The sequence below is a fragment of the Urocitellus parryii genome, chromosome 1 (assembly GCF_045843805.1).
Source record: "Urocitellus parryii isolate mUroPar1 chromosome 1, mUroPar1.hap1, whole genome shotgun sequence".
Taxonomy (NCBI): Eukaryota; Metazoa; Chordata; class Mammalia; order Rodentia; family Sciuridae; genus Urocitellus; species Urocitellus parryii.
The window spans coordinates 128,910,757-128,982,477 of record NC_135531.1 but is presented as its reverse complement, the minus strand read 5'-3'; the positions used below and the strand labels follow the sequence as shown (position 1 = coordinate 128,982,477).

General features: G+C 43.3%; 2 protein-coding genes and 2 non-coding genes across 4 annotated transcripts in view; 1 reads left to right on the top strand and 3 right to left on the bottom strand.

Annotated features, from left to right (window-relative positions):
* The window catches only part of Pgbd2 (piggyBac transposable element derived 2), an 8,065-nt gene extending 3,954 nt beyond the window's left edge, over positions 1–4,111 (bottom strand). The window contains exon 1 of the mRNA XM_026398222.2: positions 4,055–4,111. The gene's annotated coding sequence lies outside the window, so the exon portion shown is untranslated. The remainder of the gene's footprint in view (positions 1–4,054) is intronic.
* A 27,768-nt stretch (positions 4,112–31,879) lies between these two features.
* On the top strand, positions 31,880–38,378 carry LOC144254163 (L-amino-acid oxidase-like). Its single transcript, XM_077797128.1, has 6 exons — positions 31,880–32,107; positions 32,386–32,498; positions 33,232–33,433; positions 34,558–34,626; positions 36,230–36,366; positions 37,544–38,378. Exons 1-6 carry the CDS (start codon positions 31,880–31,882, stop codon positions 38,376–38,378), a joined length of 1,584 nt encoding a protein of 527 aa, XP_077653254.1.
* Positions 38,379–45,247: 6,869 nt separating this feature from the next.
* Trnae-cuc (transfer RNA glutamic acid (anticodon CUC)) lies at positions 45,248–45,319 on the bottom strand. The gene has a single exon. It is a non-coding gene; the product is annotated as a tRNA-Glu (tRNA).
* Positions 45,320–45,603: 284 nt separating this feature from the next.
* Trnal-caa (transfer RNA leucine (anticodon CAA)) lies at positions 45,604–45,709 on the bottom strand. Its single transcript has 2 exons — positions 45,672–45,709; positions 45,604–45,649 (listed from the first exon to the last, which is right to left on the bottom strand). It is a non-coding gene; the product is annotated as a tRNA-Leu (tRNA).
* Between the last annotated feature and the right edge of the window lie 26,012 nt (positions 45,710–71,721).

Below are 71,721 nucleotides of genomic sequence, written 5' to 3'. Positions count from 1 at the left end.
TCATTTTTTTAAAAAATTACATCTTAATAAGCAAAGCAACAGGATCTCCCCTGGCCAAACTATCAAGAGAATCAAGGACATGATTAAGAGGGACTTCAGGACAGTGGTTACCTCTGAAGAGAAACGATGAAATTATCGCAGACACTTGGAGGTATCTAAAATTTTGGTAGGGTTCTATTTCTTAAACTGAGTAGGATATTCAGACTTGCTTATTAATCTTTACTTTGTTCTTGTCCCATGCTTTGGTATGTACCATTCCATACACAAACACGAACAGGCACGGGGACCCTGGCAAAGAAACACAAACTATCTGGCAAAGCCACTCAGTGCCCCACAGGAGGAGTACTGCTCTGTAGAGATGAAGGACTGGCAGGCAGACGTCCATCTGTGGTATTCCAGAGCACACACATCTTGCACAGCTAGAAGGAAGAAAAAATGAACAGTTACCTGTGTCCTTTATGAAGAATGTCCTTATCGAAGCCTTCTGAAATTGTTTACCCAAACTCTCTCAAAGGCCATCAGCCTACATCCTGGCCTCACACGATGCCCCTGACTGCTACCTCTGGTCCACTTGACATCACTCTTAAATTCCTTTAAGACTTATGAGAAAAGCTCATTATCAGACTAGACCTTATGTTCCAGGAATCACAGCCACTAGTCCCCACAGGCCCTCAGTGAATCTGGGTATGTGACCACAATGTCTACAAAGCTCCAGTCTCTTCTGTTCTCACTTTCTTTGGCACCAATGATGGCTGGCAAGAGAGACATGCAGGTAAATGCCATGTGTGTGAGAAAGTCTTGATCCTTCAAATTCCCCCACCCTGTCTACTCCCAAGCCTGAAGCCTGGTAAGAATGTGGAATATGGAACCATCAGAGATAAAGCTGTGCAACCTTGCCAAGTCATTTACCTTCTCTGTGCCCTTATCTCCTCACCCATGAAATGGTCACCTACTGTCATTCCCTTGTGAAAATGCGCATGAATGTGTATAAAGTACACACAAAAGACATGGCTTCACAGAGTATTAGCAACGGGTTAAGAACCACAACACCCCTTGCAATTAAAATAGTCAAAAATTCTGAAAACTAAACATTTTCAAAAGTTTGCCACAAACTGTTGCAGCAAACCTGAATTGATCTGAGGTTCTCTATAATCTGTATTTCCTTAACCAATTATAACTATCAACACATTTTGGTACAGAAATACCCTACATGATTAAGAGGTGCTTTGGTACAAGTCTGATAAAAGTCAAACACTATGACCTTTTCCCCCAAGTTCAGCCAGGTTTGGGGCAGGAAATGTGACCTGTTACCATTTCACAGTAGCTCTGCCTCTCGGCAGCTCATCACCTCTTCCTCTGCCATGCCCTCGGCTGGCCTCATTCACTCACTAACATCTACACCCAGGGCTCCAATTTCCCCAGGTCACAATCAAATCAGGCTCTACAATAAGATCAAGGACACTCACAGCCGCCACCTCAGCTTAGATGACCCTGAATACCTTTCTCCATCCACCAAGCTTTCAGTAAAGGATTCTTCTATCACAGTTTTTATCACAATATGACTAAAATGACCCATCTGAGAATTAAGCCCATCTCTGGATCCTCAGAAGTCAATATGGCTTCTGGCATGCAATAGGCCCCAATAAACAAACTACTAGTGCCCCGGAAATAACAGTCACACTCCAGGGCACCCCAGCAGCATCCTGCTGTAGGCCTTCATCTTTATCTTCATCTTCACTTTCTGGCTTTGAGATAGCTATTTAGGAAATAGCTAACCAAAGCATACTTCTTAAAGATTCTCTGAAACCATACACAGGAAATGTCCATCAGTGGAGAGTCTAATACAGTGGACACAGCTGGCTGGGAGAGGGACAGCTAGGCAGGAAACCCATCTCCCTTTCTGTGCTCCTCAGACCACACTTCCTCATTTTCACTTTTAGTGGTTCTCAAATTGCTCCCTAGCCCTCCATCTCCTCATGTGAACCCCTCCATCCCTTTTGCTCTGCCTGAGAGAACTGACAAAGGACAGTGTACCCACAGATTAAGCAAACTCCAAAAGGGAATAATGTCCAGATAGAAGCTATTGGGCACCCATATTAGGTACCCCCACCTCTCCCTCATCCAAGCACATAAAGTATCTACTAGGTGCCAGGCACACATGTACAAAACTGAAACTGCAGCTAGGGCAGGGTTACCAAGGAGACGGGGTGGGGGAGATTAGGATGCATAAAACAAAAACTGGAACAAGTCAAGGAAATGAAAGAACACTTTCCCAGGGAAAGGATGACTGGCCGGAGAGCTACACAAAGAGTAAGAATTCCCTGAGTAGGCAAGAAACAGGATCCCAGGCAAAGGGAGCAGAACATGAAGGGAAAGAAATGCCAGTCTGAAAAGAGTAGAAATGCCAGTCTGAGTGAAAGCGTCCAAGGAAAGGCTGAACCTGTCCTTTTAAGGCCTTTTTTTTTTTTTATAAAATTACAGACAGAATACAAAACCATCACATTTGCATTTTTAACAAGCTTATTCTAACTGCTGTGTATACAACTGAGTGGTGCTTATCAAGAAAAGAACCTGCCCAAGTGGGATTTAAAAAGTAACAATAAATATAGATCACTGTTTAAGAGGCAAGGGAGACAGGCTGGTCAGAGTCACCTACTGGAGTTCAGGTCTATATGGCTGGAACACAGAGGTGCAATTCATGGAGGCTGGGAGCTCTAGAAGGCAGCCAGATGTGGTGAGCACATCTGAGACAGAAATGTTTGGGGCATTACTCAGAATGGCATCCAGCAGACCACAAACTCTGTGGGCCTGGGACCAAGAAACAGCCTGGCCTGGAGTCATAAATTGGTGCATTTTCTGAGGATTTGTGGAAAGCTCAAAATCTTAAGAGGTTACCAGGGAAGGAAACGCAGACTGAAGGAAATGACTGCCAAGGAAGAAGTCTTTAGAAACTATCTGAGGGAAGGAGGGAAGGAGGAATGGAGGAGCCTGTAAATCTTGTAAAGGGCAAGAAGCTAGCCTGAGAGGCAGCCACAGGCAGAGACTACATAGTGGAGCAAAGGGTGGTTACCTGCGCCAAAACTGCCCAGAGGACTAGGTGGACCTTTTCAACTGGACTGACCACCCAGCAAAGATAAAAGAACCTTGATTTTAAACTTGGAGCTGCCAGAACCACTCTGAAGGGTCTTGGGGAGAAGAGGGGTGGGCTCTACTATTGAAAATGTTAATTTCTCCCAGAAGACAAGATAATTAAATGCAAGTAAATGCTGGCTTGGATGTTATAGGATATGGTTCTGCTGTTGTTGTTGTTCTTTCTGTTAAAAAGATGCTCACAAGTGGGATATCTGGGTGAACCTATGTGGGAATTCTTTTGTACTACCTTTGCAACTTTTTGGAATTCTGAAAATATTTCAAGACGAAAGTCTTTTTTAAAGATATTTTATAAATATAAATGACTCAAAGCTAAGCCAGGTGCAAAACAGCTCAGGAGGGGCCTTTTTGAGACAAGAGCACCTCTCTCTGTCCCTATCTCAGTATCAAAAGAGAAACAGCAAGAAGAGGAAACAAAGACTCTGAAACCTCAGGGATCCCACAGAAAAGCAGACACAAATCAATTCCAAAACGCCCCGCCCCTGCACGTCTGCGCGCTGAGCTGCTGGCCCCTGAAGCGCACCCCTCCCAAACCCCCTTAGCCTGCCCCAGACCAGTCCAACCCGCCTATAACGCAACCCTCTTCAGTTCAGCCCGGCCTACTCTCCATTCTCGGAATCAGGCCCGCCCAGGTCCCGCAAACATTCCATCCCACCCTAATCAGCCTCAGTCACACCCACCCCACTACCCTGCAAGCTCAGCCGACCCCGCCGGCTTGCAGCCACAGCGCCCCCTTGCGACCCTCAGAGCTCACAGCCTGGAGGCCTATTGTTCCCGTCTGGTTTGTTCCCTACTCCTGGTTCTCCGCGCCTAGCAGTAAGGCTGACTGCACTGTTGAGAAAATGCAACATCAGGTCCCGCTACTCCTGCATAAAAACCGGGCGTGCAAGCGGGTAACGCCTACCTGGGCTGGCCAGACCTGAGCCTCGCCTGAATGTACTGGACGCCCTGAGGAAAGTACAGCAAGACCTCTGAGCCAGCCTTGGCATTGGGTGTCGCGGCCGCGCAACGTCCGGCACTAGAGTGCTCGGGCGCTCAGCCCGCTTTACTCGCCACGCCCCCGGGAAGGCCACGCCCCCGCCCGAGCAATCATAGAGATGGCAGAACCTCCGAGGCGCCTAGAGAGAACCTGAAAGTGCCTCCAAAACCGAGTGGCCAGGATCACAATATTCACCTCAGAGGGTTAGATCCTCCCGCAACTTTCACCTGGTTTCTCCTCGGTTCTCACCTAGAAACTTGCGCAGCTTCTACTCGGGGTGGGGGCCTCCATGACCTCTTTCTTTCTAGGGCAGTAGTTCTTACTTATGGCCCAAAACTAAAAATAGTAAAACCTCCCGGAATCGGAAACTGTGGGCGGGCCCCAATAATCTGTGCCTTCCAAGCCCCGAAGGTGACCCTAATGCAAATAGGGTTTGGATACCACTGATCTTGGGTTTATCATCCTCCACAGTCTTTAACATTTTTACCTGGCTAGGTCTTTATTGTAGGGGCTGGCCTGGGCATTGTGGGTATGATTTCAGAAAACCAGGAGTCCCTGTTTCCTCTGAAGAGCCTGTTAGTACCTGTATTTTTACTTATTAAAATCATAACCTTCATTGTAGGAAGTTGAGCATCCCTGGCTTCTACCTACTAAATTCCAGTAGCATGCTACACTCCCAAGACTCCAGTTATAACAACTAAAAAATCTCCAGTGTCCCCAGAAAGGCCAAATCTCTCATTGCACTGAAACATGGCAGCCAGTTAGGTGTGTAGAATTTCAGAGAAAACAGTTCCTTGACCGGGAAAGCTTTGTCTAAACACAAAAATCCCAAACAGGGCCCAAAATCCATTAACATCCAAAAAGAGGGCCAGTAGTGAAGGTTTTGTTGTTGCGTTTCCAACCACTATTTAACCTAGGTGGTTTTTTTGTTTGTTTGTTTGTTTTTGGTTGTTGTAAAGTGTGGTTCCAAAACACCTGAGTCAGAAAAAAAAAATGTGTGTGTGTGTGTGTGTGTGTGTGTGTGTGTGTGTGTGTGTGTGTGTATCATGGTCATTTGGGGCACATCCAAGTTTGTCATTGTTCAGTTCACACATAAGCAAATTAAAAGGATAGAGGCTGAGCCTTGGGAAGGTGTGGGTACTATTTTAGGCAAGGTGGTGCAGTTTTTTCCATCTTGCTTTCTTTCCCAGAACCTTTGCCTTATTTACTCATTCACTTTTTTATTCAAGAAGAGTTTAAGGAGTGTCCATTCTGTAGCAGTCACTGCTCTGGGCACTGCTGCTAATACATTGAGGAAGAAAAGGGCAAAATAGAAGGCGGCAGGGAAGGGGAAGAGAAAAACCCTGCTATCATCGTGATGCTTAAATTCCAGGGTGGGGATGGGGGGACAGACAATAAATAAACAAGTAAAACATACTGGTATGTGAAAGTGGAAATTGCTATGGAGAGAAAGTAGGTGAGGAGTATATAGAGAAGAGTGGGAGAAGACTGTAGTGAATCCAGTTTTGAATAGTTTGTTCAGGGAAGACCTCAGTGATAAGGTATATTTGAGGGAAAGTCAAAAGATGAAGAGCAATGTATGAGGAATTCAAGAGGAAAAATACTTGAAGCAGAGTGGATGGCACGACCAACGGCTCTGAAGTAGGAGCAAGCCTAGCCCAGCTGTGAGGATCACCATGGCTGAATCTGATAAAATTGTGTTAGTAAGAAATAAGCTAAGCTTTAAAGAAAAAAATTGGAATAATTATTTAAATTAAGTGTATTATGCTGTGCATAAACTTTATAAAAAGACTTGGTATAGCTTGTTTATACTAGCTTGCTTTAGGAGATTGACACATTTTTTTAGAATACTTATAAAAGTGCAACTAGAGGATGGGTGTGGTGATACTTGTCTGTAATCCCAGCTAACCAGGAGGCTGAGACAGGAAGATCACAAGTTTAAAGCCAACCTGGGCAATTTAGCAAGACTGTCTCAAAATAAGAAATAAAAAGGGCTGGGGATGTAACTCAGTGGTAAGCTGTGCTGGTCTATATATAAAAGTCTCGCGTCCATCAGGCAGTGACTAAATATCACCTATAGTTGAGATGTTGATGAATAATATTCAATTAAATTTCAGTCACTAGTTATTTGATTGCATCAAGGCCTTTGATGCCTATAACAAAACCATAACCTACCCAACAATTAAAAATGCCATATGTGTGACACCACAGTCATGGGCAAAAACTGGGAGTTCTACAGCCCATAACATGTGGTGTTCTTACCTTTAAGTGATGACATGAGGAAGATGCTGTCTCCAGCTGCTATGTTCTGTGGTTTTGGTGATGGTGGTGGGGTTGCTATTGTGGGTTTGGTTCATTTTATTTGTGGTGCTGGGCATAGAACCCAGTGCCTCACATACGCTAGGCAAGCACTATATTACTGAGCTACTGAGCTGCACACCCAACCCCTCTAGCTGTTGTTAACAATAGACAAGAAGTCCAAGACAGATGCAGGGAGAGGAGGAGGGAAACTGAAGAGTCTACAGGCATGTCAAGGCAGGGATGAAGGTGAGTGGAACCAGGGGTAGCAGAGGTAGCGCTGAAAAGTGGTGAGATTTGAGCTCTAATTTAGAGCTGAAAGGATTTACAGATGTGAGTACAAGACACAATCCAGAACGGCCTCTATGTTTTGGCTTGAGCAAATGGAACTGTGGTGGTGCTGTCAGCTAAGACAGGGAAGATGCTATCCAGAGAGACCAAGCCAGGAGTGAAAAGAGATCAGAATTTCAGTTGACATATTTCATATGAAATGCCTATTAGACAAGCCATTGAACCTATCCAGGTTTAGGGAGGAGTTCCAAGCTAAAAAGATGCATTGAAATCAGCAAAGTATAGATAATATTTACAGCAGGAGGCCCAGGTGAAAGCTCCCAGACATGAGGGTGAGTGGGTTGGAGAGCAGGGTTGGAGGTGAGCCCTTCTACAGCCACCCTGCCCGCCCCACCAATATGGATGAGTTTGGTCATACCTTGGGGCTGGATTCCTGCCTGTGCATTCAGTCCAGACTTCAACTACCAGTCTGGAAGAGGACAGGGTACCAGGCTTCCAGATGTGGTCTGGGAGCTAAGGCAATTCTGACAAATCTCAACGAAGAAGTATAGAGTTATGTTTGAATAAAGAAATGGGCTTTCTCTAGAATTTAGGAAATGCAGCCTGAGTATCCTCTTGGCTTCTATTAGAGAGGCCCACGTTCAGGGTTCTATTTTATTGAAGATAAATGATCTGGACTGGAGCTAGAGCTTGGTGATAGAGATGTGAGGCCTTGCATTCAATGTTGAGTAACTGAAAAAGGAAGGAAGGAAATGTTCAAGGAGCAACTTAGTGGTGATCGTTGGTTTGAGAGCAATTCAGTGTGTTTTAGGAAGGGTTCAACCAAAAGTTCTGTTTTACCTTCTGTAACAGAAACTCCAACTAAATACTAAGTGAAACAAGCCTGACACAGAAAAACAAATACATTCTGAGCTCACTTATATGTAGAATCTAAAAATGATGATTGCCAGAGGCTGCAAGGGAGGAGAAAGAGTTGGCAGATGAGTTTATCAAAAAGTACAAAGTTTCAGTGAGACAAGATAATAGAGATCTATTGTACAGCATGGACTACACTTAATGATAATATATTATATATTGAAAAGAGAGTATCTTAGTTTTGTTGTTGTTGTTGTTGTCGTTGTTGTTTTCTGCCCACAATACTACATGCTGGGTAAGCAATAGAGAAAAGGTTTATTTTGGGTTCATAGTCCTGATCCAAGGTTCAAGGGCCTCATCTGATTATAGCCTTCATGTTGACAAAATCCAGAGGCAGCAACACAAAATGGTGAGAGTCAGACAATAGGCCTAGCCAAAATGGCTTTGGACCCACTCTTGAGTGGACCCAAACTTGAAATAACCCATTAACCTGTTCATCCATTAATTGAATGAATTGTTAAATTCATTATTTGGGACACAGTTCTAATCTCTTAAAGATTCCACTTGGTCTCATCTTTTAATAAATAATGATGGGGATTAAATTCCAGTATGAGTTTCAAAGGGGAAAACCATATTCAAACCATAGCAGAACTTAAATAAAATGAACTGAAATGTTCTCACTACAAAAAACACTGATAAATGTGCGAGGTGATGGACATGTTAATTTGATTGATTTAGTCACTTCACAATGTGTGTGTGTGTGTGTGTGTGTGTATATATATATATATATATATCACAATGTTATATATATCAAATATATGGTATAAATATGTACAATTTTGTTAATCATACTTCAATAAAGCTTAAAAATGAGTCAGGTATATACAAGTAGACAATAGAATGGTCGTTACTAGGGTGGGAGGAGGATGACATGTGTAGAGTTGATAAGTGGATATAAAATTATAGTTATAAATGACAAATAGGTTCCATTTTGATGTTATGAAACATAGTGACTATAATTAATAATAAGGTATTGCACACTTAAACATTTGTTAAGAGGATCAATCTCATATTAAGTGTTCTTACCATCAAAAACAAACAAACAAAAGGAACACCAGGAAATTTTTGCAGGTGATGAAACAATTTATCACCTTGATCATGGTGATGGTAACACAGTTGTACATATACATCCAAACTCATCAAAGCATATACTTTAATATTAGGCAGTTTTAAAATTTCAAGTATACCTGTTTTAGTCAGCTTTTTTGCTTCTGTACTAAAGTATCTGCAGAAAAATTTTAGGAGAGGAAAAGTTTATTTGGGGGCTCATAGTTTCAGAGGTCTCAATCTATAGACAACAGACTGCATTCCTCAGGGCTCAAGATGAGGCAGGACATCATGGCTGAAGAGTGTAGCAGAGGGAATCAGCTCACATGATGATCAGAAAGCAGAGAGAGAGGTCTCCACTTGCCAGAAACAAATATATGCCCCAAAGCCACACCCCACCACTTCGGTTACCACTCAGTTAATCCCTATCAGGAGATTAATTCACTGATGGGTTAAGACTCTTATAGTCTAATTATTTCTCCTCTGAACCTTCTTGTATTGTCTCACAGGTGAGCTTTTAGGGGACACCTCACATCCAAACCATAGCAATACCTCAGTGAAGCTAGGGAAAGAATAAAATCAGCAAGGGTAAACCACATATAGAACCGAGGAAAGACCAGATACAGGCTTCTACTTGTGCCTTTCCAGTGCAACAGTATAGACAGTGTTCGTTTTCCCAGCAAGTGTTCATGATTGCACACACAGACTATTGTCAACTAAGTAATCTCACCTGAGCCTAGGATTTTACTGGGATGTGGTCAAATAGCTGATTGACCACTGTGTGATCGACCTCCATCCCCACTACATGGCCCAAGGCCTCCATCATAAATCATGTTGTTAATATAGATTTCCTGGGGTGAACCAAGTCCACAGATAAAGACATTCTTATCAGGAAGTTTATTGGAAGGGTTTGGAGATTACCATCCAGGAAAAAGAAAGGCCTTAATTTGGAAGTCCAGGATTTAGATGTTCCAAACCTTTGAGTCAAATCTATACTAAAAAGGACTTAGGAGTTTTCAATCTGTTGGTCATCACCTAAAAATGTACAAATTAGCTATAAAATCTTTGGTTATAGGAGGCTAGAATTTTCTTCAAAAACATATTTTAAAGTGTCTTAGACCACAATCTTAAGACTCTTTGTCAAAGTACATATCTTTTGTTGAGCAAGAAAAATATCAAATCTCTGAACAAAGCATCCTCAAAATCAGTAGAGAAATCCAAAAAGTGTAACCCATATTCCACATCTATAATCACAGATTTTCTCAGAAATATCCATGGCATACCCTCAGGCTGTCAGGCCCCTGTGTTGATACACAGAGGAGAGAATAGCGCTAGTTTCTCTCAGTTTCATTGACCTTGGGCGGTGTTTATTTCCCCTGGAGAGAATCAGTAATGTAGTGAGCAATGTCCAGCATTTCAAAATATCAAACAAGGAAAACAAGGCAAAAATCTCAGAGCATCACACCTGGAAGAGATAAATCCATTTGCACAACTTTTTTCTTGCTTATGTATATTGCTGTATACTGCAATGAAAGCACATGAATATGTATATGATTTGTACCTGGGGTGTGTATGGTATATGCATGAGCGTGTGAGTATATATATGATACGTTTATTGTGGTATATAGAATGTATAGTATTTGGTGTGTATGTGTGTGTGTGTTGCATGTGAATGTAGTATGTGTGTGGTGTGTGCTATATATGTATATAGTGTATGTGGTGTGGTGTGTGCTAGAGGGTTGTACGTCTCTAGAGTGTTTGTGGTGTGGGGGTGTGTGTAGTATTATGTGATGTGTGCTACATGGTTGTGGATCTGTATGGTTTGTATATAGTGTATGTGATGTGTGTATGTGGCATGTGTTGTATAGGGGTGTGTAGCATGCATAATATTTGATGTGGATGTGTATGCATGTAGTACATAAGTGCGCATGCTTTTGGTGTATAAATGTGTGTGATGTGTACATGCAGTGTATAGCGTGTGCTGGGGGTGTGTCGTTGTATGTGTAATGAGTCCTTTCACCTTTCAGCAGTGCGAGGCCATTGGTGTGTGGGGCCAGGAGACTTAAATCCAGACACTATCTCTTAGGAAGTTTGGAACTCTAGATAAACTTCTTAATTTCATTTTGTTTCAATACCTTTATCTAAAAAAATCATGAACTTAATAATAGTATCTTCTTTATACATCATAAGAATTAAGTTAAAAATACTGAACAGAAAGCATTTAGTGAACAGTATCTGGCTCAGTAAGTGTTGTTTATTTTTATCATTCTTCTTGTTATTATTATAGGTCATGGTCAAATGTGTGAGAGAAAACGAATTAGAGCACAGAACTAATGAAACCAAAGCCACAACAATCCTGTCTAGCCAGCCACATTTTCTATCCTGTAATGAGGGATAGGGGTTTCCCATAGCCAGAATCCAAGTAGGGGAAGTCCTTATGGGAAAAAATCCCCCTGAAGGCATGCCAATAAGCAGACTTACTTCCCAAAGCAGAGCCCAGCCCCTCACCCAGGCATATTTTTCCCCTATCATCTCCTAATTCAAATTCTTTTCCTTGCTTATCAAGATGAACATCATCAGTAATAAGATGGATCAACAGTATACACCTCCCTGATATGATGCTCTGAAGAGTGCAGAGCATCACTTCATTAGCATTCTTGTCAAAAATGCATGTTCTTCTTTGAATAATGAGCAAGCAGCCAACAAACCCAAACTGAGGGTCATTCAACAAGAGAAGTAAGTAGCATTCTTAACAAGAAGGGTCCAGTTATAAAAGACAAAGTCTAAGGAAACATTGGAAAGGCAAAAGAAACAAAGAAGAGATGGCAGTCAGATACAAAGAAGAGATGGCAGTCAGGGACCTTGGATTGGACATTAGTGAGGAAGGTCATGAAACTTGAGTAAGACCTATAGTTTGTTATTTTCATTGTATCAATTTTAATTCACTGGTTTTGAAAACTATGCTATGGTTATTTAAAACAGTAGCCTCAAGAGAAGCTGAGAACATAGTGTAGGATATGGTGTTTATTATTCTTGTAGCTTTCATGTAAGTCTAAATTTATTTATTTTCAGAATAAATACTACACTTACATGTGTATACACCTATCCATATGTGTATGCATACAAATATATACAAATGACATTTATAAGATATATCAATATCACACTATAATTCAAAAATGTTAATTAATTAATAATAAAAAAGAATATAAAGTTATATCACATTTGGTTGCCAAGCCAGCCTCACACCACAGAGTTGAAGCCAAGGATGGGGGAGCTGGGCATTTTTTTTTAACTCCATAAATACTTTTCATCCAACATGCAAAACAGATTCTCCAACCCCCATCACCCTTCCCAATTCCCAGGAAGATAATTTTCTCATTTTACCAGCACTTTTTGTTCAATATCTGAGTCTATATCATTTGAATTCAAAGAAATGAAAATTTCAGATGGAGAGCAAATGATCCCTGAAGAATCCTTGAAAGTAATAAATCCCTTGGTACTAAATCAACAGTCATCCTTACTTCTCAGCACAAGAGAGTAATTAGTTCCAGAGAGGAGAACTCATTTAGATGATCACATTAGAACTGATCAAGATAATAGCATTTCTAATAATGGATGTACTTGAGATTTTCTAATTAGCCCACTCTTTGCAAAGAATGATCCTTTCATTATAAGTTCCCTGGTGGCTGTTTTCATTATCATAGGAAGTAAACATCAGGTGGGGTATGGGGTTTCTTCTTCTTCTTTCTTTCTTCCTTCTTCCTTCCTTCCTTCCTTCCTTCCTTCCTTCCTTCCTTCCTTCCTTCCTTCCTTCCTTCCTCCTCCTCCTCCTCCTCCTCCTCCTCCTCCTTCTCCTCCTCCTTCTTCTTCTTCTTCTTCTTCTTCAAGTTTACTACAAAACCCTCCAGGGAGGATCCCAAGAGGCTTGTGTGATAAGGGCTTGTTGTGGCAATCCCACAGGCCCTGCTAACACTCTTGCCAACCTGACCCCCACAAGGTCAGGCTGGGGCCACAGCCAGAGCTTCCATTCACAAAGTGCTGCCTCTACAAGCAGAAGCAGTAAGTGGCAAGACCAGGATGCGCTATGGGGGACCAGGCATTTTTTAACTATATAATACACTTCCCAAAACATGCAGACCAGATCATTCAACCCTATAACCCATCTCAATGCCTAAGAAGATAATTTCCCCACTAAAACAGTGCTTTTGTTCAATAACTGAGTATTCTCTGGTGGGACCTGTCAGCAAAGATCTGGAAATCAGGGGAGATATCAGGAAACTCAACTGCATGAAGATCCAGACCGTAGGTTGATTACAAGGAGCACAACAGGAAAGTCCTTATTCAGGACTCTGATCTCCACCTACCCTCCCAGACACCCATGACTTGGCTCAAGCCCTGGCTTTCTAGACATGGGTGCTACAGGCTCCAGGCAAGCTCCCAGGTATCTTGATCCCTATATTTTGTCACAGCACAAACTTTTAGGATAAACATGCAGAGACTCTTTCCTTTCCTCTAGTGACCTTTCCTCTAATGGTCCTGCCTTCCCAGAAGGAGGTATGTGTGCCTGAGGTCCAGTCCTTCTCCACCTGGAGCAGGACCCCCATTGGCCACATCATCCATAGAGCTGTTTTCTTGGTGAGGAATCAGACAGGGTGCCAGTGAGAAAGGATGGCATGAGGATTGGGGTGGAGTAAGCCCGCACTTCTGTGATCCAAGGAGGATCCCTTCTCTCTGCCTCTTGTCATTTCATCTTCTCATAAAGGTAAGATGGTCCTGGAGTAGCCCAGAGAAGAAGGGTGTATGTGTGTGGGGAGGAGGTGTGGTCTGGAAGTGTAAGTTGTGTCTGCCCCACTATGTTTTATGGGTAGCAATCTGTTCTCCTGGGTCCCTGTTCTCTCTTCCTTCATGAAGCATGCCCTGCATGCTTCACCCCCACTCCCACCTCCATTAAGTTTTTTGAGGTCCCCTACTGTTCTTGCAGTAGAAAGTGGGTAGAGTCCTCAAGTGTCTTTCTTTCAGTTCTCTCCAAGGCTTAACCTATATCCCAGTTTAGTCAAACTTTCCCTATCTATGATTTGCCTCCTTTTTCTCCTTACTGTTACAAAGTAGGTAATAATGAGCAGTGAAGTGCATAGCAAGGTCAAAAGTGTTCTTTAAATTACTTTAGTATCTTCTTTAAATTACTTTCAAAGTGGAAAAGAAAGCAAATGGTGGCAGTTAATCTGTAGAAAATAAACAAAAATAAAGAAGCAATTTTCTCATCAAGAGAAAAGGATTAATGGAACTAACTCTCTTGACAGAGTTCGTGGAGATTAGTGTGGAGCCAGAAATTATGGCTATATTTTGGCTTCATTTCTCTAGAAAGGAAGGCTTCTTTAGTAGCACAAGTGCACTAAGGAAATTCTGACCAGCTACTGACCCATTGCCCACATTTGCATGGGATTGACTTGTAAATGAAGCCCCCCTAAAAAGATTGGCCACCAAGACAGTTCTGGAGAGGACCAACTACTGTCAAAAACTCCACTGCCCCATGGGAAGGAGGAATTGAACACCTGATTGGTGAAGGTTGCTGGTAAACACCAAACAGTAAAAAATTAAGAGACAACGTTGTCTCTTTTGTCTTTCTCTTCTCGGAGAGGACCTCTCTCTCTCTCTTGAGAATGCTCTTTGCTTGAGCCTCACTTCATTTTTACTTAACTTTCACCTTACTTCTACTTAATAAAGTCTTCTTGCATGGCTTTTGGTGTCTGACTTTAAATCTTCTTTCATAGGAACACAAGAACTGAGGTTTGGAGTTTCAGCTCCCTGCTTTCCTGTGACACATACCACTCATGATTAAAAGGTGACAGTACTGTGGAAGAAATAAAGCAGACCATAGGTGAGAGTAAGATAAGTGAGAAGGCAACACTTGAGCAAAGGGTTTAGGAGGTGAGGGCTGGTGAGAAGACCATTTTAGGAAACAGAGAACAGCCAGAGCAAAGAAAAAAGTAAAAGAAAAAAAAATAGCAATGAAAAAAGTAAAAGAAAAAAACTCAAAGAGAAATAGAAGATGAAAAGAAAGAAAAATTTTAAAATTGAGAAATAAGGAAAAAACCAAAAAAGATTCAAAACAAGGTTAAAAAATACTAATAAAAAAAAATAAAGCCAGGTGCAGTGGTGCATTCTTGTACCTCCTCTGCAGGAGGCCAGTGTGATTGAAGCAGAATTGAAGAACAGGAGCAGAGCCAAGTTGGGGCTTGGAGGACACGGTAGGCCCAGAACTTTTCCTCTGATTGAACAAGGAAGCAAGGTGGGTAGAAGTGGAGGGAAACCAGGAGACTGGAACTTTGATCTATTTGAAAATGATCCCCATAGCAGCCCTGAGGCTTAAACTTTATTCTGGTCCCAACAGGGCAGACAGCCCCTACCCACGGTCAGTGACAAAGAATTGAGGACAGCTGCTGCCATGAGGCAGCTTCATGCCTAAGGAGGTATAATACCAGGATGGCATCCACAACACACCTCCACCATACATGCCTTCACCAATTCACATCTCTACCACTTGCACATCTCTACCACATTCCCGCACCCCTCCGCCACGCCCCTCCAAATTTCCACCTCACCTAAAATTGCAACAAGCCAGTGCTCCCTGTTCCCTGCCTTCTTTTATTTTTCTACTTGGCAAAGTTACCATCCAACGGATAAAAGGTTCTTTACTCTTGTTTGGTCTTCATTCACACTATAAGTCCACAAAGCCATCATCTTTGTCTACTTTGTTTACCGCAGGGCTTTGATGGCTCCACTGGGACGCAGGTGTATTTCTAAGTAACACAAGGAATGAGTGTGAATGAGGGATCAATTGAATGTTCAAGATCATTCCAAACACCTATTTAATGTAAGCTAATAGGGACCACTTGAGGGCAGGAATTTCATCTTTTTCTTTTTAATCATTTGATAAACACTAATTGACCCTGTGTCTCCAAGTCTGGGAAGTATGCAGGGTACATTTTCTTCTCCAATTCTTCTGTTCTTCAGTTGAACCTCATTTTAAATGAAATCTAAAATAGTCCAAGGGGCTGGCATTTTGTTGAGGATTTGCTTAACTGTAATGAAGGAGTGAGGACGGGAAGGAGGGAGTAAGTCCAGAAAAGAGGGCACAACCTCCTTCAATTCTGTTTTCCAGCACACCAAACCCAAGGATGAGAACTTTTTTGCATTCCCTTTTTTAATCAGTCCTTTAACCTGTTCCAGAGGAAGGCATCTGAGGCCAGGTGAAAAGACTAAATGCCAAGATGGAAAAATTATTATCTTTCTAATAACCCTGAGGAGTGTGAGTCACTCTGTTATCTCTTACTTCTTATTCCTCTCCTCCCAGCACCTGTCCAGACAGGGAAGCATATACTGATGTTATCTCCAAAAGGAGCCCACAAAGAGGGCTCTGGAGCCTCTGAGAAGCCAAGGGAAGAATCTCCATACTGTTTCCAAAGTGGTTGCATCAATTTGTAGTCCCTCCAGCAATGTATGAGTGTACAGTTTTCTCCACATGGTCACCAATACTTATTGTTACTTGTATTCTTTATTGTTGCCATTTTGAATGAAATGAGATCATATATCTCTGTATAGTTTTAATTTGCATTTCTCTGATTGTAAGAGACATTGAACATTTTTAATATATTTGATGGTCATTCATATTTCTTCTTCTGTGAAGTACCTGTTCGGTTCCTTTGCCCATTTATTAATTAGGTTATTTGGGGGGTTGGGGGTTAAGTTTTCTGAGTTTTTTTTTTAATTTCCTGGAGATTAATGCTGTATCTGAAGTGCAGGTGGCAAAGATTTTCTCCCATTCTGTAGGCTCCCTCTTCACATTCTTGATTGTTTCCTTTGCTGTGAAGAAGCTTTTTAGTTTGATACCATCCCATTAAATGATTGTAGATTTTACTTCTTGTACTTCAGGAGTCTTGTTGAGGAAGTTGGTTCCTAAGCTAACATGATAGAGTGTTGGGCCTACTTTTTTTTTTCTGGTAGACTCAGGGTTTATGGTCTAATGGCTTTGATCTACTTTCAGTTTTTTGGAGGATGAGAGAGATCATTCTGCTACAAAGGAATTTCCAGTTTTCCCAACACCGTTTGTTAAAGAGGCTACCCAATGTATATTTTTGACACTTTTGTCTAGTATGGGATAACTGTATTTATGTGGGTTTGTCTTTGTGTCTTATATTCTGTTCCATTGGTCTACATGTCTGTTTTGGTTCCAATACCATGCTGTTTTTGTTATTATTTCTCTGTAGTATAATTTAAGTCTGGTATTGTGATGCCTCCAGCTTCACTTTTCTTGCTAAGGATTGCTCTGGCTACTCTGGGCCTCTTATTTTTCCAAATGAATTCCATGACTGCTTTTTCTATTTCTATAAATAATGTCATTGGGATTTTAATAGGAATTGCATTAAATCTGCATAGCACTTTTGATATTATGGCCATTTTGATAATATTAATTCTGCCTATTTAAGGACACGGGAGATCTTTCCATCTTCTAAGATCTTCTTCAATTTCTTTCTTTAGCGTTTAGTAGTTTTCCTTATAGAGATATTTCACCTCTTTTGTTAGATTGATTCCCAACTATTTTACTTTTGAGGCTATTGTGAATGGGATAGTTTTCCTAATTCTTGGTCGATATATCATTGGTGTATAGGAACACAATTGATTTATGGGTGTTAATTTTATATCCTGCTACTTTGCTGAATTCGTTCATGAGCTCTAAAAGTTTTCTGGTGGAGTTTTTTGAGTCTTCTAAATATATGATCATGTCATAGGCAAATAGGGATACTTTAGCTCTTCTTTTCCTATTTGTGTCCCTTTAATTTCTTTCTTTTGCATAACTTCTCTGGCTAGGGTTTCAAGGACCATGTTGAATAAAAGTGGTGAAAGGGGGCATCCTGTTTTGTTCCTGTTTTTAGAGAGAATGCTTCCATTTTTTTCCATTTAGAATAATGGTGGCCTTGGGTTTGTTATATGTAGCTTTTATGATGTTGAGTTATGTTTCTTCTTTCCCTAGATTATTTAAGATTTTAAACATGAATGCAGACTGTATTTTGTCAAATGCTTTCTCTGTGTGTGTTGAGATAATCATGTAGTTCTTATCTTTAAGTCTATTTATCTGCTGTGTTAAATTTATTGACTTTCATATGTTGAACCAGCCTTTCATCCTAGTACCAAAAAAGAAAATTTGTGTGTGTGTGTGTATTTTAATAAAATAAATAAAAATGTTGAAGGACAAAAAGTCACTGCTGCCAACACCCCACCCACCACTAGACAACAATACTATGTCCCAGATGGACAGATGGGATGAAAGGGTAGAAGAGACAGATCTCCAGAAGGAAGACAGCAGCCAGGAGACACATGGCCAAGGCAGAGCAGGCTGTTGCTATGAGCACCACTAACAGCAGCAGAACCTCTAGTGTGCTCTCTCATCCTCCCAGAGGACACCTAAAGACTTCTGGTCATGCTAGAACTTTCTCTCCATGTGTATCTCTAGAAAGAAGGAAGACCAGATTTAAAGGTGCAGAGAGGAGACATGTATGAGACCATACCCAGTCACTTAGGTCCACTTCCACTAGGATGCTGGGAAACAGCACCCAGTAGCTGAGTCACAGAGAAGGTGGGAGATAGAAACTGAGCATGGGTACACACCTACTCAGGCCCAAGCTATCTGATCCTGATGAGCCAAAGATTGGTTCACTCTCTTGCAACAGGCCAACAATTGCATCAGGATGAGAACATCTTACTGGATGTCTGGCACAGAGGCACTGGCATTTGGTTTGGATTAACAGCACAATCTAAATCCCACCCCCTTCCTTTCTCTTCCCCAAACTTCTCTGGTGGGACCTGTCAGCAAAGATCTGGAAATCAGGGGAGATATCAGGAAACTCAACTGCATGAAGATCCAGACCGTAGGTTGATTACAAGGAGCACAACAGGAAAGTCCTTATTCAGGACTCTGATTTCCACCTACCCTCCCAGACACCCATGACTTGGCTCAAGCCCTGGCTTTCTAGACATGGGTGCTACAGGCTCCAGGCAAGCTCCCAGGTATCTTGATCCCTATATTTTGTCACAGCACAAACTTTTAGGATAAACATGCAGAGACTCTTTCCTTTCCTCTAGTGACCTTTCCTCTAATGGTCCTGCCTTCCCAGAAGGAGGTATGTGTGCCTGAGGTCCAGTCCTTCTCCACCTGGAGCAGGACCCCCATTGGCCACATCATCCATAGAGCTGTTTTCTTGGTGAGGAATCAGACAGGGTGCCAGTGAGAAAGGATGGCATGAGGATTGGGGTGGAGTAAGCCCGCACTTCTGTGATCCAAGGAGGATCCCTTCTCTCTGCCTCTTGTCATTTCATCTTCTCATAAAGGTAAGATGGTCCTGGAGTAGCCCAGAGAAGAAGGGTGTATGTGTGTGGGGAGGAGGTGTGGTCTGGAAGTGTAAGTTGTGTCTGCCCCACTATGTTTTATGGGTAGCAATCTGTTCTCCTGGGTCCCTGTTCTCTCTTCCTTCATGAAGCATGCCCTGCATGCTTCACCCCCACTCCCACCTCCATTAAGTTTTTTGAGGTCCCCTACTGTTCTTGCAGTAGAAAGTGGGTAGAGTCCTCAAGTGGAGAGGCAAAGGCAGTGGTGATGTGCAATTGGGGCCCCGTGACCCACATAGTCCCCCTGTTGGGCCTCACTTCACACACTTGTTACCTCTGTGGAGGGCAGGGCAGGGCGGCAGTGCCAAAAGGAAGGAGCCAGGGCAAGGATTAGTGACAATCTCTTTTTGTGTATATGATGCAGGGGAACACAAGAAGACAGTGCTCTCGGTGATTCTCATCTACCCCAAAGAGTGGCTGTGGAGGAGACAGACAAGGTACACAAAGAGGAAGGCAAGCTGGGGGCTAATGGCACGTCCTCAAAGGGCTGCCAGGCAGGGAACTTGCTTGAGGTCTCCCCCTTTACGGACTCAGTACCCTGCTGATTCCTGCTCCTGCATCCTTCCTCTCCTCCTCCCAATCTCTTCCCACCTCCACCAGTTCTCCTACAATAAACAGATTCACCCATGGGGATGACTTTGGGGAGATCAGAGTCCCCAAGAGAATTCCCTTCTCCAAGCTCTTTTGCCTCCCATCAGAGGACAAGCAAGTCAGCCTGCCCTAAGACAAGCCTTCTTGGGCAGGCTCCCAAAACAGGCTCCCCCAGGACAATCTCTCCTAGGCTTGCCCCCTAGGACAGGCCCCCCAGAACAGGATCTCCTAGGACAAGGCCACCAGGACAAGATTTTCCAAAACAGGACCCCTAGGATAGGGTCCCCCAGGACAGGCTCCCAGCCACATGCCAGTGGTCTGGTCAGGCCCTCCCTTGGACAACACTTCTACATCCAGCCTTTCTCCAGGCTCTGAATGGATCAGAAGAACAGAGGCTTGACTGGGCCAGGCCCCGCGTGGATGGACTCACCACCACCAACACACCAGTGACTGGGAGAGCCAGCAGCACTAGCATACATAGCTAGTGCCCCTCAGTCAAAACACAGGTCCTCAGGACACACTTGTAGCAGCCATTTCCCACCTTCCTGGGGGGTGCCTTCCTTGCAGCCAGAAGTTCCTGAGGAAGCTCCATCCCGGCAGCCCACCCTTGAAAGCTGACCTGCTCACTGAGCCTTAATGTGTGCTTGTGCGTCAGGCTGTGTTGCAACTTCAGCACCAGAGGTTGAACAAGATGTTTGATTTATTTCTTCTGGTTCTGTGGCCCTGCCAGAGTCCCCACCACTCCCCCCCACCCCCAGTATTTGACACATCCTCAGAAGCCAGGAAGAGCCAAAAGGAAGCTCATGTGTGTCTCATTTCTGACACACACTTGTGATGTGATTTGGGCCTTCTTAGCAAGTTCCCCATCCATAAGTCTTATTTCCTCATCAAGAAACAACAGTAATAAGAGGACCTGCTTCCAATTGTGTGGGATGTGGGGTGAGTAAAATAATCAGAGCTGGAATAGCAAGAGTGGGGTCAAACTTCCATCCCAGGCCCTGGCCACAAAAAACACCCCCCACAAGAGAATGGGGTTTCCCCAGCAATTTAATATTGGATTTTAAAAATAAATAAATAAATAAATAAACAAACAAACTAAAAAAGAACTTTGTAGACTTTCATCTATAGGAGTTTAGCCATGTTTTACTTAGAATTCCACCTATCAGTACTTAGGGCTACTCAGGCCTTAATCAGTTCCTAGAAGCAAGGTAGGCAAGGCATAGCCCAAGAAGGCTCTCAACAGATGTGAGCCCAAATCTCCAGCAGCCTCTGACTCCTTGGCCTCTGGCTCCACCTTTTGCTCTGGGCTCCACCATCCTGCCCACCTCCCTGCCCACATTACTTTTTCCAGAATGCTTTTCACCATCTGATATACTATATAGTTATTGTATTTATCTTCTATCTCCTCCACTCTTGTCTCTCTCCTTCATTTTTTGGTTTTTTTAACCTAGAAAAAAAACAATTTAGCATAGGGGGTGCATTTTTATGGATTTGAATTTTTATACAGCAGTAATTTACACTGAGTACAACACAGACATCTTAATTGGCGAAACACTTGAGAGTGACTACCGCTCAGGTAAAATGATTTCCATTACTCTCAGAAAGTTCTGCTATGCTCCATTCCAGGAAATGCTTCCAAAAGATAAGCCCTGTTATCACTTTTATCCCCACTGGTTAGTTCTTCCTGTGTTTAAACATCATGTAAGGAGAGTAACAAGTAGGTGTCACTTGTCTGGTGTCTTTTGTTCAACATTATGCCCAGGGATCTTTGGAGATGAGCAGAGTACTGTTGGGAGTCTCCCTGTGAACTCCTGAGCCTTTCAAACATAGCGGTGGGCAAATTGCTAGTGGGCAGCTAGAATTCCCTGGGCCTTTCAGATAAGGAGCCCCTAATGCAACATGGTGGCAGGCAAGTTGCCAACGGGCGGATAACAAGTTGTTTTGAAAACCTTCTAACTGGCCCTCCTGTCTTCCTTTCTCGTGGACAGTTCATGCCCCCTATGAATCTTATGCAGGGTGGACGTGGGTGCACCATAAGTGATGACCTGACCTTTACTATTATTGGCCCCGGGAGCTTCCTGGTTTAAGTTAACTGACTCTCACTTTCTATATAAGCTAGCAGCAGTTTGCAATAAAGTGCTTCATCTTTGTCACTGCTATCTATGTGTGTGCATTTTAATCTCTGACGATGAACCTTGGCCTTTCATTGGTATATAGAGAAAGCTTTTTCCCTCTAGCTAGTTCACATGCTCTTGAGGCAGCTATAAGTTCTGCTTGTTGCTTGGTTGTGTTGGGATTGAGGCAATGAATGGCGCAGGAAGGCACCAGTCTGCGTGTTCCCTTAGGAGTTTGTGTAGAAGTGTGAGATAGGACAGGTAGGACACAGGGGGAGGAGAAGTGATTGAAAAGCTTTGGGTGGTTAAGAAAGGGCACCCATAGAGTTGCTCAAAGGGGCTAAGGCCTGAGGGGGCCCTTGGGGCTTCCTGAATTCAGGTGAGGGCCAACAGCAGGAGATTGGGCCAGCAGAGCCTAAGTTCAATAGCAAGTTTAGTGAGATGATCCTTGAGAATGCCGTTAGGCCTTTCAACTTTACCCAAGGATTGGGGTTGGTAGGAGATGTGGAGCTTCCAAGTGATGTTGAGGCCTTTGGAGACTAGCTGAACAACCTGAGAACTGAAGGCCAGACTGTTGTCTGACTGGACGGAGGTGGGAAGTTCGAACCTGCGAATGATCTGCTCAATGAGGATGGAGGCAACAGTGTCAGCAGTTTCCCTGGATGTAGGGAAGGCTTCTATCCAACCTGAAAAAATATCAACCAAAGTAAGTAGGTAGCGAAGCTTTTTGTGCCTAGGCACAAGAGTGAAGTTGATCTACCAGTCTTTGCCTGGCTAGTGGCTCCTCATCTGAGGTGTGGGGAATTTAGGTTTGATGCTTCCTTGTGGGGATGCTGTAGAGCAGACAGAATAAGCAGAGTGGACCTGCTGGAGAGTAGTTCTCATTCCTATGAAGTGAAAGAGGGGTTGTGAAAACTGGAAAAAGGGGTTAGAGAGGGTTTTAGATAGGCACAGAGTCTCTGGAGCTAGAGGAGTTGGTCATGAGTCATAGGTCTCCATCTTGGGCACCAGGGCTGGTAGTCTTAAAGAAGTAGTTGATTGACTGACTGGTTGGTGAATCTATATATCTGATCCTGCAGGAACTTCTGTAGGCAGTTTAACAGACGTGGTCCTATTAGTGGTCCTATTAGGAGAAACATAAAGAGGACTAATAGGGGTCCTGTGAGGGGGAGGAGCCAAGGCCATACTTGACTGAACATTCCCCATGGAGACTGTTGGCTAGTTGCTGTCTCCTCTTTTCTAGCTGTTTTTGTCTTTCATTACTCCTAGGAATGACTTTTTGGCTTAACTGTTTTGGGTAGGTGTTTAAGATCAAGCTGGTCAAAATTGACTTTGTTTCTATCTATTGTTAAGAGTCAGCCAAGTTCCCATAGGGGTTGCTTGTGGGGGAACTTGAGAGCAGCTTCTTATTTCTGTTAGTGCCATTTGCGCTAGGATGGGTCCAGGTCTTGCTTGACCATGTGGCTTCCCTTGGAAGCATCAGGGATGTCTCTCTTCTCTGGTGACCCTCCGATTCACAGCAAATGCACTGATTGGCTTTCCATTCTCCAGTGGTCTCATTAATCTCCCTGATCAGGAGGTTATGTGGCCCAGAGTTGCAAAGCTCTTTAGAGAAGTTCCCTGTTCTCTGGATTCAGATTGACTCAGAGGGCAAGAGCCAAATATTGGTTTTCTTGGCCCTTTTAATTTAACTTTAAATCTTGATCATAAACATCCAGCAAAGTCAGTTTCACTTTAAATTAAGAGTACTGGGCTTTACCTGAAGCGCGGCCTACTTTGGAGTCATTCTTACATGTAGTAAGATGGGAGGCACAGCTTTATCTCAGGTAAGGCGGGGCTCTTCATAAATCTTAAGTGCTATAGTTCTGAAGCTGATCTTCACTTTTTAAATATCATTTTACAAAGCTTAAATAAATTGTTGCTCAAGTTCACATGAATACTAGGCAATACAATATAATATCACATCTAAACATGAATTAAAGAAAGGCTGAAAGCTTTTAACCTTTTGTAGAAAAGTAGCAAAGTACTTTTGCGTTTAGCAGTACACAATTAATCACATTGTTTATGAAAACATAAACAATGTTTAAGTATATGGAATTATACTGTTGTAGGGACAGACAAGGCACCTAAGATAACACCGAAGATAGGGAAACAGTCCTATTTGGTTGCAACCGGATTCAGAGGGCACAGCTTCTATTGTAATCAATTAATCCCTGAACCCCAAGTTTAGGTAGTTTCAGAATTTTGCATCCAGCATGTAAGGGGAGGGGCTCAGAAGTTCACAGTCTGCAGAAGTTCACAAAATTTTGTTTTGTTTTGTTTTTTTCTGTTCTGAGCAAGTTAACTTTTCAAGGACACCTGGGAGGGGGAGAGCTTTTTCTTCCCTTTCTTTCCTCCCCCTGCCAGCTGTTCCCATGGAGCCCAGTTGGTAGCTTCCTTATCTTAGAAATGTAGCCATCTCTGTGAAGCCCAGTTCAAGGCCAGAGGCCTTGTTCACATATTTTGTGAAAAACTAGTAAGGGGGTGTCTAGCTTTTGGAGTGCTGATTTTTCCAGCCAGTGGCCAAGTAGAACAGGGCAACATGAAAAGAGAAAGTTTATCTACACTTAACTCTTTTATAGGGATTCTTTTGCTGAAAGCCCTAAAATCAGCCATGGTGAAGACTTCTGGAGAAGGTCAGTTAAGACTTTTCTGTGGGCCTGGGTAGGGAGGGGGAAGGCGGGAAGGCGGGGCTGAGAGCATCTCTGGTGGATCTGAGAATGAGGAAGAAGAGATGTAAAAGAATAATGGGAAAGGCGTTGGGGATTTTCCCTAGCAATGAAAACTTGAGAAGTATAACAGGTAGAGCAGAGGGGAAGATGGGAGTGAGTATCCCAAAAAGCCTGTGAGGGACATTAAATTCTTAGTAACCTGTTTTCAGTGATGACAAAGCAACTTTAAAGGCCATTTTCACCAGACCTTGAATAGGGGTCTGAGGGCTCTCCTCAGCTGCTTTGAGCTTTAGGTTAGCTGGTAAGAGGATCTGGTGGGACCCGGTGTGGGCACTGACAGGAGAAGAGAGGAGTGAGTGGGTAGAGGGGTACCTCAGTACCTGCTACTTCAGCAAGGGGGCAATGGTCTGAGAACTGGCGGAGGTTTGGGTTTTTGCTCTAGTAATTGGAGAGGAGAAATCAGGTTGCTGAGGTGGGAGTGACAGCAGAGAGTCTGGGGCAGAAGCCTGAGGGTGAGGATCTATTGGAGAAGCATAGTTCAGGGTGGAAGGGAAGGAAGGAAAATACCTCCACATAGGGGAAACTCCTTCCACCCTTTTGAGCACTTGCAGAAGTTAAAAAGTTCACGCAGAATTTGAGGATCTAGAGACCCCTCTAATTGGTAATATGGCCAATTCTATGTACTGAATTTGATGAGGAGTTTGGGTTTGAAGTCAGGAGTGAAGGACAACCAGTTAAGGTTAGCCAGGAGGCATTTGAGAGGGGAATCAGCAGGGAGGGAAGAAGAGGCTCCCATGATGACTCTCGGCAGGAAGAGAAGAGGTGAATGGCCTGGACTGGAACAGAATTTGGTTGAGTTTCCTACAGGTGTCCCCGAAAGGAGAAGTCAACCAAAGAGACTTGGGAGAGCCAGGGCCAGGAAGGCAAATGAGTTGTCACCTAATAGCCCAACCAGCAAGACCTTTTGAAGGCCAGGAGTCACAGGCCACCTGACGTCAGGGTTTTTCCAGGAGAGGAGAAGGAGATAAACAGAGTCAGAGAGTGCCTATTCTTCTGTCCCTTATAGCTCATCAACCATGAAATGGGCATCCAGAGAGTCCACTGTAACTGTGAAAGTTGTGGTGGGGTGCGTTTTCTCCTCCAAACTAGGCATCAAGGGCCTTGCTGGACATTCACAGCTAAAGCCTTTGCATATAGCTGTTTGGAGATGGATTCCCAAAGATGGGGAGGGGGACTCACTGGTTGTTGATAGAAGGAGTTACCTATTGGAGGGCCAGTGTTGGGTGGAATGTAGCAGTGCTCAAAAAGGTGAACGAGGACAGCGAACCTTGAAAGAGGGGGTCCGAAGAATGAGGAATTTCCCCTCCGGGGTCTCAGCACCAATGAAAGGCCAAGGTTCGTCTCGGAGATTAAAATGCACACACACAGATAGCAGTGACAAAGATTGCCACAATCTGGCTCGGCACAAATCACCGAGCCGCGACAAAGCACTTGTATCTACAAACAGGAAACTTTATTGCCTGAATTCCAACAGCACACTCCACACACGCTCCCCGGGCACTCTCCCAAATGCCACGCGGCTCCTCCAGCAACCACCAACCGGAAATCCCTCCTCCAGCACTTCCCCAACCAATGAGAACTCTTCAGGAATCCCTGCAAGAGCTCAACCGGAACTCAATGGGAACTCCGCGAGAACTCAAAAGTCATCATCTTAATGGCTTGCAGGCGTCACCTCTCAACCACTACTTCTGGCAAAAATGCCATGCATCATCCGGACTCAGCCATGGCCCTCAACAAAAGATGAAGCACTTTATTGCAAACTGCTGCTAGCTTATATAGAAAGTGAGAGTCAGTTATCTTAAACCAGGAAGCTCCCAGGGCCAATCATAGTAAAGGTCAGGTCATCACTTACAGTGCACCCACGTCTGCCCTGCATAAGATTCATGGGGGGCACAAACTGTCCACGAGTAAGGAAGACAGGAGGGCCAATTAGAAGGTTTTCAAAACAACTTGTTATCCGCCCATTGGCAACTTGCCCGCCACCATGTTGCATTAGGGGCTCCTTATCTGAAAGGCCCAGGGAGTTCTAGCCGCCCACTGGCAATTTGCCCACCGCCATGTTTGAAAGGCCCGGGGAGTTCTCAGGGAGACTCCCAACAAGTACTGTCTGCTTAAGAGGTGACAGGGCTGACCTACTTGTTGGCTGGTGCTATGCCTGTCTCTAAATATACCCAGCACATTGAGGATCTGTCCAGTCTGGTTACTGTGCATAAGAGAGGTGATAGAGTTGGAGCACTTCTAGAAGGAATTAGAAAGGCCTAAAACTGGATGCCAGCATTCCTGCTGAATAGCTTTGCTAGCTCCTTGCTGAGTACGGCCAAGCTTAAGGAACTCCTTCACAGCCCTGGGTTTCAGAGGGCAAACAGCAAGACTGACAGTAGCTAGTGCTTATGCCTTAACACATTTACTCCCCATCACCCACCTCCACTTTCTACCAGCTCAAGCCCCACCCCTTCTCTCCAGCCCAGACTGTTCCAGTCTCTGCACGCCCTTGCCACACCCCTGACAGCCCAAACCCTCACCACTCTGCAAAGGGCATGGTAAAGGAGGAAAGTGAAGTTCCCTAAAGGCTACAAGGAAAAAAGACCGGAGTCCTGGAAGTTGGGTGGGTGGGGATAAAATGCACTTGGTAGCAGGAAACATAGGACTAATTAAGCCCCAGGTAGAGAAATCTCTGTTGTAAACATCCTGATGCATGGTGAGGGGTTGGCCAAGAAGACAAGTTTATGAAGAGAGAAATGTGGGAGAAGAGGATGGGATAGGTTGTCTTCTGGAGGTTGTCAGTTTGGAAACCAGAGTCCCTGCTGGCCACAGTGTTGGGTACCGAACCTCACACCTCCTTTATGTGTTCATTGAGAGAGTATTCACTGAAGCACCACTGCCTACCCAGCACTCCAATAGGCGTCCTTGCTAAAGTAACAAGTTCCTTATAGGTTCTTCTTTAGCCAGCAGAATAAATAAAAGTATCAAAGGTTTCCAGGAGCAAGTTTGGGGTTGAGGGGGTAGCTCAGTGGTAGAGTTCTTGCTTTAGCATGCATGTGGCCCTGTGTTCAATCCCCACTACAAAAAATATTAAAAAGAGAGGGAGAGAGGGAGCTGCCAAACCTGAGTTTTATTTACAACTGTCACTCTAGCAGTGGCCAAGGCAAAGAAGGGCAAGGGCCCAGCTGCAGTGACTGTGAAGGGGCAGAGGGAGAGAACCCCACAAGCTAGGTGGGAGAGGGAACCTAAGCAAAGAATGGGTACTATGGTAAGCGCCCTGGGAAGGCAGAGCTTAAGGAAGCTGGAAACCCTGGACACAGAGACTCAGGAAAGGAGGACTCAAACCTACCTTAGGGTTTCTAGCCAAGGAAACTGACAGAGTAAGGGCCACTTGACAGAGTAGTGGGAGGCAAGGTGGGCAGATCTGGTAAGTGGAGATAAGAAGAGCACTAACTAGATTGTGCCTACTTCCCCCAGGACCCAAGCATCTCTTTTCCAGGGCCTCCTCCCTGGCAGGCTTCCAGTGGGTGTTGTGACTTAAGGGTAGGAACTAAGAAGTTGAGAGGCAGGAACAGGCCATAAATATCTCTGACTCTGCTCACATCTTTCAGACAATCCTCAGAGCCCTATCAGGACCTGATCCAGCTCCAGATCCTGGGGAACTAAGAACCATGCTGAGCTTCTGTGAGTACCCAGAGGGAGGCCACAGGCCAGGATTCTGGGCCATCCCTCTTCCTCCGAGTCTTCCTTTCTTATCTCCCATTAACCTGCTCTGGTGATCCTGCTTTCCAAACCAATAGGGGACAAAAGATCAGAAATTATGGAGGATTTTTCTTTTTAATTGACATGTAATAATTGTGCACAGCTTCTATTCAGAAGGAACAGGTAATATCTGATTTTTAACTCTCAGAGCAGGCATCTGGGCTGCTTAGTAGTCCCCCCACCTCCAAAACAGAACACAGCAATTCTTTAAGGCAGGTTGTTGATTCGCTCAGGAGGCATGTGGAGGGGCGCTAGGGCTGTGGGTCTGGTGTTGGCTTCTCTTTGCAAATAGTAAATACCTGTGTGTCTCCATGGATTTCTGGGTCTGGTTTCTTCTGTGTGAGATCAAGGCTATTCTGGATTGTTTTGATAGCTCCTCAAGCAAAGATACTCTGTTCTGTTCTCTATGGCCAGGGAGGAGCCCTCTGCCCTAATGAGCTGACTCTACAGAGCTGACTCTACAGGGCAAGGCAACTGATAAAAGAGGGGGCTTTCTCCATGGAAACTTCCCCCACACACACACCTTTGAGAAAACACCCCAAAGCATTTGTTTCCTAGAATGTCCAGCCATGAATCTATGGTTTCCTTAAAGAATGGAATTGCTGACAATTTCAAGTACCATTTTCAAGTCATACAGAGATGCCATTGGAATGATCAGTGCATGTATGCATGTGTGGGAATCATCACACTGAATCCTATGAATATGTAAAATCAATATATATTAATCAAAAAATAAAATAGACTGTATACCAGTAATCCCAGCTATTCAGGAAGCTGAGGCTACAGGATTCTAAATTAGAGGCCAGCCTGGGCAACTTGGCAAAATAAAAAATTAATTTTTTTTTAATTTGGAAGGGTTAGGAATATAGTTCAGTGGCAGTCCTTGCAAAGCATATGTGAGGTCCTGGGTTCAATCCTCAGTACCATAAAATAAATTAATTAATAAATAATAACAATAAAAATGTTTTTGGAAGACTAGGTATGTAACTCAGTGGTACAGCACCGGCCTACCATGTGAAGGGCCCTGTATTCAATCAGTAAGTACCACAAATAAGTAAGTAATGAAATAATTATAAACATCCCAAGGGACTGGGGGGAAAAAAGACCAAAACTTGGGATTTCAGAATGAGTCAGATTCTACTCTCTTTTCAAAGAAAGAGACAAGGAATAAACCCTATTCCCATTCCTTGAAGAGAGAAAAGATGTACGATTCCTGAGGGTGGAGAGAGGCTGAATTCTGAAGGGTGTGCATGTGTGTAGACAGAGTAAAAGGAATGAGAAAGCCAAACACAGAGATTCACAGAAGGAAGCTGGAGAAGCAGGTGAAGTCCTCAGCCAGAGACAGGGGAAAGGTGGATGGAAGGATCCCCCCCGAAAAAAGGGGGAAATGTTTTCTCTGATAAGTGGATGCTAACCCACAATAGAAGGAGGAGTGAGGGGAAGACTAGAAGAGCAGTAGAAAAAGAGGAATTGAGGGAAGGGAGGGGAGTCAAGCAAAGGAAACAGTGGAATGAATCTGACACAGTTTTCCCACGTACATGTGTGAAAACAACACAGTGAATCTCACCACCATGTACATCCTTAAAACTGGGATTCTAACTAGAGTAACATATACTCCATGCTTGCATATCATAGCAAAATGGATATATAATTGAAAAGAACCAAAAAATAAATATTTTTTAAATGGTGGTCTCAAGGACTAGAGAGCACAAGTCCAGGATGGGCACTGCCCACCAGCTGGAATCTGTGATGAAATACAGAGGCTGGAGGCCCAAAGCCTCTCTGTGCACACATCCTTCCCACTGTCTATCCAACTGTCCATCCATGCACTCATTTATTTGTGCCCCCATCTTTCCATCCACTAGTTTTTCTACCACCCCTATATTCCACAAATATGTTAGGTGCTTCTCAGGAGGCACGCTCTGTTCAGTAGGGATTGATTTCTGTTTCAAGATGGAGAAGACAAGAGGTTAGCAATTATCTAACATACTCCATGCAAGAATCAGCAGGACCACACAAACTTAATGGTGATGATTTAAATGAAATGGGAGAGTGAGAAATTATACCCAGAAGGAGACAAATGATGGGTCCCTCTGTGCCTTTATTTTCTGTAATGTGGATACCAATCCTATGACAAACCAAGAAAGAAGGGTAGCCCAAATTAAATACAAATCCTGAGATTGAAGACCAGAGGACATTCACACATTCCTTGTGTGGATTTACATGAAAAGCAAATATGGGTGGGGATATAGTTCAGTTGATAGAGCACTTGCCTAGCATTTTCAAGGCCCTGGCTTTGATACCTAGCACCAAAAAAATTTTAAGAAGAAAAATGAATACAAATTTTCTTCCAAGGTCTGTGGCTATCTGACCTGAGAGAGTTGGGTAAGAACCAATTATCTTTTCTTCTCCACACGGAGGGGAGAAGAGAAATAGACTATATTAGTCAGCTCAGGTTGCCATAATAAAATACCACAGACTGAGTGGCTTAAATAAGAGAAATTTATTTTCTCATGATTCTGGTGTCTGGCTGTCCCAGATCAAGGTGTCGGCAGGTTTGATTTAAGACCTCTCTTTGGCTTCCTGATAACTATCATCTCATTGTGCCCCCACAAGTTATTTCCTCTGTGTACACATCCCTGGTGTCTCTTTCTGTGTCCAAATTTCCTCTTCTTATAAGGACATCAATCAGATTGGAATGGATCTATCCTAACAGCCTCCTTTTACCTTAACCACCTTTTAAGGGCTTCCATCTATAAATAGAGTCACTATTATGAAGTACTAGAGATTAAGGCTTCAACATATGAATTTTGGGAATATGCAATTCAGCCCAGAGCACAGATAAATAGTTTTGAAAATAGGAACAAAACAATCATAAGACATACACCTTTTATAGGACCCTAGGGGGAAGTTATGGCACATCTCTCTCAGAACAGAAACAGAATAAAATGGAAGACAAGTGTGGAAATGAAGGCTCAGTCTAGACAATTCTTTAACCTCAATAACCCTTGGTCATCTCTATGAGATGACCCCAGGATGTTCCTCTGGGTCTTGGAAAGCTAGTAGCCTACCATGCACACCTCAGAGAATGTAAGTTTATTAAACAATGTCTTCAGACTCTCCATCCTTACCCCATCCTTCCATAGCTGCAGTGAGGTAAGGTCTTCCCATTGTAACAAACATTTTATCAACCCCAAGGGGGAGATAGGGAACCCCAACGTGAAGGGTAGAGCTATCTCACCTGTCTTCTATTCAGCGGAGGGCTTGGCCTCCTACATGGAAGTCCAGCTGGCTGAGGTGATGGCAGGTCCTAGGGGACAGATATGCAGCCTGTGTCTCTCCCTGAATGGATCTCCCCATGGAAAGCAAGAATGGGAGGGTCCATGGCTAATGCACACTCTGATAGGGAGGAAAGAAACAGGAATTCCCAGGATGTTGCATTACAGGTTCAGTGACATGATCCTCCACTGATCAAGGATTAAGGCTGGCTTCCTTGGTCCCCAGCTATTTGCCTGACCGCCATCTCCACAACTATGTTCCCAGGCTTTCTGGCTCTGGCCCTTTTGTCTGTGCTGAGCATGAGTACCCAGGGCTTCCATGACGACCTTGCCAAATGCTTTGAAGACCCCCAGTATGAAGAACTACTACAGCTGGCTCAAGACGGGCTGGGGCAGACATCTGAAAAAAAACGGATAGTGGTGATTGGGGCAGGCATGGCTGGACTCACAGCTGCCAAGATTTTGCAGGATGCTGGCCACCAGGTACACAAGGGTGCTTGGGAGAGTACCTCACAGGGATCCTGGACTCTGAGCAGGGAGGTGGCTGCAGGTGGTGGATAGCCCAGTGGAACTGGAGCCAAAGACTAAGTCTAGGACTCTAGGCTGGGATGGAAGGGGTAGGAGAGCAATTGGTCTGTCTCTATGACACAGAGAGACTTCAGAAAGAGGCAAATCTGGGCCTGACTGGAGGGAGGAGGAGGGGGTTGTATGGCGGGGACACGGCTGGCCTAGTTGTGTTCTATAAATACTTATCTTTCTAGGTGACTGTCCTGGAGGCTTCAGGGCGTGTGGGTGGAAGAATTGAGACCCATAGAGTTCCTGGAACACAGTTGTACATAGAGTTGGGTGCCATGAGGATCCCCATCAACCACAGGTATGATTGAGAGAAGTGGGGGTGGATGGGGAAGACCAGGATATGGGCTGCTAGCAACAAGGACAGGACCTATGCCAACTCATTTCATAGCTCCACAGCTACCTCGAACCCTCTCCCAGCATCAATGTTCTAATATAGAGAACAGACATAGCTGCACCTGTTGAGGATCACAAAAGATAATTGGGATAGGAGAACACCTGGGAAAGTCAAAAGGCAGTCTGTGAGGCCTGCTAACGATAGAAATATGAACATCCTTGTGGGAGAAAGAGGTGTCTTGTGGGAGCCCACTTCGGGAGGGCCATCCTGAAGGGGTGGGTGAGCAGGAATCAGGAGAATGCAGACTGGAAGACTCATGATACACACAGCCTCCAGGGAGGATAAATCCAGGGGACACTCCCTCTACACATCTACATAGTATCTCCTGGACCTGGAGGGGCCACACCTAAAAGTCTGAAGGCTACAAGCCTCAAACAAAGTGAGAGAGATCTCAGCCAGCAAAGAGGGCCAGCCTGTTGTGTTGTGACCACAAGAATGGGGACCCAATTTCCTCTTGGTCACATAGCCATAGCTTGGCATAGCAACTTGGCATAGCAACTAGGTAGCCTAGCATTCCTTCTGTGGAGGGAGGTCAGAGAGGGCCCCAGGGAATCCAGTAGGGGCAGGACATGAGCACAGGGAGCAGGGAAGACTGGTTGCTTCCTCATCCTGGATCAGTCTCTGACTCACTCCACAGGCTCTGTCATGAGTTTATCAGGAAATTGGGGCTGACCCTCAAGGAGTATTTCTTCTCCAACAACCAGACCTGGGTGCTGATCAATGGAGTACGGCAGCGCACAGGAATTGTGCAGGCTGACCCCAGCCTGCTAGAGTACTCAGTCAAAGCAGATGAGGTGGGGAAGACAGGTGACCAGCTCTTTGATGAAGCATTGAGAAAGGTAAGCCAAAGTAGGAATCAGTGACCTCCATGCAGGCCATCACCTTCTTCAAAGACATCTTGTGCAAACTTCCTAAAGTTTCTCTCCGTGGACCCCAGGCCCATGTGCAGGAGGGCTCCACTAGCTTGGTCTGTCAACCTTGCCTCCCTCCCATGACCTCCCATCTCAGCATTCATTGTGCATTTTCAGATCCCAAAGGTCTTCACATGTACAGACATGTGCAAAGCTAGCTGCCTTTGAGATCATCATGGCAGATCTAGGTTTAAGGAAGAGAGAGACCTACAAGCTGGACTCTATTTCAATGTACTGTGTGACCCTGGACAAGATGCTTGCCATCTCTCTGTTTCAACTTCTATAAAACAATCATACTGCTAGAGCCTCTCTCCCAACATGATTGTGAAGATTAAGTGAGAAGATGCATATAAAGTGATAAGAACTTTGCAAGGCATATGGCCAATCTTGAATTATAATTGAATTATAATTGTCATCATTATAGATATGTGGTCAAGAAGGAAAATCAATGATGGGCCCTGCACGCCTTTTTCTAACTGAACAATGTTTACTCAGCACTGACAGTGCCTTTTTCTTTCCTGACCTGTGACCCAAAAGGACCTCAGTGTGACAGCTGAGCTCTGGGACATAGCTTCCACAGGAGGCCTCTGTCCAGATGCCCTGCCTTTGCTGGAGTGATATCCTGCTAAGCTCAACATACACTCTGCAGCTCTTGGACCTCATCCAGTGTCACTCAACAGCTCAGTGGGACCAAGCCCTTAGGCGTCCACACCATTCACAGTGGCCCCAGAGGCCTGCAGAAATGTCCTCAGACAAGGACAAGGAGATAGACTTCCCCAATTCTGGGGGCTCCAAGGCTGACAGGGAGCCTGGCTCCAGATTTATACACCTCAGAATATGTGCAAGAGAGGGGATAATGTTTCCACCCTCAAGCGCCCCAGTCCAGCTGTAGGACTGAGTGTTGCATTCAGGACTAATATAAAGACACACCCAGGATGAGTGGAAGCAAGTGCCAAGCGTGGAACATGGGGGTATGTGGGAGCAGGGTCTAGGGTGTGTGTGGAACTGACCTTCACTAAAGTGTCCTCCCCTCCTCCTTCTTCCATGCCAAGCTGGTGGAGGAGCTGAAGAACAGTAGCTGCAGCCAGATTCTGGAGAAGTATGACTCCTTCTCCACCAAGGTCAGTCCTGAGGCTCCCCTCTAACCACGGCTAACCATGCACCACCCTGTCACAGCTACCCAGAAACCAACCCAGTGGGATGACCCACCCTAGTACTCACTACCCTGCACCTTACTTGTTTATATTTTTTTGTAATCTCTCTCCTTTACTTGAATGTAAGCTCCATTAGGACAGGAGAGAGTAGAGAGGAAGGTAGGAAGGGAGGGAAGAAAGAAAATTTTTAAAAAGACCGCCCCAAGGACAGCAGTCAAAGGTCAAAGATATGGCAAGTCAGAGCATGCTATTTCAAGGAACTTGCCACCATCACTTGCATTTTTGCAGAGAGTCAAAGGCAGGTAGAGATATGGGAAAGCCCTTATACAGTTATGTGTTGCTTAATGAGGGGGACAACATCGCAGAAGTGCATCCTTAGATGGTGACATAGTTCAGTAAAAATCATAATGCTTAGTTACACAAAGATGGCTACAATGTCACAAGGCTATATACTTTCTTGGGACCACTGTCCTATGTGTGGTCCATCATTGATGTACTCATGGCTATAGTGCAAAAAGAGATGACTGGGGCTGGAGGAATAGCTCAGAGAAAGAACACTTGCCTGACATGTGCTAGGCCCTGGGTTCAATCCTCACACCACACACACACACACACACACACACACACACACAGCCACAAGGGGAAGGTTTCAGATGTGCCTCAATCGGAGGCTATTGGCATGGAGAAGCTGGAGGCAGTTAACTGGAAAGGGAGCATCTATGTGATTGGCTAGGGGAGGACAGTTGGCCTCCAGTGGTTGTTCCTAAGATGGGAGCAAAGGGAGCAAGGGGGGCATAAATTTGGACAGCTGAGGAGGAAGCTGAATGGTTATGAGGAGATCCTAACCATTCATGGCTGACTGCTCCAATAGAGGTGGCAGTTTGCCTTTCTGAACTGGGTGCTTCAGAAGTTGGGTGGGTCAAAGTCCTGTGATGTCTGATCAGCCACCCTGATTGGTGAAACTTTTCCAGCCAGATTTGTCATGTCCAGGACTTGCCTGGGAGAAAGGAGCAGGGGCAAACCACAGGGCACAATCACAGGCCAATGGATATACTAGAAGTAGAAGCTCATAGTCACTTTCTGGTGCAGGGGCCAGGGCAGCCAGGTAATGGGTAGGATAGAGGGTCAGGGCAGGATGAGAAGCAATACTGGGTATTCACCTTCCTCCTGGCTTGGTGTTTTGGGTAGATCAGAGAGGCCAGTCTGGGCCCCATACAGTTACAGATGGACATGAAGACTAGACCTCAGCTTTCCCATCTGTAAAATAGCACTTCTTCAGATTATATAAGAAGATTATACAAGTAAAGGGCTTGGAAGAGGGTCTGTAGGTTAAAATCCATACCAAACATTAGCTATTTGTCCCTGTTATTAGGACTTGGAGACCATTTGGAGCATTGTCCTCAGAGCCCTGTGTGCAAACCAGGCACCTGGGACCCAGCTGAGTACACTTCTGTCATTCCACCCTGTGCAGTTCTGTTCCTCGTTACCCCCAGGTGGGAGGCAATGGCTCTCATGTCGGCTCCCTGAACATTCTGACCTGGTTGCCTTCTTTCCCTGAACGTGATCCCAGGAGTACCTGATCAAGGTGGGGAACCTGAGTCGTGGGGCAGTGCAGATGATCGGGGACCTGCTGAACACAGACTCTGGCTACTACGAGTCCTTCATAGACACTCTGCGTGACCAGATCATCTTCTCTCAGGAATCTCGGTGGGAAATGGGGGGAGAGAATGGGCACGGGGTGGCCAGTTACTAGTGAGGACTGGGGTAGAAGGAAGGACAAGATAAATCAGGTGATAACTCCAAGAAAAGTGAGAGTGACAGGAGGGGAGGCAGGTTCTGAGGCAATGCCCCTCAGAACCACCAGAGGGAGGGTGCTTCTTAAACACGGGGCATCACTTCCAAAGTCAATGGACCTTCGCTGAGACCCAAGAACATGCATTTCTGACATATTCCAGTGACATTGCTTTCTGACTTGGGAGCCCACTTTGAGAACCTCTAGCTAAGGGGCTCTTAGGAGCCAATAGATCTGCTTTACTCTGGCCCTTACCTATTCTTCTGTGACAAAGAGCATGACCTCAGTCCTACTTTAGAGGTTCATGCAAGAGGAACTTGCTATCTCTCAGACCTGAAAGATAATCAGGGCTGCCAAACTCAGACCCTAGTCACCCTGGGTAACTGGCTATATGATCTGTAGCTAATGAAGATCAAATGAACTGAGATTTACTCTCACCTGGGGTTCTGTGACCCATTTCAGACGAAACAGGTACTGACATTTACCAGAGGAGAGCTAAGCCTGGGAGAGCCCTGATGGATTACAGACCTCTTCTTTCCCTACCTGCATCCTCCCACTTCTCCTCAGCATTTTTATTCAGAATTAATCAATTTAAATTCAAGCCAACGGCTGCCATAGGGGGAGAGGGGAAGGTGAGGAAGTCTGAAGATAGATCAAGGTCAAATGAAGGTTCTTGGTGGTGTTCAGGCTGCAATCTTTAAGGCTACCCTGTGCTGCACTCTGTAAGGACATCATGGAAGGGGTTGAATCCATATGTAAGAATCCTGGGTCTTTGTCAGCCATGAGACCAGGCATCTTCCATGGAGGTGACCACCAAGGGGACCAGAGGAAAGTAACAAAGAGTAAGGGGCTATAGAGGCTCAGAGGGTTACATTTTTCTGATTGATCAACACAAAGCCACACCTTTCTCTAATTCCCTAAAGCTGACATTCTGCCTGCTGTTAATCCGTTTGCCAACTGTTAAATCTCCCTAACACATGAGTGGTACAGTCCATTAAGGAACTCAGCCTCTGTCCAGTCCAAATGACCTGTCCTCTGCATGCCTTGTCCAACTACCTGTTTCTCTTTCCTCCTTTGCTTGCTCATTCTCAGGTTCCATGAAATCGTCGGAGGCTTTGACCAACTCCCTCAGGCCCTTCATGATGCCCTTTTGCCAGGGACAGTCTTGTTTCACTCACCAGCAGAGGAAGTAGAGATGTCTAGAGACCATGTCCATGTCACCTTCAGGACAGCTGACCCGCTGCAGCCCAGGTCACGTCTGACTGCCGATTTTGTGGTGATGGCCACCACTGGCAAGGCTGCCCGGCTCCTCCGTTTTCGGCCACCCCTCTCTCTCAACAAGGAGAATTCACTACGTTCAGTCCACTACACCAGCTCCACCAAAGTGATCCTGGCCTGCACACAGCGTTTCTGGGAGCAAGAAGGCATATTCGGTGGCAAGTCTAGCACCGACCGCCCCGCCCGCTTTATTTACTATCCCAGTCACCTCTTCCCCAATGGCACAGGTGTCATCATGGCTTCCTATACTCTGAGTGATGATTCCATGTTCTTTGCTGCCATGGACGATGCCCAGGTGGTAGATGTCATCTTGGATGACCTAGCTGCTGTCCATGACCGCCCTAAAGAACAGCTCCGGGCCCTGTGCCCCTATTCCTTGGTTAAGCACTGGAGCCAAGACCCCTATTCCATGGGAGCGTTCACCTCCTTCACTCCTTACCAATATGTGGACTACACACAGGAGCTCAGCCATCCAGAAGGACGAGTCCACTTTGCTGGTGAACACACAGCCCTGCCCCATGGCTGGATTGACACAGCTATCAAATCAGGGCTCAGGGCAGCAAAGAGCATCCAAGAGTCTGTGGATTTGGCTTTGACAAAGGATCCTGGGGACACAAAAAAAAAGGCCTACTCCAAAAGTGAGCTATAACCAGCTTGTAGCACCTAAGAACTGGGGTGATTCCAATCACCTTGATCCATAGGAAAACCCTCAAACCCCACTCTCTCATTTTATCTTCACCTTTGCCCAAAGATGTCAAATCAAGGCCAATGAACGGAATCCCTACAATATTTGACCACCTGTGACCTTCGATGTATTGACAATATTTGAACAACAAGAATATTTGTTGTAGTGATTAAAACAATAAAGCATTTGTTGAATTTAAGACTAAAATTAAGTGTTTTATCTGAGTGGCATTCAAATAATTTTAGAATTGAGTTTGGAAGGCCACAGAGACTCTTGCCTTCTAATGCCCTCTCCTGGGGTCCTTTGCCCTGGTTTCTATTCCCCCTAATCTGAGTCTATCCCTAGCTCCCCTCCCCTCCTCTTCCTTCCACGGCTGATTCCTTTTTTTTTTTTTTTTTTTTTTTTTTCCCTGTGGTACTAGGGATTGCTGCAATGCCTGGCCAGGCCCATGAATTTCTTAAGAGAGGGTAGAAATTTAGTTACCTGGAACAACCTGCTCAATGCTTTTTCCAAATTATTACAATAGCCCTTGAGGTACATACTCCAGTACTACTCCATATTACAGATTATGAAAATTGATTCTCCAAGAGGTCACAAATGCTGGTCCTAAGTGGTTTAAACTTCAACCTAACTCTAAATATAACTACAAATCCTCTTGCTTCTTCTAGGCTCAGCTTCTTAGTCTTATTCTTTTTTTTTTTCCAGCAATTAATATCTGCAGTGTTTGAATGAGTTCAATGTTCTCAGAAGGCAGGGGGCTGTCTTCTGCCTCCTTTCCCCACCCCCATGGAGTCTTCTCGGCTGGCAGTCCTGTGAAGAAGTAAACAGATGGAGTTGATACTGATGATAACTTTCAAGCACAGGGATAATGAAATGACAGGGTATGAATGAGATCTAGAGACGCCCATCATTTGGCAGTGACCTGGCCTGAGTTTTGTCCCTAAAAGACCTCTTGGGGTATGAGTTCATCACTCAAAGGCCACAGCAAGAGGCCAGGTGGCTATGAAGTTAGGGGACAGTTTATCATCAAGGGGAACAAGGTACCTTCAGGAACCACCTGAGGTACTGACTTTCTGGTTAGAGCCTAAAACTAGGCCAGAACAGCATGCTGCTTCTCAGAAAAACCACTCTGACAGGGTCTGGAATTTTATGTCAGTTGCAGTCTAACAAATGAGCCTGTCAAGGTTTCATGGAAGCTGACAAGACTCATGAGTTAGAGACAGAGGACTCATGGCACCGTCAAGCTGCAAGAACTTCCCAAGTCCCAAGGGGGCAAGATAGAGGGATCCTGGTAGATACTACATCTGCAGTGGACTTGTATGGAAGCTGAGGAGCACTAAGCTCTGAGAGTTTAACAATTTTGTTATTGCTAAGCAGTATGCAAGCCTGCTTTTTCTTGGGGGTGAAGGTTAAGCACTTTTTTTCCTCCCCTTGCTGGGAATCAAACTCAGAGCCTTGTGCATGTAAGGCAAGCACTTTACCACTGAGCTACATTCCCAGCTCTCTTTTTTTTTTAATATATTTTTTATTGGTTGTTCAAAACTTTACAAAGTTCTTGACATATCATATTTCATACATTAGATTCAAGTGGGTTATGAACTCCCATTTTTACCCCAAATACAGATTGCAGAATCACATCGGTTACACATCCACATTTTTACATAATTCCCTATTAGTAACTGTTGTATTCTGCTACCTTTCCTATCCTCTACTATCCTCCCTCCCCTCCCCTCCCATCTTCTCTCTCTACCCCATCTACTGTAATTCATTTCTCTCCTTTTTTTTTCCCATTCCCCTCACAACCTCTTATATGTAATTTTGTATAACAATGAGGGTCTCCCTCCATTTCCATGCAATTTCCCTTTTCTCTCCCTTTCCCTCCCACCTCATGTCTCTGTTTAATGTTAATCTTTTCTTCCTGCTCTTCCTCCCTGCTCTGTTCTTAGTTGCTCTCATTATATCAAAGAAGACATTTGGTATTTGTTTTTTAGGGATTGGCTAGCTTCACTTAGCTTAATCTGCTCTAGTGCCATCCATTTCCCTGCAAATTCCATGATGTTGTCATTTTTTAGTGCTGCGTAATACTCCATGGTGTATAAATGCCACATTTTTTTTTATCCATTCATCTATTGAAGGGCATCTGGGTTGGTTCCACAGTCTAGCAATTGTGAATTGTGCTGCTATGAACATGGATGTGGCAGTATCCCTGTAGTACGCTCTTTTAAGGTCTTCAGGGAATAGTCCGAGAAGGGCAATAGCTGGGTCAAATGGTGGTTCCATTCCCAGCTTTCCCAGGAATCTCCATACTGCTTTCCAAATTGGCCGCACCAGTTTGCAGTCCCACCAGCAATGTACAAGAGTACATCCTCGTCAGCACTTGTTGTTGTTTGACTTCATAAATGGCTGCCAATCTTACTGGAATGTTTTTTCTCAGCAAGAGAAACAATAAGAGATGTAAATAGGCAGCCTACATCATGAGAACAAATTTTTACTCCTCACACTTCAGATAGAGCCCTAATATCCAGAATATACAAAGAACTCAAAAAATTAAACAATAAGATAACAAATAACCCTGGGGGCTGGGGATGTGGCTCAAGCCGTAGCACGCTCGCCTGGCATGCGTGCGGCCCGGGTTCGATCCTCAGCACCACATACCAACAAAGATGTTGTGTCCACCAAGAACTAAAAATAAATAAATAAATATTTAAAAAAAAAAAAAGATAACAAATAACCCAATCAAGAAATGGGCCAAGGAACTGAACAGACACTTCTCAGAGGAGGACATACAATCAATCAACAAGTACATGAAAAAATGCTCACCATCTCTAGCAGTCAGAGAAATGCAAATCAAAACCATCCAGCTCTTTTTATAGGCACTTTTTATCCTCCAAGGTTGTTGCTAAAACACAACCCTGAGAAACAGTACTAGCTAAGAGTGGTCAGGACCTTACATTCAGAGCATACCCAAAAGGACTGTGTAGGGAATCTTGAGGCCACAGGGCAAATTGTTTCTCCCAGGACTGACTCACCCATGCCCCAGTTACCTCCCTAGAGAGTGTAATTATCTGTCCCCTCCCTCACTTGAAGCTCAGCTGCACAGAAGCCATTGGCACCACAGTCTCACAGTCCCCACTGACTCACTGCACACATTAAATTCACATGCATTAAACAACCACTCTGATAACAGCTCTGAAATCTGGCAGGCAAGACTTAAATCCTTACCGCAGTGAACTTGGAGACAAGCTCAGGAACTCAGACATACAACAAAATAAGCATAACAAGAAACTGTTTATGTTGTATGTCATCAATAAAACAGCAAGAACTTTGGGATGCCAGAAGTGGGCTTCTGCCTGGATTATAATTGCAGGGGGTTATGATGACACCTAGTATGTAGGAAACCGATAATTTTTTTTTAATTATGGACTCACTGGAAGTCACAGAGAATAACAGGTCCCAGTGTGGCCAATTTCAACCAATAGCTACATTTTACATAATTATAGTATAACAAAACCAGAAATTTTACATTAGTACAATGTTTGGGTATAATTCTATTTAGATTAGATTCTTGTAACTACCATCACAAACACGATAAAGAGCTCTTCTACTAGCACAAAGATCTCCCTTGTTTTACCCCTTTATGGTCACACCCCACTTCCTGCCCTAGCAACTGCTAATCTGTTTAGCATTATTAGAATTTTGTCATTTCTAGAATGTCATATAAATGCAATCCTATAGTATATGACCTTTTGAAATTGACATTTTCACTCAGAATAACTCCCTGAGATCTACCCGAATTATTCTTTGTAGCAATAGTTTTGTTTTTATGGCAGAGTGGCATTGTATGGTACAGTAGTGCCATAGTTTATTTAACCATTCACCCATTGAGGAATTTTAGGCTTTTTCCAGTTTGGGACTTTCACAAACAAAAGTGCAATGAATGTTTATGTGTAAGTTTTTGTGCAAAACTAAGCTTCTATTTCTCAAGGATAAATGCCTAGAAATATAATTATTGGGTAAGTGAATATTTAGATTTAAAAAACAGAGAGAGAAGATGGGAGGGGAGGGGAAGGGGGATAGTAGAGGATAGGAAAGATAGCAGAATACAACAGTCACTAGTATGGCAATATGTAAAAATGTGGATGTGTAACCAATGTGATGCTGCAATCTGTATACAGGGTAAAAATAGGAGTTCATAACCCACTTGAATCAAATGCATGAAATATGATATGTCAACAGCTTTGTAATGTTTTGAACAACCAATAAAAACAAAAAAACATTAATTAATTAATTAATTAATTAATTAAATAACATTGCCATACTCTCTCCAGGATGGCTGTGCCATTTTACATTCCCACCAACAATATTTGAATGCATCTCTGTATCCTCCCCACCAGCATTTGGTAATGCATATATGGGGGGGAGGGGCGGGGCATTCTGATAAGTAGTACTATTGACATCTCCTTGTGGTTTTGATTTTTACTTCAACAGTGTTAAACATATTTTTATAACATTCTTTGGAAATATCCTCTCATGTCTTTGGCTCATTTTCCAATTAAATGGTTTGCTTTCTTATTATTGAGTTTTGAGAGATCTCTATATAGTCTAGATAAAATCCTTTATCAGAAATGTAGTTTGAAAAAAAAAAAGAAATGTAGTTTGTGATTTTTTTTCTCTGTGTAGTTTGTATTTTCATTTTATTAACTAGCTCGTTCACGGGACAAATTTGACATTTTAATGAGATCTGAGTTATGTCATGTCTAAGAACTCCACTCAGGCCAAGGTCCTGAAGAATTTCTCCTGTATGTTTTCTTTAAAAATGTCTTACACAGTCAGAGAAATGCAAATCAAAACCACCCTAAGATACCATCTCACTCCAGTAAGATTGGCAGCCATTATGAAGTCGAACAACAATAAGTGCTGACGAGGATGTACTCTTGTACATTGCTGGTGGGACTGCAAACTGGTGCGGCCAATGTGGAAAGCAGTATGGAGATTCCTGGGAAAGCTGGGAATGGAACCACCATTTGACCCAGCCATTCCCCTTCTCGGTCTATTCCCTAAAGACCTAAAAAGAGCATGCTACAGGGACACTGCTACATCGATGTTCATAGCAGCACAATTCACAATAGCAAGACTGTGGAATCAACCTAGATGCCCTTCAATAGACGAATGGATAAAAAAAATGTGGCATTTATACACAATGGAGTATTACTCTGCAGTTAAAAATGACAAAATCATAGAATTTGGTGGGAAATGGATGGCATTAGAGCAGATTATGCTAAGCGAAGCTAGCCAAGCCCTAAAAAACAAATGCCAAATGTCTCCTTTGATATAAGGAGAGTAACTAAGAACAGACTAGGGAAGAAGAGCACGAGAAGAAGACCAACATTAAACAAGAATGAGAGGTGGGAGGGAAAGGGAGAGAGAAGGGAAATTGCATGGAAATGGAAGGAGACCCTCAGGGTTATACAAAATTACATACAAGAGGAAGTGAGGGGAAAGGGAAAAACAGTACAAGGGGGAGGAATGAATTACAGTAGAGGGGGTAGAGAGAGAAGAGGGGAGGGGAGGGGAGGGGAGGGGGGATAGTAGAGGATAGGAAAGGCAGCAGAATACAACAGACATGAGTTTATCAATATGTAAAGCAATGAAGTGTAACTGATGTGATTCTGCAAGCTGTATACGGGGTAAAATGGGAGTTCATAACCCGCTTGAATCAAAATGTGAAATACGATATATCAAGAACTATGTAATGTTTTGAACAACCAACATTAAAAAAATAAATTAAAAAAAAAAGAATTAATTGGCACCTGTAGATGAAAATACCCTGTAGTTGATTATAGATTTTTTTAACCTCATCATTATTTTAAAATGTTTTCTCCTTTAGATTGCTAACATAAGTGAAATTCTATTTTTTAAAATATTTTTTATTCATTTATTTATATGTGGTGCTGAGAATCAAACCCAGTGCCTCACACATGCTAGGCAAGTGCTCTAAAAAAAAAATAAAATAAAAAAATAAAAATGTCTTACAGTTTTATATGTTACATTTAAATCTATGATTCACAATCTAACAAGTATTTATCTCAGTACCAGTCAGTACTGGTCAACCCCCAGTACTGCAAAAAGAAAAAGGGAAAAAAGAAAATTCCTAGAATAAGATTTCTAAAAACAACAACTATGGTTTTTTAAAGACAACAAGGGGAAATTTAAATGTGAACTAGTGAATGATGACATAATAATATCAATTTTTCCAGGTGTTCCAAAAGTTTCAAGTCTGAAACTTTCAGGTGCTGGCAGGGGGGTACAGAGACCTGTGAATATTGTTCTTGAGAGAGAGAATTATATTAATTAAATTGAGAAAATATTAAATGAATTCAGATTGATTGCAGCATTATTTCAATTATTTCTATTATTTTCAAAATTAAAAAGTAGGTGTTGGGATGGGGAGAATTACCTGGCTTCTTTCCATAGCGACGACTACCCAAACCGCTCTGAGGGGCTGAGGTGCTTTGAACCACATCTCTAGTGGACAGGCGCTCTTTTAAAGGGCCTTCGGGAATCTAAGAAGACTTTTAAAAGTTTGTGTCAAACTCTAAGACCAGGCACTTCGGTTGGCCCGGCCGGGGATCTTCTTGGAGCATTTAGTGCTGCCAAAGTTGTTGTTTCCTTTCGTATTTTAAAATGCCCGGAACACAACCGGCACTTAAAATCAGTAGAAAGCTCATTTCTGATAACTACTCTCTACCTAAAAGAAAAATATTAAACTCAGTTTTCCTTTTCCAAAAGGAAATAGCCATTTTTACTTCACTGTTCTGAAGAAAAGAAACTGTTTCCCTGACCGGGAATCGAACCCGGGCCGCGGCGGTGAGAGCGCCGAATCCTAACCACTAGACCACCAGGGAAGCTGTAAGGAAGGGCCTCCATTTGTTATAGATTAAATTACGGTTAAGTGACGTATGTTGTATAGAAGAGTGCTATTGGACGGATTTAGGGAAGCTGCCAATACTACCCCCACCTTCTCAATAAAAAGCCATTTCACTGCCTCAGAGACAAATGGGAAATGGAAAACAGCGGGGCTAGATAAATTCTAGTTATAACCTTCTTCCCACACGAGAGAAGACAATAAGAGCAGACTTTCGGGAAATGGTTGAGGAGGTGGAGCATTTCTTAAGAGCAAAAGCTAATGTGTCAGAAGTGGGATTCGAACCCACGCCTCCATTCGGAGACCAGAACACCCGGAGGTAAGGTGTTCACCTTGAGTCTGGCGCCTTAGACCACTCGGCCATCCTGACACCCGGGAGTGCTTTTGTTCTCACTAAATGTGCTACTTGTGCCCACCCGCTGTAACTGGCAGTGTCATTGCCTGTTGACCGGCCGGCTTAGGTAGGGGCAGCACAAGACCACCTGCAACGCTGAGGTCTCAGAAACGCAGTGTCCGCAATGCAGTCAGAACTGGCAAACACCACACTCCCTAGCCCTAATCGAACCACTGTCTATGGTTAGTGACCACTGCGCAGGCGCCAGGCCCAGAAAACGAAGGAAAATGCAGTCGGAAGGGCGGAAGGAAATCCTCGTGGCTGGTCTTGGGCTGTTTGGCCCGCCACAGCCTAGACCGAGAGTTCTGCCTCACCTCTTAGATATGTTGTGTTAATACTTGGAAAGCAGTTGGAAAAACACTTGCTACAGAATTAATGGCAAGTGATTGCTGTTGTTTGTTTTCATTATCATGATTTTTATAAGGACTCTTTGCCTTCCTGTTCCTGCGTGTACCCATCCCTCAAGAGCCACATCCCCGTCCTCCACCAATCCACGCAGACGGTGTGGAGGTAACAGGGAACCCGGGACGGTGAGTGGGAGTTTCCAGGTCAGAAGGGCCTGGTGTAGACCAGGGTTTAGATAAGGGAAGTTCGAGCAGCGATTGCATAACAGTTGACAAAAGAGGAAAAAAACGTAAAATGTTCTTTAGCATCCAATGCGAAGGCGCGGGAATCTGAACTGCAGAACAGCTCTGGAAGGGTCCTCCTGATTGGCTGTGTGGTTTCTGCTAAGATAGGGGACCATTCATTCATTCACTGAAATTTTGTCCACTGTCAATACAACATTAAAGAGATAGATCCTCAGGCCAGTGAAGGAATCAACACAAACAAACATACGGGCTGTGAGGAAAAAAAAAGCAAGACAATTAAACAGAGGAGTTCTATTTTTAGACTGGGCTGTTAAGTAATGCCTCACTACAGAGACTTTTGCTTAAGTATTTTTCAATGATTTTATGTGATTGGGGCAAATATAAAATGTGAATGTCAATCAGGAATGGTAGCTCATTCCTGTAATCTCAGCAAATACTGAGGTTGAGGCAGGAGCATCCCAAGTTTTGAGGCCAACTTGGGCAATTTAGCGAGCCAGACTGTCTCAAAAAATAAAAAGGGCTGAGGATATAGCTCAATGGTAGAGTACCCCAGGGAGTTCAATTCCAGGACTGAAAAAAAAAAAAAAAAAAAAAAAAATATATATATATATATATATATATATATATATATATATATATATATTTGGAAGCCAGCCTCACAACTTATTGAGTCTCTAAGCAACTCAGTGAAATCTTGTCTCTAAATAAAATACAAAAAAGGGTTGGGGATGTGGTTCAGTGATTAGATGCCTCTCAGTTTAATCACTGGTAAATAATCAGTGATGTTTGAAGTTGTGTTTTCTACTTTGAAATTATCACTTTCTGCCAGAGAGAAATCAGTTGTATCTCTTGACAAATTGTTTGCACTGCTATAAACAGGAATCCTTGACCATAAGGACAAGAACCATTTACATCACAAGTTAAGCTCTATCCCTACAGAGATGTAAAATTGCAAGCCAATAGAAGTCAATGAAAGGAACACATGTCAATGAGATCAATAGTTTCCAAAAAGTCTGCTAAATCATGCCAAGCATACACAGAAAGAACACTTAATCTTCTCTTTTGTCTAGTCTCAAGTTTTGGATTTTTTAAATTTTATTTTACTTTTATTGGCAAATAATTGTATATATTTATGGGTGCAATATGATGTTTCTGTATATGCATACATCATGTGATGATCAAAACAGTCTGGTTAACATCTATCACCTCATATGTGTATTGTTTCTGTGTGGTGAGAATATTTAAAGTCTATTCTTGTAGAAATTTTGAAATACACAGCACATTGTTATTAACTATAATCACCATGCTATATGTAATAAATCACCAGAAATTATTCTTCCTGTCAAACTGAAACTTTGGGCCTCTTAACCAAATCTTCCCTTCCTCCATCCATCCATCCATCCTCTGTCCCAGGGTCTGAGCCACCATTCTACTCTCTACTTCTGAGTTCTCCTTTTTCATATGTAAGTGATGTCATACAATTTATGTTTTTCTGTGCCTGGCTTATTTCACTTAGCATGGAATCTCATCCATGTTTCACAAATGTCAGAATTTCATTCTTTTTTAAGATTGAATAGTATCCCTCTGTTTGTGTGTCACATTTTTTAACCCATTCATCCCTTGATAGGTACTTCAGCTGTTTTCATCTCTTGCTGTTCAACCCCAGGGCTGCAAAGGTTCCAGCATTCTATTTACCAATGCCAGAGGAAAAAACTTGAAGAATTAAACAGAAAAGGTTTGGACATTTTATTACTCATGCTTTCCTCAGTGGCAAGCCAGGATAAAATGGAGGACCACACCAGGCCCACAATCAGGGGAAATATATACCAGACAGACTGCATGCCAACTGTGCATATGGATTTCTTCAGATGTTTTATGAGTATATGACTTTACTTCACAACCAAAGTTGTTCTGCTTTGATCCCCACCTAAAGACTGGAGACAAACAAGAGAAGCAGTCTCTTTTCCTCCTGAGGAACTCACTCCACAACACATTCTTCTGAAACAAGACTTCTAGACAGTAACTTTTGTTTACCCAATACTTACCTATTGTGACTAAAGCTGCAATTAATATGGGAGTGTAAATGTCCCTTCCTCATACTGATTTCAAATTCATACAGTAAATCTTTTTTAATCCAAGCTGGGCTAGTTAAACCTCACTAACTGCACTGAAATTGTATGCAATTTATTTTATTTTTTACAGAGTTTAGTATCAAACCCTGAGCCTTGGGCATACAAGGCAAGCACTCTACCACTGATCTACATTCCCAGCTTCCCATATGATTTTTTTTTAGGAACCTCAGAATTGTTTTTCATAAGGCTGTATCATTATGTCCTACCAACAGTGTACAAGTGTACTTGATATCAAAGACTTGATTCTTGTCCCCATGCCAATCCAATAATGAAGACAAGGATCTGAAAAAAGGGAAAAGAAGTTTTCTTGCTTTGCTACCAAAGGCAAAATACTGGGAATGCCTGTCCCAGATCCCAGGGAATTCCCAGCAGAGGCTGTGATTCTAATTGTCAGGAGGAACAGTGAGTCAAAGGCTCCACTCCAGCTGTGTCCTGTCAGGAGTCCTGATTTGATCCACATTGTCTGCCCTACTTGAAAAACAGTCATTAGCCAATTTTCTGATTACCAAACCCTTATCATTCTTACCCACACTGATTTCCTGGCCATTTCCCATCTCAAAAGCTAGAACATGTGGGCACGGTGGCGTTTGCCTACAATCCCAGTGGCTCAGGAGGCTGAGACAGGAGAATCACAAGTTCAAGGCCAACCTCAGCAATTTATCGAAGACCTAAGCAATTTAGCAAGACCTGACTCTAAATAAAAAATAAAAGGATATCATTCAATGAGTAAGCAACCCTGGGGTTCAATTCCAGGTACCAGGAAAAAAAAAAAAAAAAAGAAAACTGGAACCAGAGTGAGTTTTCTGGTGGCAGTTGCAATTGGAGTCATTAGTTTTTAGGTGAAAAGTTTGTCTGAGTATTTAATTTACATAGTAAATCTCATTCCAGAAGAGGGATCTTTGGTTCATCTGGCATATTTTTTAAAAATCGTATTCTTTGTTCTCCCTAGCTACATTGACCTGGGGGGCTTTGTCCTGTGTGGGTGCTGAGGCCAGACAGTTGGCTATTCTTTATCTCTCTGTGGGCATTGTAAAGGACGATGGAAACACTCGGTAAACTCAACAAGCCAAAACAACCATTTACCTGTCCGAGATTTTATTAGCAGGACCATAGCGGCCAGTCATAGAACAGAAGGGAGGAGAGAGAGAGAGAGAGAGAGAGAGAGAGAGAGAGAGAGAGAGAGAGAGGGAGAGAGAGAGAGAGAGGAGGGGGAGGGGTGGAGGGGGAGAGAGTAAGAGTAAGAGAAGGAACAGGAAGAGGGTATTGATATTTATGGGCTTAACACAGGATGAGGAGGAGCAAGGCAAGTGGGCTGTTACTTCATCATTGGCTGAGAGTTCGCACCACTTCAGGGATTGGAGGTGTGCCATTCAAAGTTCGTGCCATTCACAGGGATTGGAGGTGACGGTTTGCGTGCCATTCAGTGTGTCATGGACCTGAGCTCCTGGAAGAAAAGTGCTCCGGTCGTCATCTTTACCAACATTCCTCCCTTTTTTGTTTTGGTTCGGGAGCATCATACTCGATCTGGCTACTTCCTGCTGAGTAGGGGCGTCATTTAGAGGGAGGGAGGGAGGTCTGTTGGTTGGAGAAGAAGGGCCAGGAGGCCCCATATCCATGCACTGAAGGCATGGATTTCCTCTGGGAAGAAATCCATGAATGTGCCCTGCAACTATGAAAAGAAACAGCATTAATTTCTGGAGTATCATCCAGTCTGTAGGGCTGGTATAAAAAGCCTATGCCCAGGAGAAGGCAGACTAGAACATATAAAGATGAAAACCAAGGGCTTATTTCTTTTTGGCATGGTGGGGTAGAGATGGCCCTTCAGTGGAGTTGTCATTCAATATCTTCATCGGTGAAGGTTTCTTGGAATGACTGGATGTGCATGTCATCTGGCTCATTGGCAAGTAGCTGGTAATCCCTGAGGAGAAGCTGATTGAAAGTTTGGTTAGAGATTTTGTTAATTTGTCCTTGAAGGAATTTCAAAATGCAAGGAAGGAAGGCACAGAACAAAAATACCAACTAGAGGCCCCAGTATCCAGCAGCTGATGGGGTTTGTGAAGAGGTCCCAATAGGATTGTTGTGCCAATTGCTGATTTCTAAAAAGGGTGTGGGTGTACTGTGTTGCAGTGGGTTCCTAGATCCTATCAGGAGGCCCATTCTTATGTATATTCTTCTCTGGAATGGGATGAAAAGTGATGCGTGACTGTGAAAAACAGAGCTTGAGAGGGTTATCTGTGGATATCTCACAGGTAAATCTGGGCAATTGTGTGGGTCCTGCAAGGTTGGGAGCTGTGGTGGGATTGTCCTCTGGAGGGCTTGTCACTGTTTTTAACCTAGAAATATGAATCCAGGGGGTTAGTTTCTTTCCTTCCTATTGGAGTTTTGCAGCATTGGGTGTACACAGGACTACCTGTAATGGCCCTTCGCATTTTGGAGTTAGGGGGGATCTTTCCCCGGGGAAGAAAAGTAGACCCATTCTCCTGGTTTGAGTGGAAAGGAAGCAGCTGAGTTCTCTGGATCTGGAAGCAACAAATCTTGTTGCTTCCATAGCTCAGAGCATATAAGGAAGAGGAGGCAAGAGCATATTGGTTGGGGAGGGGCCAAGGTTCTGGTGAGATTCCTGGGGGGAGAAGGGGACTACCATACATTATCTCAAAGGGGGAAGCAAGGGATGGCTTTTTTGGTAAAGCCCTCATGCTTAGTAGGGCAAGAGGGAGGAGTTTAACCCAACCTAAATGAGTCTCTAAAGATAGTTTTGTTCAAGGACAGGGTAGGGACGAAGAGCTTGAGAAGAAGATGTACATTAAACAGGGATGAGAGGTGGGAGGGAAAGGGAGTGAGAAGGGAAATCGCATGGAAATGGAAGGCGATCCTCAGGGTTATACACAAGGACATATAAGAGGAAAGGAGGGGTAAGACAAGATAATACAAATCGAAGAAATGATTTACAGTAGAAGGGGTAGAGAGAGAAAAGGGGAGGGGAGGGGAGGGGAGGGGAGGGGAGGGGGGATAGTAGAGAATAGGACAGACAGCAGAATACATCAGACACTAGAAAGGCAATTTGTCAATCAATGGAAGGGTAACTGATGTGATTCAGCAATCTGTATATGGGGTATAATTGGGAGTTCATAACCCACTTGAATCAAATTGTGAAATATGATGTATTAAGAACTATGTAATGTTTTGAACGACCAACAATAAAAAATAAATAAATAAATAAAATAAAGATAGTTTTGTTATAATGTCTTTCATTATGTGGTTGGCTCACTCAACCTTACCTGAGGTTTGGGGCCGATAGGGACAATGAAAGTGCCATGGGATGGACAATGTCTTTGCCATATCCTGGGTTACTTGAGAGACAAACTCAGGCCCATTGTCAGATTGGATTGAAGCAGGCATCCCAAACTGAGGGATTACTTTGATTAGGAGAATGTTAGGAACTGTGGTAGCCCACTTGTTTGAGGTGCGGAAGGCCTCTACCCAACCTGAGAATGTGTCTATTAAAACTAGTGTGTATTTGAAGTTTTTTTTACACTGGGCATGTTGGTAAAGTCGATTTGCCAATCTGCCCCGGGAATATGGCCCCTAGTCTGATTAGAAGGAAAGGTTCCAGGTTTTAAAGATGTATTGGAATTCACTCTTTTGCATATCTGGCATGAGGTTGTGATTTGCTATACCACTTCTTTATCCTGGGAAGTCAGAGTAAAGAAAGAGTGGAGAAAGGCTTTGAGAGTCTGCGGACTGGTGTGAAAAATGGAGTGGAGGTAAATAAAGAGGGCATGTTTAGGTGGGTCTCCATTATTGGGTAATGATGGAGAGCACGTGGCAATGAGAGATCCAGTGGGGTCTGAAAGGGCAGCTGACCGGGCTGCCTGATCTGCTTTTGATTCCCCTATGTGACCGGGGAGGAGTCATTTTGGTGTGATCTGCAATGGACAATTCCAAGTTTTTTAGGAAGCTGGGAGGCTTATAGTAGCTGGGTAATGTATGTGGAATTAGTTATAGAGGTGCCCTTTGAGTTCAGGAGACCTCTCTCCTTCCAAATTGCTGCATGAGATAAAAGAATGTGGAAAACATATTTGGAATCAGTATAAAGTGTAAGATTTTTCCCTGCTAAAAAATAAATAAATAAATAAATAAATAAATAAATAAATAAATAAAGATTTTTTCCCTGCTGCCAATTTGCAGGCTCACGTTGCAGCTACCAGCTCAGCCTTTTGGTTGTGGTATTTGCAGGCAGGGGATTGGCTTCTATTACTTGTGAGAGGGACACTATGGTATATCCAGCTTTTCTGATCCCCTCATGCATAAAGGAGCTGCCATCAGTGAACCAGGTGTAATCAGGTTGATCTAGAGATCCCTCAGTGATATTAATTGGGCATGGAAGGAAGTTTTCTAGAATTTCCCTGCATTTATGTATTGGGGACTGTGTTTGACCTTGAGCCTGAATGGGTAACAGAGTTGCCAGGTTGAGAGGGGTGCAGGTTTGGAAGGACACAGAGGAGTCGTAGAGGAAAGAGACCAAGAGAGAGAATTCAACAGGGAGGGAGATTTTGCAGTCCTTTGTATGTTAGCAAGTCCTTGAGGTGGTGAGTGGAGGTGACAGTGATTTGGGCTCCAAAGGTAAGCTTTTGTGATTCCTTTAATAAAATATAGGAGGCGGCTAGGGCGCAGATACAAGGAGCCCATCCCTGGACAGTTTGATCTAACTGTTTCGAAAGGTATGCTACCGGAGCAAAGGTGGGCCCATATATTTGTCCCAGTACCCCAAGCCTTGCCCTTTGTTTTCATGAACATAGAGAGTAAAAGGCCTATTAACATCTGGCAGGTGTAGAGCTGGTGCTTGTAAGAGGGCCTTCTGGAGGATTCTGAAATGTGGTGCTGCTGAAAGTAACAAGTAACAAGGGCTCATGTTACTTTGCTAGATCATATAATGGTTTGGCAAGTAATGAGTAATTTGGTACCCATGCCCTAAAATAGCCTGCCAGACCCAGGAATGAGAGAATCTCCTCTTTAGATTTTGGTACTAGAAGGCTTTCAATAAGGCCTTTTGTATCGGTTGTGATAGCTTTCTTCCCTGGGGAAATGTGGAACCCTAAGTAAACAACCTCAGAGAGAGAGAGAGCTGCACCTTTTGCAGAGAAACCCTACATCCTCAGTGAGCAAGAAAATTCAGAAGGGTGGCTGTGTCAGACTTTGAGGTTTCTAATGAGGGACTACAGAGGAGGAGGTCATTAACATATTGTAGAAGGGTTGAGTCGGGGCATAGAGGGGAAAAAATCCTCAAGATCTCCAGTGAGGACTTGTTCAAAAATATGCGGGCTGTCTTGAAACCCCTGGGGCAGGACAGTCCAGGTTAACTGTCAGGAATGTCTAGTTTCTGGATCAGTCCAGGTGAAGGCAAATATGTCTTAGGAAGAGACAGATAGTGGAATCGAAAAGAAGGCATCTTTAAGATCAATAACTGAAAAATAGGTGGAGTTTGCAGGAATGGAGGAAAGGATAGTATAAGGGTTTGGAACCAGGGGATGTATGGGCCTGGTTGAAGAATTTATTAACCTTAAATCCTGCACCAAATGGTATGTTCCATTAGGCTTTCTTACTGCTAAAATTGGGGTATTGAATGGAGAGTGTGTAGGATGGAGGAACCCCTTTCTTAGTAAGCTCTGAATAATTGGCTTTAGGCCCTTAAGACTGGCAGTTGGCAGGGGATATTGAGCCTGGTTTGGGAAGTGGTTAGGGTCTTTAAGATGCACTTCCATGGAAGAGCAATTTGCAGAGATGGGGTTTCAGTATCCCATACAATTGGATCTACCATTTTACAGGGGAGGGGAAAATGTGTGCTCTGGTGGTCCCTGGGGTCTCCACACCAGACACTGTTAGAGTCTGTAAACAAGTCAGGATGGTGCCTGGCATTTTGCCAGAGAAATGTTAGAGTCTGTAAACAAGTCTGGATGGCACCTGGCAAAATGCCAGAGGGAGTGGTTTGTGAAGTAACGCCAGCAAGCCATTAAGTGTGGAGATTCTTTATTGGTTGACTGATGTATTTAATTTATGTTAATTAGATAAGCTGTGTGGAATGTATAAATACCGTTCCTGTCATACAATAAATGGCTTCCACTCCTGCTGTATCAACGTACACAAGTTGTTCGTCACCCCCCAGTTATTTTGCTGCAGCCAGACTGCGGCAAGACACAAGGGGGTAAAGTCTCTTCTTCGTCGGGGAGTAAAGCCATGACAAAGATATAAGTAGGGGAGGACAATAAGGGTAAGGTTATGGAGGCCTTCAAGATGGATAATATATCCCTTCCAGCAAGGGCACCGGACACTGAGGCATAACCAAAAAATGGCGAGAAAAGGAGAACTCAGATAAGGAGCAAGTGAGGGGAGGAGTTCTGCGCAGGATGATGGTTTGACCTCCTACCCCGACAATAGGAGATTCAGAGGGATAGGTAGTTCGCCCAAACTCTCTCAGAACCGAGAATGTGGCCCCGGTGTCTACGAAAAAGTTTATGGGACGCCCATCCACTCTGATAACCACCCTGGGTTCCTGCTTGGTGATTGAATAGGTCAGGACAGAAGACCAGGGCCCCGTCAATCCTTGGCTGCTAGGCCCAGCAAGTCACTGGTGGGATGACTGAACTCAGCTCCTCTCCGGGAATTGGGGCAGTCTGATCCCCAGTGGCCAGGACCTCTGCATCTAAGGCACAGTCTGGGTGGTGCCCTGGGGTTAGGGCAAGCTCTAGCCCAATGTCCTTCATCACCACACTTAAAGCAGGGCCCAGGGGGTTCTCGTTGGGGGGGGGTTGTTGTCTCCCCCTTTCCATAGGTTGGAATCAGGGCCCAGATGGTCCTCGTTGTGGGGGTTGTTGTCTCCCCCTTTCCATAGGTTGGAAGGAGCCCTGTAACTCTTGGGCCAACATCTGGCATTTTTGGCATTTGGCTCTTTCATCTCTGTTGTGGTAGACCTTGAAGGCCATGGCCAACACCTCGGACTGAGGAGTCAAGGGTCCCCTCTCTAATTTTTTTAGCTTTGCTCGGATGTCGGGTAGATTTGTGAGAAAAAATAGGTCATAAGAATTTGTCTCCCATCTGGGGATTCAGGGTCCAAATTAGTGTCCTGAAGGAGAGCCTTTGTTAGTCGGTCTAGGAAGGCCGAGGGGTTTTCATTTTTCTCCTGGATGACTTCCTGGAGTTTATCAAAGTTAATAGCCTTTTGTGCTGCCACTTTAGGCCAGCTATCAGACAGGTAATAAGGTGGTCCCTACGTCCCAGGTCTTGGGGGTCATATCCCAATGAGGGTCTTTGTCTGGAACTGCCTGGGCCCCTAAGGTATGGTGGGCATTAGACTGATGAACCTGGTCTTCATAGGCCCTAGCCTGGTCCCAGACCCTTCTCCTTTCCTCAGGGAGGAGAGTATTGGACACAATCATATAGAGATCATGAAAGGTGAGGCTATAGGCTTGAGTTAAGTATTGAAACTCTTTAATATAAGAGACAGAGTTTGCAGTGTAAGATCCCAATTTTTTTTCTACTTGAGAAAGGTCAAGCATAGAAAAAGGAACCTAAACCCTTAAAATCCCATCCGGCCCGGTGACCTCCCAAAGGGGGGCCACAACATGTGAAGTTTGAGTCAGGTGATGAGATGTGGTGACTTGTGGGTTAGGTGCTGTATTAGTGCATGAACAGGTGGCTGAACGGGTGGCGGGTGGACTAAACTGAGGTGGAGGGACTGGGACGGAAGGAACAGAAGTGGGAGTTTGTGCAAAATTATTGGGAGGAAGAGGAGAAGTGTCCGAAGAAGAAGCCACAGATGTAGAAGATAGGGAAGAGGGAGGAGGTGAAAGTGGGGAAAGCAGGGCTGAGGGCGGGAGAGAGCAGTACGGAGGCAGTTCATCAGCTGGATTGAAAGTGGATGCAGAGGGCAGAGAAAAGGAAGGAAGAAGAGAAGATGTGGAGGCAGAGGGTGGAGAAGAAGAGGAGGAAGGAGGTTTGAGAGCAAGAATTAGCTGTTGAGGCTTGCATCAGGTGCAGAGATTTGGATGAGATCGAAGCAAGGAAAAAGCCTCCACATAAGGAATCTCGCTCCACTTCTTTGATTGCTCACAGTAATTAAAAGATCCCAGAGTAAATTGGGATCCAGAGACCCACACGTGGGATAAACGTTTTGCTTGTCTAAGGGGTATGTAGGCCAGTCCTGGGTACAGAATTTTATGAGCCTTTTCGGTTTAATATCAGGGGCCAGGCTCAGGGTTTTCAAATTATCTAAGAGGCACCGCAAGGGAGAATTGGCTGGGAGGGACAAGGAAGTTCCCATGCTGGAAGGGCAAGATGGGAGTCAGAGAAAGAGTAAGAGAGAGGGAAAGAGAGAAAACTCAGGCCAGAAAAAGCTTCCTGAAAGCTCGGGCAAACGGAAGATGAAGTGGGCATCCCCAAAATGACCGACTGCCATGAGGAAATACAGAGGGCACTACCCGGTCATCACCAGTGAAGTGTAATCTGTGAGACCCAAATAGAGCCGGGGCCACGGGCAACCTGACATCAGGATAGTTTTTCAGCTGGAACAAGAGAGTCAGGAATGGGAGGAACGGAGTTCTGGGAGGATCAGAGTTCTGGACTATGGTGAGATGGGCTGTAGCAATTACGCTAACCTGTCTATGGAAGATAAGAGTGAAGGGAGACAGAGGAGTTAGAGAGAATTAATCCAACGTCCCAGGCAGTCAATTCCCAGAGGTGTTCTAGCAGAGTGCCCGGGGTCCGCCGAGACCCTGATGGGTCTGGGTGGGGTGCATTCCCCCCCTAAAACACCCGGAGGAATTGCTGGACACTCAACGGCCAATTCCCTCGTTCTGGTGAGTTAGGGTTCAGGCACTCATGGGATGGGGGAACTCACCAATCTGCAGGCCGGTGGTGGATGTCAGGCAGGCGGTCAGAGGTGTGAACTACGACAGGAACGGTTGGGCTCAGAGTTTGTGAACGGGGTTCCACCTTGAGCAATGGGGATCCCCGTCCTGGTTTCGGCACAAATGTAAAGTATGATGGAAAAGCTCCATAAACTCAACAAGCCAATACAACCATTTACCTGTCCAAGATTTTATTAGCAGGACCAGAGCAGCCAGTTGCAGAAGAGAAGGGAGGAGAGAGAGAGAGAGAGGGAGAGGGGGAGAGGGGGAAAGAGGGAGAGAGAGGGGGAGAGAAAGAGAGAGGGAGAGAGAGAGTAAGAGTAAGAGAACGAACACAAACAGGTATTGATATTTATGGGCTTAATACAGGATGAGGAGGAGCAAGGTGAGTGAGCTGTTACTTCTTCATTGGCAGAGAGTTTGCACCACTTCAGGGATTGGAGGTGTGCCATTCAAAGTTCGCGCCATTCACAGGCATTGGAGGTGACAGTTCTCAGACCATTCAGTGTGTCATGGACCTGAGCTCCCAGAAGAGAAGTGCTCTGGATGCCATCTTTCCTGAGCTCCCAGAAGAGAAGCACTCCGGGCGCCATCTTTACCAACAGGCATGGATTTTGCTGCTTGTGGTATAACACAGCACAGGCATCAGGACAGGACTTATGAGGCTTTTAGAATTTTTTTCTAACTCTAGCTGCCAGTTTTAGAGCCATATAGCTGGGTTATCCCCTCCCCATGAACAGTTATTTATCCTGCCAGTCCCTATGTGCTTTTATGTTGATGGGATGCTATCAGAGCAAGAATTATTCTGCCCCAACAACAGATGTCTCCTGGCCAAATGAGATGCCCTGTCAGATCTTAAAAGGAAAGACCATCCCTGTCCCTAGGTCATAATCTAGCAGTACCAACACAACTGCCACATCCACGTTGGCCAGCAGCTCTAGTCCACCATGGGCAAAGGAGGCTAGAAAGCAAGGTGGAGGCCAAGTCCATTTTTCTACAACCCAGGAAGCTTTCCTGGGATTTCTTCTCCCAGTCCAGGGCTGGTGTCCCTGACTCAGATGATCTGAGCTGCCTAGAGCTGGGCCAAGAAGTAGTGTCAGGACTGCCAGCACTGGTTAAAAGGATTTACATCTTTTTTTTTTAACTTTTTCTGCTGGTGTCCTGCTGAGAAATTGATGTGACTCCATTTTTTGAAATATAAATGAATAACACCAGCTTCTACCTCAAGGCCTGTCCTAAGGAAGGGGGCGTGACCCTTGTCCTTGGGAAAAACCCACAGAGCACTCCTAAGCACATACCCACCCTGCTGAGCTGTTTGTCTGTAAATAACAGGAGAGGTCTGTGGTGCCAGGTGTCCCTGACTGTTAGGCTAGGTGAGGACCCATAGCAACCCCCCTAGAAACCTCCAATCAGCATGAGACAGGGAAAATACCTGGAATGTCAGATGATCCCCAAGTAGTTTATGGTGGTTGAGAAAACTTGGGAAACCATGTAGTTTAGCACATACACCCTTCATGACCTAAACCAATCAGTTCAAAGGAATCCTATTCTTGTACTAACCAATCACCCCTGCCCAACTTGTTCCTGCCATTGAATGTGCTAATCAATGTTAAGAGTTGTTGTTTTATTTTCCCACGGTATGGAATGATTTGCTGTGTGATGTTGTAACTCATAACACAAAACCTATAAATTCTCACTGAACAAAGGACCAGGATTCACTCCCTGGGACTGCTAAATCAGGAATGGTTGTGAGTCCAGGCTCCAGCTTGCAATAAAGACTCTTGGGTGATTGCATCGGATTCGGTTCCTGGAGGTCTATTGGGGTCCCACGAATCTGGCATAACAGACTCAGTTAGGCTAGGTGAGGACCCATAGCAACCGCCCTAGCAACCTCCAATCAGTATGGGACAGGGAGAATGTCAGATCAGGTGAGGCAGGCATCTACCAAAGGAGGCAGATTTAAAATGGCCACTGAAGAGGCTTTATTGAGATATCACTCCTGGGCGGAACTCCATAGGACCCACAGAGGAGTCAGGGGAAGGGTCTGAGGAGAAACCGCACAGAAGCTCGACCGGACTGGACTTTTATGGGGCTTACAGCAGGAAGGGAAGTGCTTGGGACAGGAAAAGGTGTTCCTAGGGTTCCTTGCCCCCTTGGAGTTGGTCAGGGGAGTTGGATGAACTCCAGGATTGGCCAGGGGGTCCTGATGATTGACAGCGTTAGTCAGGAGATCTGGCTGATTGACAGGCATTTCTGCCAGCATCTGATTGATGTTCTTTTCAGCACGGGCTGCTTTGTTCTAAATCACCACTAAGTCGCCACCACCAACCTAACAGAGAATACCTGGAATGCCAGATGACCCCCAAGTAGTTTATGGTGGTTGATAACAAGTTGGGAAATCATTTAGTTTGGCATGTACACCCCTCATGGCCTAAACCAATCAGTTCAAAGGAATCCCCTTCTTCTACTAACCAATCACCCCTACCCAACTTGTTCCCGCCATTGAATGTGCTAATCAATGTTAAGAGTTGTTTTTTGATTTTCCCAGGGTATGGAATGATTTGCTGTATGATGTAGTGACGCTTAGAGTAACCCCCCAAAACCTATAATATCTCACTGAACAAAGGACCAGGACTCACTCCCTGTGACCGCTGCATCAGGAACGGTTGTGAGGCCAGGCTCCAGCTTGCAATAAAGACTCTTGTGTGCTTGCATCAGATTTGGCTCCTGGAGGTCTTTTGGGGTCCCACGAATCTGGCATAACACTGCTATCTTTGCATACCAGAGGCAGTGCCTTTTTGTGCACCATCAACTTAGTTCTGGCTATTCAGACTCCTTATCCTGCAACTGCCTGAATGTCTGCATGAACAGAATGTCTTCCATTGATTTCATCTCTGATAGCCATCTCCCACGGTATGATTGTATAATAATTCAAAATGCCATTCAGTGTCCAGATCGTGTTATAGTAAGACATCATCTTTTCTTAGTCATAGTGAAACTGGATTTTCAACCTCTGTTGCTGTAGTGTTGCAGAACCCCAGCCACCTGCCAGAGCCTTTGGCTGAATTCAGCCTTTGGCTGAATTTGAAGAATGAAATCCACAGACAAAGAATAGTGAGTGAATATAGTATTTATTCAAATGAGAGGAAAATACAGAACTCCTTCAGGGCAAGAGTTATAAACTGATAGGGGTTGCTACTTCAGAGTACTAATCTAGAGGCTTATATAGCTACTCGGTATGGGGCATTGGTCAATATCTATGATAATCAGCTATTGGAAAAGGGAAAATACCTGGAATGCATTGGATTTGGTTCCTGGAGGTCTGCAACACTAGGCTAAAATCTATGCTAACTGGGTATTGGAAAAGTGTTAAGATTATTGGTTAGCCCTTGACTCTGTAGAATTCTCTCAGATTTGTCCAACCTCCCTAGTTCCATCACATCAAGACAAAGGAGTTGACTGAAATGTTTCTACAGGTTTATCTCATGGAGTGAATTTTACATTTAAAAAGCCTTCATTAGTGACTCCTGCAATTTTCCCCCTTGTCTCTGAATGATTTCCTCTGAAGACATTTCTGATTACTTGCCAAGAATTTTGGTCCATGAAGTGGGAAACTTGTCCTGTTCTTTGATCTGATTGGTCCCATGTTAGAAGGAAAATGACAGTTTAGGAGTCAATTGTCCAAAGACCCACCTGTTTTTTCAGTACTGGAGACTGAACCTAGTGGTACTGTACCTCTGAGCAATATCCCTATCCCCTTTTATTTTATTTTATTTTGAGACAGAGCTTCACTAAGTTGCCTGGGCTGGCCTCCAACTTGATCCTCCTGCCTTAGCCTCTGGGGTCATGGGAACTACAGGCACACACCACCACAACATGGCAGAAATGACCCTTTTTAGCCAAATTCAAGCAATAAGAGGTTTTAGAAAGATTAGTTCTTAGGCAAGCTTACCTAGAAGTCCTCTATTAAGAATTTAAACAGGGGCTGAAATTGCTGCTCAGTGGTAGAGCACTGGCCTAACACATGTAAGGCACTGGGTTCAATCCTCAGTACCACATAATAAATAAATAAATTAATTAATTAAAGGTATTGTGTCCAACTGCAACTAAAAAAAATTTGAAAAAAAAATCTCCAGACTGAAAGGGTAAAGTTTCTAAGCTGCAAAGCCTGAGTTAAAAAGTAAAGAACTAGGTATTGTAAAGTTTCTGAACTGCACACAGAACCTGAAATTCGTGAGGCAGTTAAGACAATGCCCGGTACTGACCACTTAGTTGTTTAATAACCTAGGACCCTGTGCAGTTTGGCACGTAGGCATTCAGGGCCCAAACCAATCAGTTTGAATGTGTACCCCACTTAGGAGTGACCAATCACCCCTGCCCGACCTGTTCCCGCCAATAAATGTGCTAATCATGTATGAGAGTTATTGTTCAATTTTCCCATGCCTCATGATGATTTGTTCTGATGTATGCAAAGCTCCCACCCTCCCCAAAAAGTGTACTTAAGCACTGCTTAACCTCTGCTCTGGGCTCCGGGCTGCTCTCCCTTCTTGAGTGAGCACGGAGCCCCAGCATGCTGGATTCTCAATAAATCCCCTTTTGCTGATTGCATGAGCCAGTCTCTTGGTGGTCTCTTCCTCCGATGTTCACCAGACCCTTACACAGACATTGCCAAATGTGTTCTGGAGAGAAAAAAAAGAATTTAAACAAGCAAGAAAGTAGAAAGCATTAATAAGAGAAAAAAGAAATACAGTTGAACTAATAGAGTTAACATAATCTCTTTAGTTCTATCACTTTTATGTAATAAAAGAAAAACAACTTGTAAGAGTAGTTTCCAGATAGGGATTTAGGATAAAGAGAGAGAGAGATTGATTATCAAAGGAAACATCCATTGAAAGGGTAAAGTTTCTAAGCTGCAAAGCCTGAGTTAAAATGTAAATGACTAGGTATTGTAAAGTTTCTGAACTGCACACAGAACCTGAAGTTCCTGAGGCAGTTAAGACAATGCCCGGTACTGACCATTTAGTTGTTAATTAACCTGGACCCTGTGCAGTTTGGCACATAGGCATTCAGAGCCCAAACCAATCAGTTTGAATGTATCCCCACCTTAGGATTGACCTATCACTCCCGCCCGACCTGTTCCCTCCAATGAATGTACTAATCATGTTTAAGAATTGTTGTTTGATTTTCCCACGGTGTATGATGTTTTGTTAAAGGGGACCATGATGTATGTAAAGTTTCTGCCCTCCCTAAAAAAGCGTACTTAAGCACTGCTCAACCCCTGCTTGGGGCTCTTGGCCACTCTCCAGTCTTGAGTGAGCCTGGAGCCCCAGTGCGCTGGATTGGATCCTCAATAAACCCCTTTTGCTGTTGCAAGAGCTGATCTCTTGGTGGTCTCTTCCTCTGATGTTCGCCGACCCTTACACCATGAGCCATTGAGATGCAGAAAGTACAGTTGTAAATCTTGAGCCTTTCCCTGTTATAGTTAAAGCTTTGTCCTGGGATTTCATAAATAGACTTCCAGACCACTCACATATAATCGAATCAAGCCTTTATTGAAGCAAACTGGTGGTGGCTGACCAGAACATAAAGCTTTACCCCTGATCAGCCCCAAACAATTGCGAGAGCACTCCTTATAAGCCTGAAAACCACAAAAGGGATGTTCAGGGGTCCAACCAATTCAAGCAAGCCAGGTTACAGAAGCAGGAGAGTGCAGTCAAGCAGCAGGAAGCATAACCAATCACAGTTAGCCCAGTCACCCCAGTTAGAGAAACAGAGCCCTGTTACCCTAGTTATAGAAACAATGCCCCATTAGGTAGTTCTGTGTTCTTAAAGGTTTCTATAGCAAAAGGAAAAGGACATCTTGCCCCAATCACGACCCTTCTACTTGGCATGGTTGTTTCACAAGATGAAGTCATAAAACAAAATGGAGTCGCATTTGCTTCTACTATCACATCCCTTTGTAATATGAGGGAAACATGCAAACACAAGGAACACTGGTGCCAAATTGGGTTGCTCTATCCTGGTTCCACTTCTAGTCTGGCCCCTAATATAGCCTTTTTATAAATATTGGATCCCCATCCCAAGGCAGGGCTTTTCATTCTCAAGATAGCCCACATTCTCCCTTGAATGTGTACCTACTTCCTAAATAAAACTTTGTCTATGCCTTTTGCTGACTTAGGCTGAAATTCTTTTCTTTCACACATACTAAGAACCCCACAGTCCGAAGTTGAATTTTCCTTCCCCTCTAGGGTGTCCTTAATACCCTTCTCTGGCGACTCCCAAGATTTTCCACAGAACTATACAAATTTTGAATAGAGGAAATGAGGGTCAAGCTTATTTATCAATTAAGAACTTATGAAGCCAGATTTAAAGATAGGTAGTCAGTGTAGTTAGGTAAATTGGGTCTTATATTGAGTAAAATCCAAAATGAAGTCCCATGTTGAGAATGAAGTCCAGGAAAAGCAGAACAACTCTTGAAATGTTCATGTCCCCAAGGCCCAGAGCCCATTCCAAAGAAGTGTTAATGAAACTTGAAGATGCTGACCCAAAAGTCCTTCCTGCCCAAATTATCCCTTTGGCACACCTGTGCCCCACCCTTAACAGAACAAAGGACAGGAATGTGACAGGAATGCAGGAAAGCTAAAAGAAGACCTTAGCTATAAAAAGGGGAATACATTGGCCCTTCCATGGATTCCACCTCTTGGGTCCCGTTCTTCCTCCAAGAGAACTCTTTTCTGCTGTCCTTTAATAAATCTTCTATTTTCCACTCTAACCTTTGTTATGCCAGAATTCGGGACCCCCAAAAGACCACCAGAGACCTAAGATCGATGTAAGCAGCAAAGAGCTGTTTATTGCAAGCTAGCTCGGTCCTCCACGCACACACATAGCAACTGGTGACGCTGAGAGGCCCTGAGCCCAGGGTTTGCAGCATTTTTATACACTCTTTGGGGAAGGCAGGGACTTCACATACATCATAACATCTCTTAGCAAATCATCACACACCACAGGGAAATCAAATAACAACTCTAAAACATGATTAGCACATTCACTGGTGGGAACAAGTTGGGTAGGGGTGATTGGTCAGTACAAAAGGGGTACTCGTTTGAACTGATTGGTTTAAGCCAAGAGGGGTGTACATGCTGAACTACATGGTTTCCCAACATGTTATCAACCACCATAAACTACTGGGATGGTTATCTGGCATCCCAGGTATTTTCCTGTCTCATGCTGATTGGTGGCTGCTAGGGGGCTGCTATGGATCCCCATCTAGCCTGACTGAGTCAGGGACACCAGGTGCAGCAGATCTTTCCTGTTATTTGTAGATAAACAACTTAGCAGGGTGGGAATGTGCCTAGGAGTGCTCTGTGGGTTTTTCCAAGGACAAAGGCCATGTCCCTTCCTTGGACAGGCTTTGCTCTGAGATAGAGGCTGGTTTTTCACCTTGCCTCAGAGTGCTTCTCTGGTGTTATACTTCAACATTGGGGAAGCAAGGACTCCTCACTGATAAACAATGGTAATGAAAGGGTAAAGTTTCTAAGCTGGAAAGCTTGAATGTAAAAGATTAGGTATTATTAAATTCCTCTGTTACACCCAGATTCCTGAGATAGTTAAGACAACACCCTACTGGCCATTTAGCCTAGGGCCCTGTGCAGTTCTTCACAGGGCCCGAACCAATCAGTTTGAATGTGTACCCGGCTCAGGAGTGACCAATCACCCCCGCCCGGCCGGTTCCCGCCAATGAATGTGCTAATCACGTCTTAGAATTGTTGTTCAGTTTTCCCGGGCCTCATGATGATTTGTTCTGATGTATGCAAAGCCTCCCGCCCTCCCCAAAAAGTGTACTTAAGCTCTGTTTGAACCTCTGCTCCAGGCTCTGGGCTGCTCTCCCTTCTTGAGTGAGCACAGAGTCCCAGAGCGCTGGAATGGATCCCCAATAAATATCCCCTTTTGCCAATTTCATGGTCAGTCTCTTGGGTGGTCTCTCCCTCCTACGTTTCACCAGACCCTAACAGTAACACTTACATATATACACTTAAATGTAATTTGAAAACAGTCATAATGTTGAACCCTCCACACAAAGAAAAGACACCACCAACTCCAGTTTTAAAACAAATTAAAGCATGCTTATATTGTGTACACAAGAGAATCAATCAACAACTGCCTTACCCAAAGGCCGGGCCAGAAGACAACATCTGGTCTACAAAGGGGGATGTCTTGGGAAATTAGAGATAACAGGGTTCTGGCAAGTGTAATACAAGTTAATGATTCTGCATGGCTTAACATTTCAAGGTAGGGAGTAAATTTAGATTCCAACATCAGAATTTTTGAGGGGCCTCTAAGGTTTTAGGGAGGGTTGTTATATGGTCAACACATTAAATTTAGCACTTAAGACTTTAAATCTAGCAATTAAGCTTAGACTTTAAATCTAGCACTTAAGCAGAGCCAGGCATGGGTGAGTTCAGAGCATGGGCAGGAATGTTAAACAAGTTTAAACATCAGAGTATGGTCAGGCCAAATGGAAATCTTAGTATTATAGAGTTAAACAGAAATAAACCTTTTATGACCTTGTGACAAGATGGTTCCCAATCTTAAGATGGAATTAGGCTGGGTTCATCAATAATACAAACAGTAAAAATGAGAACATTTTTAACATAGCAAGTCTTGTTCAAATTTTATACCAAAATCTATAACATTAAATTTATCCTGAGACAGAGGATGAATAAAGTAAAATTGCCATTTACTAATTACAGGAAGATGGCTTATGTTATCTGAAATGACTACAAACAATATATAAGGCATTATTATTACATAGAGAGTTTACCAACTTAGCAAAACAATTTTGTTTTCTTTACAATGTACTAGGTTAACAGTCTTGATTTATAGCATTCTATTTAAAAGATTTTTCAAGCTTTAGAATACTTGTAGCAATAAAACATCACATCATTATAAAAACAGTGGCCCATTTAACCTGTTTAAATGAAACTTTAAAAAAAAATCTGAATATGTCCTAACTCCTGTAGGACTTAAATTTTAAAGACTCAAAAACCTAACAAAATCAGCAGAATACATTGGAAATCATCTTGATAAAACATAAAATTTTTGTTTTCTGTAAGCCAGTTTTTTGTAAACATTGCTAATAATAGATCAACACTTAGGCTCTGGGGTTGTGGCTCAGTGGTAGAGCACTCGCCTAGTATGTGCGAGGTCCTGGGTTTGATCCTCAGCACCACATAAAAATAAATAAATAAAAACAAAGGTACAACTAAAAGAAATAAATTTTTAAAAAATAGATCAACATTTTAAAAGATCTTTGTTCTTTAAATATAAACAACTAGATTTTGGTTTCTTATCGGTGCACTACATTTTGACTTAGAAAATCCTATAATAACTTTTTACTTGTGGCCCTCTTAATTACCTATAAATTTTATATAGAGTCCCTTATTTTATGAAACATTTTTCCTTATACAGAACATTCAGATATTTTACATGAAAGATACATATGTGAATGTCAGATTGTTTTAGCTATTTATGGTCCACTTTATGCAATATCATTTTTCTATGTCATAATTGTGGGCATTGCCAACTGGATGCTACCTATGAATTTTAAAGTTGTGAAGTGGTACCCCCATTCTCCACAGAAAAGTCTTAACTGGGCTTCTCCAGAAATCTTCACCATGGCTGATTTTAGGACTGTCAGCAAAAGAGACTCCACAAAAGATTTCAATTTAGATAAACTTCCAATTTTTGTGTTTTCCTGCTTTACTTGGCCACTGGCTGGGAAGAAATCAGCACTCTTGGTGCTAGACACCCCCTTACTTGTTTTTTACAAACATGTATTCAGTGTAGTAGTTTGTAGAAATGTGAAAACAAAGCCTCTGGCCTTGAGCTGGGGCTTCACAGAGATGTCTACATTCCTAAGAGAAGATACCAATTAGGCTCCATGGTAACAGCTGGCAGGGGGAGGAAAGAAAGGGGAGAAGAAGCTCTCCCCTTCTCAGGTGTTGTCCTTGAGGGGTTAACCTGCCCAAAAACAGTGAAAGAAAAAGCTGCTTTTATGTGAATTTCTGTAGACTGTGAAATTCTGAGCCCCTCTCCTTACATGCTGGGTATAAAACTCTAAAACTACCTGAACTCGGGGTTCAGGGGTTGATTGATTACAGCAAAATCCGTGCCTTCTGAACCTAGTTGCAGCCAAATAAAACTGTTTCCTGCTATCTTCGGTGCCCTGCCTCAATTGTCCCTACAACAGTTACTTATACTGCACACAGTGGTGCTTGCCTGTAATCCCTGGGACTCTAGAGTTCAAGGCAAGAGGATCACAGGTTCTAAGTCAGCCTCTAAATTAGTAAGACCTTATATCAAAATAAAAATAAATATAACCTAAAATGGCTGAGGTTGGAGCTCAGTGGTAAAATACCTGTAAGGATGGCCTTAGGCCTTAGCCTAAGCAACTCTATTTTAAAATAAACCTGCAGTCTCACCAGACAAGGCACAGAGCCCTCCAATATGCCATACATAGGGCATAGCCTAATAAAAACAAATCACTTTCCACAATGCTGATAAGAGTCAAGGTGAAGTCACATGTCATTTGTTGTAACCCTGATAAGAGCCAGAAGGTAAATATCAGGGCAGAAACCACCAGATCATGTGTCAGGTCTAAGATGTAAGATGTCACTAAGAAACCTGGTAATAGCTGTTAGCAACCAAAAGGGCACACGGAAGTCCCAAAATTTAGTATAAATAATAGAACAAATAAACAGACATTCCAGCCAGCTGATACTAATGCACATATGCTGGCGAGCCTGATGAGGACCTGGACTGACATCCCAACTCTTATCATCTGCCTGATCCTCTGTATTGTTCTCACCATTCTCAAACTCTACAGCAGTCTCTTGACCCTGGTGAGAAAGGCGACTTCTCCTTATGACCATCTCCTCAGCCAGCCATCAACTCCATACATTCGTTCCTGACCTGATCTCTGCTGAGTAAGTGTGCATCTGCTGGACTTAAGGCCTAAGACTTAAGACTTTAAATCTAAACTTAAGCTTAACATGGAGAGGGAATATCTTTAAGGGGTCTGTAATGATTAAGAGTGTTTGCAGTCCTTAGAGTTAACTTAGAATGTGTTTGCTATGAATTAGCTGTGTTTATTGCTTTTATCAGTCTGAATTATTGTATTTGTAGTGCCCAGCATTAAATATTATCATTTTATTGATTAAGAACCTATAGAGTGGAATTGTATTGAGTGATTTGAGTGAATAAAGTATTGAAAAGCACAGAAACACATGGACATTCTTTATTTCTCCCCCTTGACTGCATAAGTCACACTTTTGCCCATCATGACAATACCCTTGGGTTCAATCTCCAGTACAAAAAAAAAACAATTAAACTTTTAAAAGTTACTTCAAATTTCTATGAAAATTAAGCATTAATAAAGCAAACCAAAAAGATAAAAAATATTTTCTATATTTTTAAGCACATAAATATGCACATAAGAAAATTCCAATGCTTAGATTTACCATTTGCCCATTTAAAAAAGCCATGCTGTTGATCTGATGTGGCCCTAAGCAGACTTAAATCTTAAATTTGCATTTACAAAGGTAAAACTCTTGGCTAAAGCCAACTAGAAAATTTATAACACAAAGATTCAGACCAGTGAACTCTCTTAGCAGAGAGAAAAAATCAAAAACTTTCAATTAGACAAAATAAATAATATACAACTTAAGCATGCAGAATCAAAAGGTGAATTCACTAGAAGAAGGGGAAAATATGAGCTTAAAATGAAGTGATTTCAGTTAAATTTTTACTTTTTTTTTTACTAGAAGTTCCTCCAATGACTAAATAAAGTATCATGCTCAGGAAATTTTGGGGATCAATCGAATGTGCTGCTTTTAGGAATTACTTTCTAATATGTCACCAATGAGCCAAAGATTTCTTCTATGTACTTCAGAATGCCCAAACACCAAGTGGTAAGTGGGGTAGGTTAAAGTGCAGGGTGACCACACCCTTTTATGCATTTTCTGGATGCCCAGATTTCCTTCCAACCCAGAAATGCAATATGTTCTTCTGAAATAGAACTCCCTATCTTATGTAGATAAATCTCTATTGCTGTGGTCATCAGTCAATCTCTGTTGACTCCTCTTCCACTCCTCCTGTGAATTTTTACTTCTAACTTGTCTCTTCCTCCCTCAAAAGCATCAAGTACTATATTACCTCTGTTCTCTCATCCACCAGTTGAAATTGTAAACTGTTTTAAAATTTTTTCTGTTTATACTATAGATGGTTATTAAACTCATCATTTTGGTTGAATGCAAGAAAGCAGTAGACACCTTATTGGAAGCTATTAGGTTTAAGGTATATATCATTTACACTGGGTGTTACTCTAGCAAGGTGCTAGAAACTTTCAGGGGCACTATAGTTCTACAGCAGAAAATTTGTGCTGCCTTAGAGCCATACTTATGGATGGGAAAACATGCTAATAGCATGAAAAAACAAGGGAACAAAGTGCCCCAAACAAACCAAGATGCTTTCACAACAGAAGCCACTTATAACACATTAGAAGAAATGTCCAAGGAGATCAGAATGTACACAGTTAAATTGACCTGTGAAGGATAGTATAAGGAGTGAAATCAAAGAAAAACTATAGGAAGTAAAAGATACTTTAATAAATAGTTAGAAATTGAGAAAAAAACAAGCAGAAATCCTTGAAATGAAGGCATCATTAAACCAAATTATAAATTCAATAGAAAGCATCACCTACAGACTAGACCACTTAGAAGATAGAACCTCAGACAATAGATAAAATGTACAACCTTGAAAGTAGTATTGACCATGCAGAGAAGATGGTAAGAAACCATGAATAGAACAACCAAGAATTATGGGAAAACATGAAAAGACTAAATTTAAGAGTTATCAGAATAGATGAAGGAGCAGAGATACAAACCAAAGTAATGCACAATCTTTTCAATGATATAATGGCAAAATTTTTTCCAAACCTAAAGAATGAAATGGAAAATCAAATACAAGAGGCTTACAGGACTCCCAAAGTACAAAATTATAGCAGACCCACACCAAGACATAGTATAATGAGAATGACTAATACAGAAAATAAAGATAAAATCTGAAGGACTGTGAGAGAAAAAAATCAAATTACTTATAGGGGGAAACCAATTCAGATCTCAATTGATTTATCAGCCCAGACCCTCAAAGCTAGGAGGTCCTGGAATAATATATTTCAAGCTCTGAAAGAAAACAGATGCCAACCAAGAATTTTATATCCAGCAAAATGGAGTTTTAGATTTGAAGAATAAGTTAAAACATTCCATGATAAACAAAATTTAAAAGAATTCACAATTAGAAAGCTACAGAATATTTTCAACAAAATGTTCCATGAGGATGAAGTTGGGGGAGAGGGGGAGTTAAAACAAGCAAAGGGAGGATCTACATTAAAGGAACATTCAACTAAAGGAGAAACTAAGACAAATCAAAACCCAGAAATAATTCAAAATGACAGGGAATACAAATCATATCTCAACAATAACCTTGAGTGTTAACAGCCTAAACTCATCAATTGAAAGACATAGATTGGCAGATTGGATTAAAAACCAAGACCCAACAATATGCTGTCTTCAAGAGACTCCCTCATGGGCAAAGACATCCACAGGCTGAAGGTAAAAAAAAATGGGAAAAAAACTTATCATTCATATGGATTGCATAAAAAAGTAGGGGTTTTCATTCTCACCTCAGATAAAGTAAGACTTCAAACCAAACTTAATCAGAAAAGACAAAGAAGGACATTTCATACTTCTTAAGGGAAGTATATATAAGCAGGACATAACAATTATACATATTTATGCCCAAAACAATGGAGCATCTATGTACATAAAATAAACCCTTCTCAATTTCAAGAGACAAATAGACTACAATACAATAATACTGGGTAACTTTAATACACCTCTATCACTACTGAACAGATCTTCTAAACAAAAACTAAATAAGGAAAATATAGAACTAAATAATACAATCAATTATTTAGACTTAACAGACATATATAGAATATTTCATCCATCAACAAGAAAATTTACTTTCTTCTCAGCAGCACATGGCTCCTTCTCTAAATAGAGCATATCTTATGCCACAAAACAACTCTTAGTAAATACAAAAAATAAAAGAGAGATAACACCCTGCATTCTATCTGACAACAATGAAATGAAATTAGAAACCAACAATAAAATAAAAAATAGAAGCTACTGTAACAAATGGAGACTAAATGATACACAATTGAATAATGAATGGATAGTAGAAGAAATCAAGGATGAAATTTTAAAAATCTTAGAGGTAAATGAGAACACTGATACAACATA

What these genes read in the sequence shown, in the direction of transcription:
- LOC144254163 (XM_077797128.1), top strand. Translation starts at nt 31,880, where the DNA reads ATGTTCCCAGGCTTTCTGGCTCTGGCCCTTTTGTCTGTGCTGAGCATG. An exon ending in TGCAGGATGCTGGCCACCAG is followed by an intron (nt 32,108 to 32,385) that starts GTACACAAGGGT and finishes TTATCTTTCTAG; the next exon opens with GTGACTGTCCTGGAGGCTTC. An exon ending in ATGACTCCTTCTCCACCAAG is followed by an intron (nt 34,627 to 36,229) that starts GTCAGTCCTGAG and finishes ACGTGATCCCAG; the next exon opens with GAGTACCTGATCAAGGTGGG.